Raw genomic sequence first — 53,040 nt, 5'->3', positions numbered from 1 at the left:
CTCAAATACTACTTGAGAACCCCTACTATAGGCCGACAGCACATAAGTGACTCCTTACCTTCCCAAGCACTAAAACTAAAACCGAAACTAAAACAGCTTCATTAAATTGTACCTGCAAAACACCAGTCTCAACGTAAACAGTGAAGAGGCGACTCTGGGATGCTGGCCTTCTAGGCAGTGTTGCAAAGAAAAAGCCGTATTTCAGACTGGTCAATAAAAAGAAAAGATTAAGATGGGTAAAAGAACGCAGACACTGGACAGAGGAACTCTGCCTAGAAGGCCAGCATCCCGGAGTCGCCTCTTCACTGTTGACATTGAGACTGGTGTTTTGTAGGTACAATTTAATGAAGCTGCCAGTTGAGGACTTGTGAGGCGTCTGTTTCTCAAACTAACCACTCTAATGTGCATGTCCTCTTGCTCAGTTGTGCACCGGGGCCTCCGACTCCTCTTTCTATTCTGGTTAGGGCCAGTTTGTACTTTTCTGTGAAGGGAGTAGTACACAGCGCTGTATGAGATCTTCAGTGCTAGGCAATTTTTCGCATGGAATAGCCTTTATTTCTCAGAACAAGAACAGACTAATGAGTTTCAGAGAAAAAGTTTGTTTCTGACCATTTTGAGCCTGTAATCAAACCCACAAATGCTCATGTTCCAGACACTCAACTAGTTTGAAGATGGCCAGTTGTATTGCTTCTTTAATCAGGACAACAGTTTTCAGCTGTGCTAACATAATTGTAAAAGGCTTTTCTATTGATCAATTAGCCTTTTAAAATGATAAAATTGGATTAGCTTACACAACATGCCATTGTAACACAGGAGTGATGGTTGCTGATAATGGGCCTCTGTATGCCTATGTAGATATTCCCCCCAAAAACAGCCGATTCCAGCTACAATAGTCATTTACAACATTCACAATGTCTACACTGTATTTCTGATCAATGTGATGCTATTTTAATGGACAAAAAATGTGCTTTGCTTTCAAAAACAAGGTAATTTCTAAGTACCCCAAACTTTTGAACGGTAGTGTAAATCTAAAAATGAATAGAAATAAAAATTAATAGAAACTCACAAAACTATAATAACCTTGCTCAGAACCCACCAATGTTTAAGTGAATGTGCACACAGACATAGACGGATGCACTTATACACAAACACTACACAAACACATAACTCAACCATCCAGTGCTGCGATGCCAAATGGGGAACAGGGGCATTCATCCACAGCAGGAAACAACAGGGGGTGGCTGTAGTGGAGTGAGGTCTCATGGTCAGGGTGTTGGGAGGCAAACACAGCAGCAGCTCAGATACATGTTAGCAGTGTTTTTCTTAGACAGTAGAGAAAGAAGAAAACACATTTCTAAGCATGGGAAATGTTTGGATGTGTTTCTTTTTATTTCACATGGTGGAGCAGAAATACTTCCCATTTTCCAGCAACAGCACAAACGAAGTGCAGAGAGCCAGGGTTGTCTCTTTCTCTAGCGCTTTATTTCTTTCTCCCTTTGTTTCTCTTTCATTGTCCCTTCTCTCTATCTCTCTCTCTTTATCTGTCTCTTGTTCAGGGGCATAATTGGCACGTGCACTTCACTGCTGAACAACCCTTTCTAGTCTCCTGTCAAATCATTGGGGAGTCGGAAGAATGTAGCTGCCAATTACTGAACAACAATGAACATGCCATCCCTTGATATCACCAATGACAATTGTGACAGTATGCACAAAGAGAAAAAACAGTGCTTTTCATAGCATATTCAATCAGAAATATACATAGCTGTCAGAATGCTCACTCTTAAAAGCCCTGTGCCAAAGTATTTTTCCTTTAACTTCCCTCCACATCAGGCAACGCCAGACAGAAGCAAAGTTTGTTTGTCACAAGGAGAGAATCAGCCGCAAGCAAATCAAATGGGGCCCTTTTCAATACTAGGAAGACCCGTACAAAAGGAAAGTGATGAGAGATGTCTGCCCACTTGGTACCAAGGACACACACCTTTCATACGGCTACTACAGTCAGAGCTAACTAATGCTGCTGGCATCGCTGATGTCATTCAAATCATACAGCCACTTCTTTCTCTCTCAATCGTTCTTTCTCTTTACCTCTGCTGTAGATGACTAATCGACATGGAGAACCTCCCGGCAATTGTGTGAGAGTGTGTGTGTGTCATGTGTGTGCACATGTCACCCCCTTTCTCTTTCTTTAAACATCTAACTAAAGTGAATCCCTGTTATTATTGCTTCCTAACCATTGACCTTTCATCTCTCTGCCGTCTCTTTGTCTGTCTCACGTGGCCGCTGTCTGCTGGAGCTGCACATGTCACATGCTGAGAAGCCTACATTCAGTATTGTAGCTCTGCTCTATCAGGCACACTGCTCCTCACAGCCTCACAGCAAACAGATTCTTCTACAGATGTCTGACTTCTGTACCCATGACCAGCTATGTTCATTCACATAAAGCACACACATTCACTTCACTTCCAGATTACATTATTGGGGAAAGTTAGAAGGCATCATTGGACCAAAATAGCACAATTAAAGTATTTACTCATCATGCACATATTATACAAGTAGGTCAGCTTAGAGTATTGCATATCTAGGATTCAGATGTGGGATCCATTACAAAAAAAGACGTCAAATTTGCAGTTGAAAATAACTGTTTTCACATGTTGATCTTAAATTTCAAATCATATGTTCACGTGTGTTCAATCTAGAGTTTACATGTTAACACCACCTATTCACTTGAGCGAACAGCATGTTTTTACATCACATGTGAATTGCAGTTCCCTTTCAGACAGACAACTTCGGTACAACACACTGTGGGGGAGTCCCACTCTCGCGACTTTGTTTGAAGATCTACAATCCCGCCTGACAAGGCCAATAAAATCCTTGCCTCGGTGGACACCCCGCCTGTCAAAGGTGATAAGCGTGAGGCTCAGATTTATTCCTTAAATTATTTTGTGGAGATGAGGTGAGAGATGGTCCTGCCACAGCACAGGGAAGGAGACAGCCCTAGCTCGGGGATGGGAGGTGGCGCAGGATCGATCGGGTTCTACCTTGCCAGCCCCCCCAAACACCCATGGTGACAACAGTACCCCCAAGTGGTCTGGTTCACCACCATCGACCTAAAGGATGCATACTTTCACGTGCTCTTGTACCCCAGTCGCAGAAAGTTCCATTATGAAGCGATAGTCTTTGGTCTCATGCGTAAATCACTTTTTCTGCCCAATTTTGATTGGGGCATACCGTACGTTTTCGCCAGTTCTTGTGCTTACTGGGGATAATGGCTTCTATGATAGTGGTCATTCCCCTGGGACTATTTTTACTGCGGGCATTCCAGGCTTTGATGCATCTCGCCACCTAAACCATTCGATTAAGCTACCCCTGATATGCCTTCAGGACTGGCCCAGCGGAGGGATACCCTGTTGCTGTCACAAGGGGTTCTCATGAGTCAGGTGTTCTCCCACAAGGTGGTCACAACAGACGCATCCCTACAAGGGTGGGGCGTGTTGTGCGAGGGTTAATCAATTCTCGGAGTATGGACAGTGTCACAGAGTGCCAGGAATATCAATTACCTGGAACTTCTGAAGGTCTACTTAGCACTCAGGTGCCTCCTCTCCCATTTCCGGGCCGACATGGGCTGGTTATAACCAACAACATGACGACGGTGGCATATATCCACAGACGGGGGGGGACTCAGTCCCTCCCACTCCTCACATTGGCTCGCTCCCTGTTGCTGTGGAGCAGTTCACATTTGCCTCAACTCGAGTGCGGATCTGCTATTCGGGGGTGGGGGTGGGGGGGTGGGGGGCTCGTCCTCAGGAGTGGGAGGTTGTCCATATATGGGAGAGGTTCGGCAGGGTCAACATAAATCTTTACTCATTGCTGGAAAACAGACAGTGTCGTCTTTTTTTCTTGATAAGGGATCGAATACCCCATGGTGAACGGACGTTCTGTCATACCAGTGGCCTCAGATCCTCCTTTACGCGTTTCCACCACTGGTTCCGATTCAGCCTACATTAGAGAGAGTGTGCCGGGAGGACTTATAATTCATTATTGTGGCTCCCCATTGGCCCAGGCAGGCTTAATTTGCGAAGATCTGTTGTCCCACGTGAAAGGACAGGTTTGGCACAAGATTCCAGAGATTTGGTTCCCTTGGGCCTGGCCCCTGAGAAGGCCAATCTGCTAGCTAGGGGTTTACCTCTGAATGTTATTTCTACCATGCAGTATGCAAGGGCGCCCTCCACGAAAGGTCTGTATTTGTATAAGTGGCAAGCGCTTGAGCTCTGGTGCCAAAATAAAGACCTGTTCCTTTTGAACACATCCTTGTGTTCCTAGATGAGCTTTTTGAGCAAAAAGTGAACATGGCTGCTATCTCAGCTGTCATGTGGACATTGATGGAGCCTTATCTGGGGCTCACCCCCTGGTGGTGCGGTTCCTGAAAGGTGTACATTGTCTCAGACCAGTATCTAAACCTATTGCGCCCACATGGGACTTGACGCTGGATTTGGAGGCATTGTGTGAGATCCCCTTTGAGCCTCTGGAGTCAGTGGACATGAAGATACTCTCTTACAAAATCTCTCTGCTCATGGCTTTGGCTAAATGGTTAAATGTGTTGGGGACCTCCACCCGTTGTCTGTACACCTTTCCGGTACTCAGTTTGCCCCAGACGACACTAAGGTGAGTCACCTTATGCATTGGGGTTGGCTTGGGGAGGGATTATATTTCCCCATAATATGCACCGAAACTGACTGACTGAAAAGGAATGTAACGTTATGACTATAACTACTGTTCGCTGATGGAAGGAAACGAGGTACAACACATGTTTGACCCGCACTGACAACTCCTGGGCTCCGTAAAGAGAGGTGTTAAATTGAAGGAATGAATCCGAGCCCCACGCTTATCACCTGTGGAATGCGGGGCTTGAAGCAAGGCGCAGATTTCATTGGCCTTGTCGAGCGTGATTGTAGATTCTCCAACCTAAGTCACCAGAGTGCGACTCCCCCATAATATGTCGTACCTCGTTTCCCTTCTTCAGGGAACAGTACTTAAAGTCATAACAGTACGTTTCACGTGAAATTTGCAGTGCATCAAGTCTGACACCAAAAGGCTCCTGAACAGTATCCAAAAGTATGTGGACACCGCTTCAAATTTGTGGATTTGGCTAGTTCAGCCACACCGATTACTGACAGATGTATAGAATCGAGCACATAGACATGCAATCTCCATAGACAATGGCCCATACTGAAGAGCTCAGTAACTTTCAATGTTGCACCGTCAAATGATTCCACCATTCTAGCATGTCAGTTAGTCAAATTTCTGCCCTGCAAGAACTGCTGTTATTGTGAAGTGGACGTCTAGGAGCAACAATGGCTCAGCCTCGAAGTGGTAGGCCACACAAACTCACAGAATGGGACCACAGAGTGCTGAAGTGGGTATTGTGTAAAAATCGTCTGTCCTCGGTTGCAACACCTACTACTGAGTTCCAAACTGCCTCTGGAAGCGAAATTAGAACAATAACTGTTTTTCTGGAGTTTCATGAAATGGGTTTCCAAGGCCGAGCAGACACACACAAACCTAAGATCACCATGCACAATACCAAGCTTCGGCCTGTGTGGTGTAAAGCTTGCTGCCATTGGACTCTGGAGCAGTGGAAACGTGTTCTCTGGAGTTATGAATCATGCTTCTACATCTGGCAGTCCAAAGGACGAATCTGGTTTTGGCGAATGCCAGGACAACGCTACCTGCCCCAATGCATAGTACCTCCTGGTGGAGGAGGAATAATGGTCTGGGGCTATTTTTCATGGTTCGAGTTAGTCCCCCTAGTTCCAGCGAAAGGAAATCTTAATGCTACAGCATATAATGACATTCTAGACGATTCTGTATTTCCAACTTTGTGGCAACAGTTTGGGGAAAGCCATTTCCTGTTTCAGCATAACAATTCCCCCATGCACAAAACGAGGTCCATACATAAATGGTTTGTCGAGATCGGTGTGGAAGAACCCCATTGAACACCGTTGGGATGAATTGAAATCCCGACTGAGAGCCAGGCCTGATCGCTGAACATCAATGCCCAACCTCATTAATTAATGCTCTTGTGGCTGAATGGAAAGCCTTCCCAGAAGAGCAAGTGTGCACATACTTTTGTAGTGTAGTTCTGCTATATGAAGGTTACTAAAGGGGCATTCCTTAGTTACTACATCCATTTTTGAACTCATACATGAATGATATTTTCAGTATGTGGGGAAGGGTATAAAACCATTTATAAAGTTTTGAAAGTTTCCAAGAGCATCATTGTGAAATATAAAAAAATACAGAACTACCCAGGCTCTGCCTAGAGTTGGCCATTGGACCAAACTGACCAACTGGGCAAGAAGGACCTTGATCAGGGAGGTGACCAAGAACCCAATGACCACTCTGACAGAACTACAGAGTTTATTGGTTGAGATGGGAGAACATGCCAGAATGCAGCAGTCTCTGAAGCACTTCACCAATCTGGGCTTTATGGCAGAGTGGCCAGACAGAACCCACTCCTGAGAAAAAGGAGCATGACAGTAAGCCTGGCGTTTGCAAAAAGGCACGTGAAAGAGTCTGAAGGCATAAGGCAAAATATTCTGTGGTCTGATGAGACTCTTTGTCCTGAATGCAAAACGCTATGTCTGGAGAAAACCATGCACAGCTACAGCACTAACTACAGCCAAAGCAACACTAGAATGGCTTCAGAACAATAATGTGGAGTGGCCCAGCGAAGGCCCAGACTTGACTCCCATAAAACATCTGTGTAAAGACTTGAAGATTGCAGTTAACCGCTGCTAGAGGTAGCAAAACTGTACTTCAATTCTATGATACTCCCCCACTTAACATACTGCTTGACTAGTTGGGCCCAAGCTTGCTGTACAACATTAAAACCTATTCAGTCTGTCTACAAACAGGCTCTCAAAGTGCTTGATAGGAAGCCCAATAGCCATCATCATTGTCACATCCTTAGAAAACATGAGCTCTTGAGTTGGGAAAATCTTGTGCAATACACCGACGCATGTCTTGTATTCAAGATCCTTAATGGCCTGGCTCCCCCTCCACTCAATATTTTTGTTAAACAGAAAACCCAGACATATGGCAGCAGATCCACAAGGTCTGCCATGAGAGGTGACTGTATAGTTCCCCTAAGGAAAAGCACCTTTAGTAAATCTGCATTCTCTGTGAGAGCTTCCCATGTCTGGAATACACTGCCATCAGACACACATAACTGCACCTCATATCACACTTTCACAAAATGCTTGAGGACCTGGCTAAAGGTCAATCAGATTTGTGAACATGGTCCCTAGCTGTGTGTTGCCGCTTTCCATGTTGTCTGTTGTCTGTAGCTTGTGAGGTGTGGAAACACTTTGTTGCTTTTATGAATTTTGTTTTGCTGCTTTTTGTTCTGTGTTGCTCTGTCTGTATGCTACGTCTTGCTTGTCCTATGTTGCTCTGTCTGTATGCTATGTCTTGCTTGTCCTATGTTGCTATGTCTTGCTTGTTCTATGGTGCTATTGTCTATATTGTAATTGTTTTTAATAACCTGCCCAGGGACTGCGGTTGAAAATGAGCCGGCTGGCTAAAACCGGCACTTTTACTGAAACGTTGATTAATGTGCACTGTCCCTGTAAAAATAAAATAAACTAAACTAAACTAAAAAGCTATCGATGTAAGTTAATAGAGCCTGAGAAACAAGGAAGAATGGCAGCTTCATTAAATAGTACCCGCAAAACCCCAGTCTCAACGTCAACAGTGAATCATTCTAGGTAGAGTTCCTTTGTCCAGTGTCTGTGTTCTTTTGCCCATCTTAATCTTTTAGTTTTATTGGCCAGTCTGAGATATGGCTTTTTCTTTGCATCTCTGCCTAGAAGGCCAGCATCCCGGAGTCGCCTCTTCACTGTTGATGTTGAGACTGGTGTTTTGCGGGTACTATTTAATGAAGCTGCCAAGTTGAGGACTTGTGAGTCGTCTCTTTCTCAAACTAGACACTCTAATGTACTTCTCTTTCTCAGTTGTGCACCGGGGCCTCCCACTCCTCTTTCTATTCTGGTTAGCGCCAGTTTGTGCTGTTCTGTGAAGGGAGTAGTACACAGCGTTGTATGAGATCTTCAGTTTCCTGGCAATTTCTCGCATGGAATAGCATTCATTTCTCGGAACAAGAATAGACTGACAAGTGTCATTAGAAAGTGCTTTCTTTCTGGCCAATTTGAGCCTGTAAAATGAACCCACAAATGCTGATGCTCCAGATACTCAACTAGTATAAAGAAGGACAGTTCTATTCCTTCTTTAATCAGCACAACAGTTTTCAGCTGTGCTAAAATAATTGCAAAATGGTTTTCTAATGATTAATTAGCCTTTTCAAAATGATAAACTTGGATTAGCTAACACAATGTGAAATTGTAACACAGGAGTGATGGTTGCTGATAATGGGCCTCTTGTACGCCTATGTAGATCTTTCAAAAATCAGCTGTTTCCAGCTACAATAGTCATTTACAACATTAACAATGTCTACACTGTATTTCTGATCTATTTATTTTATTGGACAAAAATGTGCTTTTCTTTCAAAAACAAGGACATTTCTATGTGACCCCAAACTTTTCAACGAAACATAATTTTACGATAACACTATTAAATAAAACGCCTCCCTCTTCTTGCATGTTTCCCTATCTTTGGTTATGTTACCCTTGCCTTTGTTTTCACTGCGGAAAACATAACGTGATTTGTTGACACACGTATGTTCACATGTGATTTGTCATGTGTTCTTTTTGTAAGATTTTGCATTCAGACATACAGACTGTAGGCTACAGACTAGATAGATCAAGACAGAAAGCTTAGGTCCACTCTAGGACATATGAGACCTCGCACAGTCTCATAACAGTGTCATTATAAGGTTATCACATGGTCTTCTGTACCTCAGCTGGCAGAGCATGGCACTTTCAATGCCAGGATAGAGGGTTTGGTTCCCAGGACCACCATATGTAAAAGAAAATGGATGTACGCATTACTGTAAGTCGCTTTGGATAAAAGCCTCAGCTAAATGCCATATACTATAACACGAAGCATTAGATTTATGACCACAGCATTATTCAAATAATACAGGATCAACTGGGTTCTCTCAAGCCAAATACATTTTTCATGGGCTGGCAAGTGCACTGTCCCTTTTTATAATTTCATGGGTCTCTTTTTGAACGTCACAAGCCTCTATCTTTCATAATGCATCATCTTTTTTTATATGCAGAATTCGTTAACTGTTACATCACAAAAATACGTGGGTCAATGTGATGTTTCTCTAAAACACACTTAGACCACAGTGTGTGGATTGTTCCTTTTCTTTTTGCCTGCAGTGACTAAACTAGAGTTCAGCCCTCTTATTCTCAGCCATCGTCACCTTTAGGGTACATTGACGCACTAACTGCAAAGACTACTGCAGTCATAACATAACACTTACACAACATTGAGGCCTAATACTTTCAGATATAGAAACATGAATGTATTTATTGCAGGGTTGGAAAGTAATGGATTACAAAAAACTGAAACTGTAATCCGTTACGTTACCAGCAAAAATATTGTAATCATATTACAGATACTTTTGAAAAACTATTTTATTTCGAGGATTAATTTTATATTCAGAAAAGATGTTTGCGGAAATAAATATTTGACACTTCTCTGTTTTCTCAATGACATTCAAATCAGCATTGAAAAAAGGCACACCTTTAAGTTTGTTCCACCTGAGCAAGTCTGACCACAAGTCAGCGACCACTATGATGACACACCAAATGTGTTTGATCAATCGCAGGAAAAGAGCAAGGATAGGCTTTTGTAGGCTACAGTACAATCTATGTCTTCCAATAGTGTGACTGCTGTCAGCACCCAAAGATTATCCAACCTGAATAAGCACTTGTATGACAGGAGTGGTGTAGTCTACGGTGATACGTATACCACTTATTATTGATATCTACATTTATTTATTTATTTTTATTTCACCTTTATTTAACCAGGTAGGCAAGTTGAGAACAAGTTCTCATTTACAATTGCGACCTGGCCAAGATAAAGCAAATCAGTTTGACAGATACAACGACACAGAGTTACACATGGAGTAAAACAAACATACAGTCAATAATACAGTATAAACAAGTCTATATACAATGTGAGCAAATGAGGTGAGAATGGAGGTAAAGGCAATAAAGGCCATGGTGGCAAAGTAAATACAATATAGCAAGTAAAACACTGGAATGGTAGTTTTGCAATGGAAGAATGTGCAAAGTATAAATAAAAATAATGGGGTGCAAAGGAGCAAAATAAATAAATTAATTAAATACAGTTGGGAAAGAGGTAGTTGTTTGGGCTAAATTATAGGTGGGCTATGTACAGGTGCAGTAATCTGTGAGCTGCTCTGACAGTTGTGCTTAAAGCTAGTGAGGGAGATAAGTGTTTCCAGTTTCAGAGATTTTTGTAGTTCGTTCCAGTTATTGGCAGCAGAGAACTGGAAGGAGAGGCGGACAAAGAAAGAATTGGTTTTGGGGGTGACTAGAGAGATATACCTGCTGGAGCGTGTGCTACAGGTGGGAGATGCTATGGTGACCAGCGAGCTGAGATAGGGGTCGACTTTACCTAGCAGGGTCTTGTAGATAGCGAATTGATGTGAATCTCACTGCTGCTCTCTCATTTAGCTATTTGTGCCTTATGGATTGTGGTTGTTGAGGATGGCTGTTCACATATATAAATGTGTATTTGAACCCAATAATGGTTGAATTCAAGAAGTTTAAGCTGCCTATCAATCATTGTTTTTCAAACCAGTGGACAGCCAGTGAAAAAATTCGCTCTTGCAACAGCTGCATAGTGCGGATCCCAGCCTATGGAATAAAAGTGCAGCTTTTATTACTCAATGTAATTCATGCTGATAAAATAAATAAATCCATAGGCCTAATGTATAAGGGCACAAGGCAAGACCCAGATGCAGACACGGGAGGCAGATGATTTGAGTCTTTGATATTTATTACTTCCAAAAGGGGTAGCCAAAAGAATGGTTGTGGACAGACAAAAGGTCCACCATACCAGTTCAGAGTCCAGGAGGTACAGTGTGGCAGGCAGGCTCGAGGTCAGGGCAGGCAGAATGGTCAGGCAGGTGGGTACAGAGTCCAGAAAACAGGCAATGGTCAAAACCAGGAGGACTAGTAAAAGAGAATAGGGAAAAGGCAGGAGCACGGGAAAACCACACTGGTTGACTTGAAACATACAAGACAAACTGGCACAGAGAGACAGGAAACACAGGCATATATACACCAGGAATAACAAGCGACACCTGGAGGGGGAGGAGACAATAACAAGGACAGGCGAAACTGATCAGGGTGTGACATAATGGACACATGCTCAAACTCGCACACTTTTGATAGACTTAAAGGGGCATATTGTAGTTGCTCCATACATTTTTGGACTTATACAATATATACATATATACATATATATCCATTGCTTCTTGAAGAATATAACTTAGAAATGCCTCATTAGCTTGGTTCAACTGTCACACTCAACTGTCACAGAACCCAAAATATAAACTTGTTTTTCTCCAATGTTTGTAAACATTGTAAATGTAAACAAACACTCTATAGCTTCATAACATGGTTAAAATAATAATTTTGATATCATTGATGGTCAGCCCATGCATCCGTAGCTCTGTCTATTAATCTGAGAGTGGCTACATTTCTCCAGGCCCATCCCTCAGACTTTTACCAAAACAGAGGCAGGGTGTCCATTTTGTTATTGGATTTGCCCTTTAAACAGCTGCATATTATCAAGATATAAAAGTGTCACCAACAAAAAGTTAAACAACAGGCCTATAGAAAATGCAGCATATGGCATTCATTTTTCACATGTAAATAGCACAGTTCAAAAGTGAGCCCAGCATTTATTTTTGAACTCGAAGCAATGAGCCCAATCAGTCCTCCATGACAACAAAATCATAAACAACAAAGTATGGTTGGCTAATAAGTCCTTCATTTTTGGGTTATGCTCAGGTAAAACAATTTGGTTAATATATACTTCTATATTTCAAAGTCCTATTCTTGAAGATCAAGGGGTATAAGATTTATTGGAATGACTGGAATAGACTGACTGTGGTTTTTAATGTAAATATATAATTTAATCGTATTATATGTAGTAGAAAGTGATGGGTTAGAAGAAACCTACTTAACCAACCCATAAAGTAAAATTGAACATCCATATATGGTCAGCTACAGAAATGTAAACGTTAACATTGATTTATCCTGCAATAGATGTCGTTCAATTGGTAACATACATTTTTGTCTTCTTCTAATGCCTCTTAATTAAGAGGAAAGTAATCTAAAAGTAACTAAACGTAATCACATTACTTTACTGAGTTTGTTTCCCTGACACCCAAAATGACTTGTTACATTTTGAATGCTTAGCAGGACAGGAAAATGGTCCAATTCATGTACTTATTAAGAGAACATCCTTGGTCATACCTACTGCATCTGATCTGGCGGACTCAATAAACACAAATGCTTGATTTGTAAATTATGTCTGAGTTGTTGGAGTGTGTTTCTAGCTATCTTTTTAACAAATTGTGCCTTCTGGTTTGCTTAATATAAGGATTTTTTAAAATGATTTATACTTGTACTTTTGATACTTAAGTATACTATCAATTACATTTACTTTTGATACTTAAATATATTTCAAATGAAATACTCTTAGACTTTTACTCAAGTGGTATTTTACTCTGTAACTTTTACATGAAGGTATCTTTACTCTTACTCAAATATGACAATTTGATACTGTTTCGACCCCTACTGGCGAGTCCTAAAATAGCCCAGGGGATGAAGGTGACTGAGACACTAACCAGTTTTCCTTCCAACCTTTTTGTGCGAGTAAAGTACATGTTGGATAAAAAATGTAATGACAGGCCTGATGGAAACAGAAACACTTTCGGTAAACTTTCCAAATGTCGATAAAACAAAATACACAAGATTAGATGGAATCTTTTTGTGTTGGTAAAGTTAATTATGCCAGAAATATCGGTGGAAATGCTTTTATTCGCAAAATGTGATGACAAGTTGTGTGGGCCTCCCACTACGACTCCTGGGAGGGAATGCATGCAGTTTGTTAGGCTACAGATTAAAAATATTGTGATGAACTTCACAGGGTGGTGAAAGTGCATGGTGATGAGCTTGATGCACCTTTCCAATACATTTCGAGGGTCTTACTCTGGTGACACAATCATCTTGGCTGCCGTTTGACAAATAAAAATAATCGTTCTCTTTTGTCCATAATAATCTCATAATGTAGGCAATACGTGGCTCTAGACAACAGCACAAGGGCTGCGCTGTCGGCTAGAGTGCACGTGTCAATACCAGAGTGGGCACAGTTGCTACATAACGCTCTATTTTGTGTGTGCAAACCATCAATAGAGTTTAAAATGCGATTGAAACCCATTTAATTTGTATTTTATATTCGGTACATGGGTATTTTTATGTACACTATGTCATCACGCGAAGCCTTTTATCTGCAACAAATCAATTTGATCAAAACACATCTCTGGTGGGAAAATGCACATATTGTTTTATGCAGATTTGAGGATATTCACATGAAAATCTGTCGCCAATTAGATGGAAACCTGGCTGATTTCTATCTTTGGAGCACTTTTGTTATCTATTTTGCAGGCACTGTACCACTACCTCTACTTCCAATCAGTTTAGTGTCAGCTGGATTGGCTCTCTAGGCTTTCAACCACACTACCAGGCTTTCACCTACACTACCAGGCTTTCAACCACACTACCAGGCTTTCACCTACACTACCAGACTTTCAACCACACTACCAGGCTTTCATCACTAGACCCTTAAGGTATGATACAGTGAACTGTTTTGATACTGATAGTAATAGGGGCAACATAATATAAAGTGTTACCGCCTTGTCAGATATCATTGACGCTATGTTGTGGAAATTCTTACACGGGAACACAAGTCAATCTTAATTGAATCATTGTTTATTGTAAGCGCGCTGGAGAGTTTCCGACCAACTCAATATTATGTTACCATTATACATTTGTGTTACATCACAAATTCCTCTTTTAGACTAGTGTTCTATTCATACAGGGGTTTAGATATTTACACTAGTTATATTTAACAGCATATTCGGAAATCGTTCTCTCTTCTTTCTTATCTCCATACTTAATAATGTTATACCATCAAACTACACTGATGAGACATGTTATTCTCATGTAATCTAAAGTCATGTTAACCACAGAGACATGTTATCCTCGCTACTAATAAGACATTACTAACGAGACATGTTATACTCTGAGACATGTTATAGTTGAAGTCGGAAGTTTACACACTTAGGTTGGAGTCATTAAAACTTGTTTCCAACCACTCCACAAATATCTTGTTGAAACTTCTTATGGCTGGGGCAGTATTGAGAAGCTTGGATGAGTACGGTGCCCAGAGGTTCCCAGAGTACACTGCCTGCTACTCAGTCCCAGTTGCTAATATATATATGCATATAATTAGTATATTTGGATAGAAAACACTCTGAAGTTTCTAAAACTGTTGATGTCTGTGAGTATAACAGAACTAATATGGCAGGCAAAAACCTGAGAAAAATATCCAACCAGGAAGTGGGAATATAAAGGTTGGTCAATGTAGTGGGATATTGGTCATGTTGAACTTCCTAAGGCTTCCACTAGATGTCAACCGTCTTTAGGAACTTGTTTGAGGCTTCTACTGTAAAGGAGGATCTCATAAGGGCTCTTTGAGTCAGTGGTCTGGCAGAGTGCCACAAACGCGTGACGCTCGTTCACGTGAGAGGTAGCTCCCGTTCCATTGCTTTTCTGAAGACAACGGAATTCTCCGGTTGGAACATTATTGAAGATTTATGTTAAAAACATCCTAAAGATTGATTATGTACATTGTTTGACATGTTTCTACGGACTGTAACGGAAGTTTTTGACATTTCGTCTGCTCCTAGTGAACGCGCTTCGTGACTTTGAATTTGTTTACAAAACGCGCTGACAAAAGTAGCTATTTGGACATTATCAAACAAAACAAACATTTATTGTGGAACTGGGATTCCTGGGAGTGCATTCTGATGAAGATAATCAAAGGTAAGTGAATATTTATAATGTTATTACTGACTTCTGTTGACTGCACAATATGGCGGATATCTTTTTGGCTTGTTGGTAATCTGTACTCAGATTATTGCATGGTTTGCTTTTTCCGTAAAGCTTTTTAAAAATCTGACACAGGAGTTGCATTAAGGAAAAGTTTATCTAAAGTTCTATGTAAAAACACTTGTATTAATTAATTAATACTAAGAATTTCAGGAAATACACATCTGTTGATCAACATTTATAATGAGTATTTCTTTAAATTGATGTGGTTCTCTGCAAAATCACTGGATGTTTTTGGAACTACTAAACATAACGCGCCAATGTATAGTGAGACTTTTTTATATAAATATGAACGCTATCGAACAAATCAAACATGTATTGTGTAACACGAAGTCCTATGAGTGTCATCTGATGAAGATCATCAAAGGTTAGTGATTAATTCTATCTCTATTTCTGATTTTTGTGACTCCACTCTCTGGCTGGAAAATGGCTGTGTTTTTCTGTGACTCTGACCTAACATAATCGTTTGTTGTGCTTTCGCTGTAAAGCCTATTTGAAATCGGACACTGTGGTGGGATGAAAAAAAGATTACCTTTAAAATGGTATAAGATACTTGTATGTTTGAGGAATTTTAATTATGAGATTTCGGTTGTCTGAATTTGGTGCCCTGCACTTTCACTGGCTGTTGTCATACCGATCCCGTTAATTGGATCTCAGCCCTAAGAAGTTTTAATAGACAAACTACAGTTTTGGCAAGTTTGTAAGGAAATCTACTTTGTGCATGACACAAGGCATTTTCCAACAATTGTTTACAGACAGATTATTTCACTTATAATTCACTGTATCACAATTCCAGTGGGTCAGACGTTTACATACACTAAGTTGATTGTGCATTTCAACAGCTTGGAAAATTCCAGAAAATTATGTCATGGCTTTAGAAGCTTCTTATAGGCTAATTGACATCATTTGAGACAATTGAGGTATACCTGTGGATGTATTTCAAGGCCTACCTTCAAACTCAGTGCCTCTTTGCTTGACATCGTGGGAAAAGCAAAATAAATCAGCCAAGACCTCAGAAAAAAATGTGTAAACCTCCACAAGTTTGGTTCATCCTAGGGAGCAATTTCCATCCCCCTGAAGATACCACGTTCAGCGGTACAAACAATAGTACACAAGTATAAACACCATGGGACCACGCAGCCATCATACCGCTCAGGAAGGAGACACATTCTGTCTCCTAGAGATGAACGTACTTTGGTCACAATCACAGAATAACAGCAAAGGACCTTGTGAAGATGCTGGAGGAAACAGGTACAAAAGTATCTATAACCACAGTAAAACGAGTCCTATATCTGTCACGCCTTGGTCTTAGTATTTTGTGTTTTCGTTATTTATTTGGTCAGGCCAGGGTGTGACATGGGTTTATTTTTGTTGTGTTTTCGTATTGGGGTTTTAGTAGGCATTGGGATTGTGGCTGAGTAGGGGTGTCTAGCATAGGCTTGGCTGGTTGTCTCTGATTGGGAACCATATTTAGGTAGCCTAGGTTTCTCTGTGTGTTTTGTGGGTGATTGTTCCTGTCTCTGTGTTTGTTGTCACAAGATAGGCTGTATAGGTTTTCGCGTTTCGTTTCTTGTTTTGTATATATAGTTATTTCATGTATCGTTCATTTTTCATTAAAGAACATGAGTAACCACCACGCCGCATTTTTGTCCGACTCTCTTTCAACAGACGAACGCCGTTACAATATCGACATAACCTGAAAAGCCGCTCAGCAAGGAAGAAGCCATTGCTCCAATACCGCCATAAAAACCCAGACTACGGTTTTCAACTGCACATGGGGACAAAGACTATACTTTTTGTAGAAATGTCCTCTGTTCTGATGAAACATAAATAGAACTGTTTGGCAATAATGACCATCGTTATGTTAGGAGGAAAAAGGGAGATGCTTGCAAGCCGAAGAACATCATCCCAACAGTGAAGCATGGAGGTGGCAACATCATGTTGTGGGGGTGCTTTGCTGCAGGATGGTCTGGTGCACTTCACAAAATAGATGATATTGTGAGGCAGGAATATTATGTGGATATATTGAAGCCACATCTCAAGACATCAGTCAGGAAGTTAAAGCTTGGTCGCAAATGAGTCTTTGTGGAAAAATGGCTTAAGGACAACAAAGTCAAGTTATTGGAGTGGCCATCACAAAGCCCTGATCTCAATCTCATAGAAAATGTGTGGAAAGAACAGAAAAAGCGCGTGTGAGCAAGGAGGCCTACAAACCTGACTCAGTTACACCAGCTCTGTCAGGAGGAATGGGCCAAATTCACCCAATTTATTGTGGGAAGCTTGTGGAAGGATACCAGAACAGTTTAACCCAAGTTAAACAATTTAAAGGCAATGCTACCAAATACTAATTGAGTGTATGTAAACTTCTGACCCACTGGGAATGTGATGAAAGAAATAAAATATTTTCTCTACTATTATTCTGACATTTCACATTCTTAAAATAAAGTTGTGATTCTAATTTACCTAAAACAGGGAATTATTACTAGGATTAAATGTCAGGAATTGTGAAAAACTGAGTTTAACCCATTTAATCCCAAATTTTTCCCAGACATGAAAATATCCAAATCAAGTCTCATTAGAAACCCTTTGAAGTAATCAATCATTCTTTAAAAAATAATAATGCAAAAGTAGGCGTAAAGGTGTGTTTTATGGTCGGTCACAATTGTGACCGGTGGGATAATGTTACGTATACTGAATTAACATATTTCCCCTATGCAGTTATCAAAGTTCTTCTATATCCCAACCCAGTTATTAACACATTTAAAACTCTGTCGCTAGCAGTCCCCAGCATTGCTACTAGAATGCCCGTCACATTCTCGTGTGACTATTTTACACATCAAAAACCCTTATACAACACGATATGAATACTGAGAGCAAAGACAAAAAGACAACAACCATCAACGTATTTCAACATTGTTACTTTAGTGCAACATGTATTGAAACATTAATATTGTAACTTTATTGTAACATTTGAACTTGTACTTTAGTGCAATATTCATTGTAACATTTTAGTGCAACATTCACTAACAACAGTATAGCAGTCCTGTGATTCATTCCCACTGAACATAAAGGTAACATTTAGGATAGAGGTAGCCTGTAGAGGCCTACACTGAACAAAATACAATTGTGCAGTGGAACTATATATATAAAGCGCCACTGCACAATGAGTGCTTATATATATTTATATCATAGAGGTAGGCTTCAGAACCAAGTGCAAGATTAGTTTGTGCATCACTATTTTGAACTGTGATCAGTCAGACCTACTGTCATACTGTCACGAATATTACCGAAGGTGACTCCCCTTCTTGTTCGGGTGGTGCTCGGTGACGACCGGTATACTAGCTATCACCGATCCGTTGTTCTGTGTTCCTTTGGTTTTGTCTGATTGGTAGCACCTGTTTCTTGTTTGGTTGTTAGGATAGGGTTATATATAGTTTGTTCAGCCCGCTTCTGTTTCGTGCGGGCTTGTTTGTCTGTTCTTTGTTTGAGTGTATTTTGTTTGTATTTTGGGTTTCACGCTGTCCATTTATATTTCTGTTCATTTGTTTTCCTACTTTTGTTCATGTTATTTATCCGGCACATTAAAACGTGTTTTTTTTCCCACATCTTTTGCTCTCTGCGCCTGACTCCACACCTCCTCACTCATCTGCCCTAACACATATTGTATGTTTTGAATCAATTGATCCTCTTTTCCAAAAACATTTCTGTTATTTTGATTGTCTTTTTCGTCAACTATACTTTTCTTCTTAGAGTCCGTTGTACTGCTTCTCCTCACCCTTTATAAACTTTTCTATTTTTATTTTATTGTCTTTTTCAGGCCTTTTTCATTCACTCTTATCTCCTTTTCTACTGTCCATGGTATATCTTGAAGCACTCAATGTGCAGTGGCGCTTTGCATTTCTCACATACATAGGTAGTAGGTTTGTCACAATGACGACTTCTCTGGAACCGGTGCATCGTGTTGATTGGCCAGTGAGAAGCTTTGTCATATCCTGCCTGATCTTCAACAGTAGCAGCAGGTAAAGATCTCCTTCCGTGGCTCAGTGGTTTTGTGCCAAACTTTTGCATATTTGGGCTGTATACTATGTGTTTTGGAATCACATCGGTGGCTTGTAGAGGCCCTTGGCTCTTCTGACTGGACCCTCTGGCGAGTAGAGGCCCTTGGTTCTTCATTATCAACAATGGGGGGGGGGGAGGTTGTGGATGGGGGGGTGAGGGGTAGGTCATCATCACTGACAACGTTGTTCCTGTCATGATCTGTTTGCATAGGTTCAGCATATGCATTTAACAGCCTGGCTGGCACATGGCCTGTCCATAGTCCATATCTGACCCATCGCTATCACATTCACTCAGGACAGCATCTTTCTCATTTTGAGGGATAACAGCAATGTTGCATGCCTTGTCTGGGCAGTCTCCTAGATCCAACATATCCAGAACTTGACTCAAAGTGAAACTAAAAGAAAGAACAGAGTAGAACGTTAGGTAAAACAAGAACTATGTATGTGTATATCTATGTCTATATCTAGATGCAGTGTGTTATCCTGCCGGTCACTATTGTTGCCGTCAACATGTTTACACATTCTATGACCACACTGAACAAGGTTGAGTAATTGCAAATGCATATATCAATACAATTTACAATAAACATGTGACACTGCACATATTTCATTGAGGCTCTATACTATTTCAATATTTGATGGAAATGCATTGATGTATCATTCAGTAAAATTCTTAGAGCCTTATTACTGAAAAGTTTTTTATGGTCACTATTGTGACTGATGGGATTAAATAGGTTAAATGTATTTGGCTAAGGTGTATGTAAACATCCGACTTCAACTGTACATATGAGATTTCTGAGACATGTTATCCTCTACCTGTAGATCCAACGGTGGTGTTGGACAGAAGCCTAGATAATGTTACAGATCGACAAACTCAGCTCACAGAACTGGTTGCGGCATTCATTCACCTCTTTCACTCATGAGCTAGTCCCCTGACAGCTCTCATTCACTCAGTAATTTATAGCTCAATTTCAATCCACTTATTATCCACATTTGAATCAGTTTATTATCCATATTTCACTGTTAATAGTAATCATTTCAATCCATTTATTATCCAAATTTCAATCTTTCTCATCCCATATCTCACAATCACACAACCTTCACATCCACATTCACTTAGTACTATTCCCAAACAAACACACTCTGTAATCTCTTCGTTACCCCATGTGCATCGTCAACGATTATCACTTGTCGTTACTTGCTAAGCATATAAATAACACCTCGTATTCAAAAATACCACGTGTTATTTTTTAGTGATTGCAGACCACATAGACATTTCTTCTAAATGCCTACAGACAGCTGTCAGCGGGGCTTTCCACGGTACCATTACGCCCTCGCTCTAGTCTTCTCATAAAACGAGTGACTATGGGTACCTTTTTATGAGTTACTAGCCTTGATTTCCTTTTTTCATAATTGTTTTTCTTTTCATACAGATTCATTTAAATTGACTTACGGAAATCAGTTGCCATCCCTCAATTGTTCGCAGATGATATGTCTCCTCCTGGGCAGCTCACAGTAAGGGTCTGTTCTGGGCGGGTCTTCTCGTCTTTTCTCTCGCAGACCCCACTGGAAAGCTCCGCAGGCAGAATCAATCATGCTAGAGAGGTTCCAACCAACTCAATGCATCATAGTACACACGTCAATCAGGAGCTCTGCTTGTTTAGTCCCAGCAGTTGTCTTATATACGGCTACACATAGATAAGTTATATTTGCATGATTTAGCGTAATTATTTAATCATTACCGTTTGGTATCATTCATGTGACCGACCAATACTGGTCCCTAACATTCGACAGACCAATACCTGACGAGGCTTCTTCTCTCTAAGCTGATACCTTGAAACTGAGATATCTTTCATTCTCATAACAAGGTCTGGGTGTACTGCCAAATTGCAGCTACTGATAGTGAGGTTTCGTTACAACAGTCACTTGCATGAACACTGAAATTGGTTTATAGAACAGCACATGAATAGAACACAGAAATTAGTTATAAGAAAAGCACAGACATGAAAGTTCCCATTACATTCCATCCTCTTATCACTTGTGCGATAATAATCATTACAATGTAATGTAAGCAAAATATTCTATACTCCTATTAAAGTAAGGGAAACCAGTTCTTTGTGAGCTGTTTTCCAGTTCTGTGTGACCTGATCCGTAACGTTATCTAGAGGTCTGTCCAATACTGCCGTTGGATCTACAGGTAGAGGATAACGTCTCAGGAATCTCATACGTAACATGTCTCAGAGGATAACATGTCTCGTTCTATTTCAGAATATGCTGTTAACTAGAACTAGTGTAATTGTCTAAACCCCTGTATGAATATAACACTAGTCTAAAAGAGGAATTTGTGATGTAACACAAATTCATAATGGGTTAGAGTTAACATTTTTGGAATTGGGGGCAGCATTTTCACTTTTAGATGAATAGTGTGTCCAGACTGAACTGCCTCCTACTCTGTCCCAGATACTAATATATGCATACTAGTATTAGTATTGGATAGAAAACACTCTGACGTTTCTAAAACTGTTTGAATGATGTCTGTGACAGAACTCATATGGCAGGCGAAAACCTGAGAAAAGTCCAACCATGAAGTGGGACATCTGAGGTTTGTAGTTTTTCAAAGCTTGGCCTGTACACATTGAGATATGGATGAGGTTGCACTTCCTAGGGCTTCCACTAGATGTCAAACGTCTTTAGAAACTGGTTTGAGGATTCTACTATAAAGGAGAGGCTCATAATAGCTCTATGAGTGAGTGGTCTGGCAGAGAGCCTCGGTCTCATGACATGCGCTCCCTACAGAGTTTGCTCTCGTTCCAATGCTTTTCTTCAGATAATGAAATTCTCCGGTTGGAACTTTTTTGATGGTTTATGTTAAAAACATCTTAAAGATTGATTGCATACATCATTTGACTTGTTTCTACGGACTGTAACAAAACTATTCAAGTTTTTTTCTTTGGCTGGAAAATGGCTGTGTGTGTTTTTGTGACTTGACTCTGACCTAACATGTTGTGCTTCAGCTGTAAAGATTTTTTTGAAATCGGACACGACGGGTAGATTAACAAGATGTTTATCTTTCATTTGCTGTATTGGACTTGTTAATGTGTGAAAGTAACATATTTCCCAAAAATATTTTAGAATTTCGCGAGCTGCCTTTTCAGAAGAATGTTGTCGAGGGATTCCGCAGTTAAAGTAACATAATTTTGATTGTAATGGGATATTATGACGATCTGATGAAGTAACAATAGAAAAAAAGAATAATATACAACATGCACACCCACACGTAGACTTACGTAAAGTGGCATAAAAGATAATGTTCAGAGTGGTCCCTTTATGGATAATATGAGGTATGATAAGGTTAAAGCATTGTACAGGACTTGACTTTCCTCTAACCAATAGAACTGATGAATGCTAAGAAGATTTCCTCCACCCTGGCATTTTGAAATGAACCCCACACCCTGTTAAATAGAACTAATAAATGCTGAACATAGTTTTTGTTGATAACCCAAATGACCAATTCTAAACCAATTCGTGAGTAGGCAAATTGGAGACTGTATCTGTTTCCCTGCTGCCTCAGGTGCCAGACTTATTATGGATGGAGAGTGACATCTACTAGGGACTGAGACAGTGCCAATAATGCCGCACAACAAAGGGGCGGGTTCCACACGCTAAATAGGGAAGCAAACCAAGAACACACAAACTAGGAACAGGTGTAACTAATGAGACAAAACTAACCGAAAGGAAAAAGGGATCAGTGGCAGTTAGTAGGCCGGTGACGATGACCGCCGAGCACCACCCGAACAGGCAGGAGAGCCATTCGGCGGGAGTCGTGACAGTTTGAGTGTGACCCGTGTGTATAAGTAGTAGATTAAGGAGGTCTTCCTATTGGGAAGAAGGGAATACGAGTTGAAGGAAAGATATTGTGGAGACTAGTGAAAGTAACAAAGTGAATGGTAATTGGCTTTCAGATAGCAATCTAATAATACAATATTTTAGTCATTTGATGACGATTGAGCATTGGGACTGATAATAAATTAGAGGCTGCTCACTCTTCAAGGCCTGGTCCACTGCTCTTGTGTTTAAGTAATCTGTTGTTTGTGATTTAAAGTGAGCTTCCTATGGAACACTACAGAGCTGCCAGTACACACTGACCTCAAACAGGCTGTGAGAGACACAGTGGGGAAATTTGTGACAGTTTGTACAGAATTGTATGTCAATGCAACAGGTTAAAAATATTAAGATTACAAGAGAGTTGTTTGCTTTAGAAGGTGCCCAATTCAGCTTTACGGGACACCATATCATCTGATGTGTCTGTCTGAAGTATAAATGTGTCTGAAGTATAATTCTGTATACACATGCGTTTATTAAGGCTTCCTGCCAACATGCAGTTAACTCAATGAATGATTAAGAATGTTTAGGACTGAATCAAATGTAGCATAGTGAAAACTAAATAGAAGTTTATTTTCTTTCTTCCAGGACTGATAGAATGTCCGCTACCAAGTTTAAAAAATATATATTTATCAATTATTATGCATCTCTCCCTTTGAAAGGCTTCCTGAGGCAGGTGCCTTGGGAGAGCAGTTAAAAGTACCTGGATCCAGCTGTTAAGGGTCCTCCCAAATTAAGCAAGGCCTGGCCATTTTGTTTGTGTTTACCCTACGATTGTTGCTACACACATGCCGGCACCCACACACAACCCACCTGTTAATGAATACTTGTTAGTGGTTAACATTCTGTTTAATTTAAAAGTTTGGGGTCTTTTTATTTGGTTTTAGTGGGTTTTTCACAGGTTTGAAAGGATGCTGTACATAAATTAATGTTTTTATTGTTAGAGTTGTGGTTGCACACACTTGATTAGAAGAAATTAATTGGAAAACCCAACATAAACCTGATACTCAAAATGTTTGAAATGTTCTTTAAATATCTTTAAATAATGTCTGAGGTAGAGGAAAAAAACACTCACTTAATAGGGCTGACTGACCTCTGACCTCTCTTCTGATTTCCTGGTGAGTTCTAATCACACTCACTAGAAAGACAGGAGACATTGTTTTTTTTAATGGGCTATTCAAACACAAACAATTAAGAAGTTTATAATTTATCAATAGTCCTCTGTGTGATTCGGACCACGAGAAGGACACAGAGAGAGAGCGCTTACGGGACACAATTATTTATAGAGATTTATTGCAATCTGTTTATTTTAGATTTAACAGGCAGTGTTGTTGGTTTTTTGGACGCATGAATCACGATGTGAGTCATGTGTCCACAGGGGGAATTACTGGTCCCCTGGGGCCCTTTGGTAAATAAGCAAACATTTTCTTCACGTTTGCCTGTAAAAGGAAAAAAGAGATGTTGGTTACGAATGACAGTTACTTCAGTTTTTGAAGTTTCCTCCAACTCTACTTTTATATGAAGAAGTGTTGTTATTGTTTAGAAGTCTGGATTTCCTGAATCAGGTAGTCATAATGATTTGTCATGCAGTGAATTAAAAAGACCCTAAACTACTATTGTTCTGGTCTACCCTCTGTCGAGGCTTTGGCAAAGGTGACCACAGATGGTATCTGGAAGATCATTTGGCCAAAAACAGTGTGAACCTCAACACCCCCTCTAACTGGATGAAATAATGGCAAAAATGGCATTCAATAGGGTCCTTCACCACTTCTACCATGAGACCTGAGTCCGAGACAGCAACCTGTACACAGCATCCAGTCAAAGTTATCAACTGCTTTTTCTCTCATGCTTTTTCTCTCAAGAGTGTGACATGGGTCCATGTGGAGTGAGCATGGAGAGTGATCCCATCCACATTTTTCTCATGCTGTTGGTGTACTGGTAGGCGAAATTGACAAAGACAGAATGGACTGTAAAGGACATTGGTGGCTCAGGTGAGAGACATTATCAAGGGCCATCCAATTTGAACATGTGCCATTAAAAAGGACGAACTGAAACAATATCTGAAGAAGAACACCAGGAAGGATGAGTGCCGGGGATGGAGGGTTGTGGTCAGCCATGCCCGTAATTTATTTAGGCTTATCCAAAATTGTTTATTTGGGGTATCAGATTGATTGTGGAGGTCTGCACACTGCAAAATGTACTATAATTTAGACAAGAATGTATTGAGATACAATCTGTCAATACTACAAATGGGTGCCATGATGAGAAAAGATAAGATGCTAGAAAAATATGTGAAATGTAAATGTACATTCTGCTAGTATCAATGTGTGCTAAGTTGAGGGTCTTAAATTAAAGTGATAGAAACAACGTGAAGCACTAAGGAATGTCATTCAACATTTGGGTTGGATAATTTATCAATAGTTATAATTATGATTTGGAAAGGCTTCTAGAGACAGAGCTGTGCCCTAAAAGGTGAGGAAAGCCACTAGATTGTAGCTTGGGCTAATCTTGCACCAAATCTAATTCTTAGATGGGTTGGTGTGAAACTGTTATAACGTGTTCTCCCTCTCGTCCCTGTGAAATGTTATTAACATGCTGTAAGGAGATCTGTGCCTCTCTGGCTGATAAGACTTCAGCAGCAATCATGTTTTCTGCTCCTCCAGAGGATGGTGAAACTAATGAGCTGCCAACTCTGGATGAGTCCCCATTTCCCCCTGTAGATAGGGACGATGAGTAATGATTGAAGGTTGTTTGCTTTTAACAAGTTGAGGGAAATGTAAACCCTTAACCTGTTTCTACTATGTGGAACTTCCTATCATGTGTACTTTCCTATTTATGCTATTTTATTCCTCTGACAGTTTTGATCCTTTATATTGGGCAGACAGACCAGTTCCCTACCTCTTCCCGCTGCCACCTGCCTCCTCTATTTTTGGGGTAATGCTGTAATCAATTGTTTGTACTCTTGAATTGAGCAGACCTTCCTGTACAATTCCATGAAATACATAACTCTACCATTCCAATTTACAATATAATTTAAGAACAAAATACCCTTTTCAAACATCTTTCCCATAAATATAGGTATTTTATCAACCAGCAAATTTGAGTACAGCCGTAACATTTGTTGTAATATTTGTTCTACCTTTTCAGGGGGATGAAATTGAAATTGTAGCCAGCTCTGCAATGGTTGGAGGTCCCACACCTGGATCTTTTGCACAGATTCTGTCAGACCTGGTGTTCAAAAAAGGTCCAGTTGCCAGGACCACAAACACAAATTCCATCTAGATACCGTTGCCCTAGAGCACACAAAAAACTGTACATAACTTGGCCTAAACATCGGCACCATAGGTACACTACCATTCAAAAGATTGGGGTCCTTGTTTTTTAAAGAAAAGCAAATTTGCTGTCCATTAAAATAACATCAAATTGATCAGAAATACAGTGTAGACATTGTGAATGTTGTAAATGACTAATGTAGCTGGAAACGGCAGATTTTGTTAATGGAATATGGACATAGGCGTACAGAGGCCCATTATCAGTAACCAGCACACCTGTGTTACAATGGCACATTGTGTTAGCTAATCCAAGTTTATCATTTTAAAAGGCTAATAGATCAATAGAAAACCCTGTTGTAATTATGTTTGCACAGCTGACAACTGTTGTCCTGATTAAAAGAAGCAATAAACTGTCCTTCATTAGACTAGTTGAGTATCTGGAGCATCAGCATTTGTGGTTTCGAATACAGGCACAAAATGGCCAAAAACAAAGCACTTTCTAATGAAACTCATCAGTTTATTCTTCTTCTGAGAAATGTAGGCTATTCCATGCGAGAAATTGCCAAGAAACTGAAGATCTCGTACAACGCTGTGTACTACTCCCTTCACAGAACAGCGCAAACTGGCCCTAACCAGAATAGAAGAGGAGTGAGAGGCCCCGGTGCACAACTAAGCAAGAGGACAAGTACATTAGAGAGTTTGAGAAACAGACGCCTCACAAGTCCTCTACTGACAGCTTTACTAACTAGTACCTGCAAAACACCAGTCTCAACGTCAACAGTGAAGAGGCGACTCTAGTCTAGTTGTGTTTCCATCAGGAGTGTGACACAAAGGACTTGTAGCGAGTAGAATCAACCTCTGCATCATGAAAGACATTTGCTTTGTGAGGTGTTCAATTTCAAAGTTAGCCATTGTTATGTCAATGCAAACTGAAGGGGTCCCAGGGTCTGGGCTTTGCCCCAAGTCAGGGCACGTCAAACGTAACCATGGCCCAGCGAGACATGGGTGCCGTTCTGCGTAGATGGAAAAATTAAGGTATTTTGGGTTAAACACCAGGGTAAATTGTCAATGGAAAATCGCCATGTAGCTACTTTAGTTGAATTCTGTGTGACAGATCTTGTTCTTTACCTCCCGTCACGACTCTCCTCCCTCTGGTATTAATATGATCACAGGCCGTGACTGATATACACTGCTTCCTCTTTCTTCCCAATTAGGTGCCCAGTGACATTTCAGACTCTGCTCCCTGGCATTAAATGGTAGCACTGATGGGAACAATATATCTTGGGGTGAAGCGAGGCATGGGTGTAATATCTCTGGTGGTTGGATCGATGCTAGTCAGTGGCATTCTGTGGCTTCCTTTGGGAGTAATGTCACATATTTATGCGGAGAGGCAAAGGAAGACCCTGTACGCGTCAGAGTGATGTACTGGGGCTGGGCAAGTGGTGGGTGGGTGGAAAAGACCAGCCTGAATTAATGCCCCCCCACACACATATCAAACCTTCCACAACACAGGGATGGACTAATATGGGTTATTTACTTACTATATACAGTGGGGCAAAAAAATATTTAGTCAGCCACCAATTGTGCAAGATCTTCCACTTAAAAAGATGAGAGAGGCCTGTCAGTTTCATCATAGGTACACTTCAATTATGACAGACAAAATGAGAAGAAAAAATCCTGAAAATCACATTGTAGGATTTTAAATGAATTTATTGGCAAATTATGGTGGAAAATAAGTATTTGGTCACCTACAAACAAGCAAGATTTCTGGCTCTCACAGACCTGTAACTCATTCTTTAAGAGGCTCCTCTGTCCTCCACTCGTTACCTGTATTAATGGCCCCTGTTTGAACTTGTTATCAGTATAAAAGACACCTGTCCACAACCTCAAACAGTCACACTCCAAACTCCACTATGGCCAAGACCAAAGAGCTGTCAAAGGACACCAGAAACAAAATTGTAGACCTGCACCAGGCTGTGAAGACTGAATCTGCAATAGGTAAGCAGCTTGGTTTGAAGAAATCAACTGTGGGAGCAATTATTAGGAAATGGAAGACATACAAGACCACTGATAATCTCACTCTATCTGGGACTCCACGCAAGATCTCACCCCGTGGGGTCAAAATGATCACAAGAACGGTGAGCAAAAATCCCAGAACCACACGGGGGGACCTAGTGAATGACCTGCAGAGAGCTGGGACCAAAGTAACAAAGCCTACCATCAGCAAGGGCATTGAAGATGAATCGTGGCTGGGTCTTTCAGCATGACAATAATAATATATGCCATTTAGCAGACGCTTTTATCCAAAGCGACTTACAGTCATGTGTGCATACATTCTACGTATGGGTGGTCCCGGGAATCGAACCCACTACCCTGGCGTTACAAGCGCCATGCTCTACCAACTGAGCTACAGAAGGACCAAACACACCGCCCAGGCAACGAAGGAGTGGCTTCGTAAGAAGCATTTCAAGGTCCTGGAGTGGCCTAGCCAGTCTCCAGATCTCAAACCCATAGAAAATCTTTGGAGGGAGTTGAAAGTCCGTGTTGCCCAGCAACAGCCCCAAAACATCACTGCTCTAGAGGAGATCTGCATGGAGGAATGGGCCAAAATACCAGCAACAGTGTGTGAAAACCTTGTGAAGACTTACAGAAAACGTTTGCCCTCTGTAATTGCCAACAAAGGGTATATAACAAAGTATTGAGATAAACTTTTGTTATTGACCAAATACTTATTTTCCACCATAATTTGCAAAATAATTCATTAAAAATCATACAATGTGATTTTCTGGATTTTTTTTCTCATTTTGTCTGTCATAGTTGAAGTGTACCTATGATGAACATTACAGGCCTCTCTAATTTTTTTACGTGGGAGAACTTGCACAATTCGTGGCTGACTAAATACTTATTTGCCCCACTGTAGCTATTGATTATATACTGACAGTGTCTCTGTGTGTGTGTACAGATGTAGGATCTTAATCTAATCACCCTGTTGCAGGATAACTTTCCTGCAATGCAGTTTAAAAAAGCTTCTGAAATTAATACATTAGTTTCCATTACGAAAAATGTATAAACCACTATAAAAATGTGCATTAATCATAATCCAGATAATAACTAACATTTCTTGTTGCTGCAGGATTATTTTTCTGCTGTAGCAAACTGCCTCAAGTTAAGATCCTACATCTGTGTGTGTGTGTGTGTGTGTGTGTGTGTGTGTGTGTGTGTGTGTGTGTGTGTGTGTGTGTGTGTGTGTGTGTGTGTGTGTGTGTGTGTGTGTGTGTGTGTGTGTGTGTGTGTGGGGGGGGGGTCTCGTGTTTTCAGAGAAGAAACAGATAATAAATCATTGTTTTGTTCTGTTTCATGTAATGTTGTACATAAACACCTATATGACATTCTTTGTTTGTGACAGTTGAGACATGGGAACACACTAAACTATACTATGTCCTGACTTATTTTGTTACTGTTATCGGGTATTTTATTAAATAAGTGACAGAGCAAAAGCTAAAGAAAGAGAGAGTAGAGAAGGAAATCAGACACTCAGATACATCATCTTTGTGACATGCACATTTAAGGTTGTCATTTCCTGTCCAGAGGAAGCAGTATGGTGATGATAGAGAGAATAGGATGTGTACATAGTCTGTTTGCACAGTACCCCACCCCGCCCTCTAGTCTCTGTGAACACCTGTTGCAGACAAATGGGAACATAAAGGTAGACTTAGCAATGCGTCAACATAATACAACATAATACATCAACTGCCAACAACAAGTACAAATATCATATTATAATATATTATCTGCAAAATAGACATTCAAATTTAACCGGACACTAGAAACCATCTCCCAAATATGGACAAACCAATCACCCACCAATCATCTTATCCTATCATAAACAACTTGAATTATTTTGATTGATTGATCAGAACGGGTAAACAAGACTCTTCATCTAAAATATTAGCACCGGGATATCCTCGGATGTTATTTATAATGAACAGAGAATCGGAGAATGGACAGAGAACGGACTGACAACCAGAGAATGTACAGAGAATTGAGAAAATGGACAGAGAATTCAAAACAATCTTTTTTTGTTTTAAGTGAAAATATCATTGGTCTGAAACTCAAAAATAAAAGTTAAATAAAGGTAAACAATAATATCAAATGGCAACAGAAATAATGTAGTTGTTAGTATTTATTTAATATTGACATATGATCTTACAGAGGGAAGCTAAAAAAAATGAAACTCATTAAGCCAATATTGAGTAAACTGGGAAAATGTTCTTGATCTCTCAAGACACACGATCAAGCTCCTGGAGAATACACAAACAATAAACATGTAACCATTAACTATTTACATGAAAATGTACATTGCAGTTTACTGAAGAAAAGCCTAGAATGACATTACCTGTAAACAAAAGTGAATTATCACTAAACATAACATTTACAACCAAATGTACATTCATCAGATATACTCAACTTTGTAAATAAAATTAATGGATGGCCACAATTGATTTTGACAAGCTACGGGTTTATACAGGCTTTTTTGTTCAAGCCCAGTTCTATCACACCTGATTCTACTATTCATGGCCTTGATGAACAGCTGAGGTCTTGATGAACAGCTGAGTAGTAGAATCAGGTGTGGTAGCACTGAGCTTGAACATAAAAGCCTGCACAATGCTATGGATCGTCAAGAGCAATTTTGATAACTCCTGATATAAACACTACAACAAATGACAAACTGCTGAGAAACAAGTTCAAAACACTTAAGAAAAATAGTCATATTATCAAATATGAATATAGACAGGTGCTCTAAAAACTTCAGCTACAAATGTCCTAAGTAATGATGTACTGTACACACCTGTCCATCTCCAGTAAAAGAGCACACATGTCCTCATTTGTAAATGGCCGTATAAATAAGAAAACATGTGAGAGTACTCACAGACTTGGATTAGAACATACATTTTAAATGTGTATAGTGTGCGATGTACCGTGTGTACTGCATGCTTTTGAATTTTGTCATTTCCACATGGGCCAGCTTGCAGGACCATGCCCACAATCTGCCATAAGTGTCCCTGGGCGGTGCTGTATGGTGTGCATCTCATGGATGAGGGCAACGACCTCTTTCTTCCTTGATAATCTGAGAGCTGGTCTCTCCTCCGTTCCAGCAAGACGCACGCAGTAGTACACACCACCACTCTCACTTGACTGCAACTCCACAAGAGCCACCTAATAAATGCAATTAAGCATTCTGTGTCAAAACTATACACTAAAGAGAATGGTCAAAATGTATTCTCTGAGAGGCAAACCCAGTACCTTCAGTTTCAAAGGGGGTGACTGTAACCGTTAGACTACAAACCTTATTATAAACATGTCAACTTGATTATAAACATGTTATCTCTATTTAACTGGACAGTGACAGGATACCTTTTTTGCACAGTGTTTTGGTTGTTCCTTCTCTCATTTTATTTTTATTTACCTAGACAAGATCAGTTAAGAAGAAATGTACAATTTTACAATTTACAATATTTACAATGACAACGTACCCCCCAAACCCTAACGGCACTGGGGCAATTCTGCACCACCCTATGGGACTCACATCACGGCCGTTTGTGATACAGCCTGGAATTAAAACAAGGTCTGTAGTGATGCCTCTAGCACTGAGCTGCAGTGACTTAGACTGCTGCGCCACTCGAGAGCCAAATGAACATTTATTTGTCTTACTTGGTTAAAAATAAATTGTCTAAAAACAGTTGATGTGTTGAAAACCGTCTCATTTATACAGTTAGGTAATTTATAGTGTTAGCTCTATCCAATCTCTTAGGGATACCTTACGGCTAGAATCCCGTTACCGGGTTCGATTTCCAAAATATTTAATTCGTAATATTAAACATTCATGAAGATACAAGTGTCGTACATCATTTAAAAGCTTAACTTCTTGTTAATCCAGCCGCTTTGTCCGATTTCCAAAAGGCTTTACAGCGAAAGCATACCATGCTTTAAAAGCATTAAAAACATTTTCCAACCAAGCAGATGCATCACGGAAGTCAGAAATAGCGCTAAAATAAATTGCTTACCTTTGAAGATCTTCATCTATTTGCATTCCCAAAGTTTCCAGTTACACAAAGAACGGTTTTGTTCGATAAAGTTCTTCTTTATATCCCCAAAATGTCCATTTATTTGGCGCATTTGATTCAGAAATACACCCGTTCCAACTCGCCCAACATGCCTACAAATGATCCAATCAGTTGCCTGTAAACTGGGTCCAAACTTTTCAAACAACGTTTCTAATACAACCTCAGGTACCCTAATATGTGGGTGGGGTTATATCCTTCCTGTTTGGCCCTGTCCGGGGGTGTCCTCGGATGGGGCCACAGTGTCTCCTGACCCCTCCTGTCTCAGCCTCCAGTATTTATGCTGCAGTAGTTTATGTGTCGGGGGGCTAGGGTCAGTTTGTTATATCTGGAGTACTTCTCCTGTCCTATTCGGTGTCCTGTGTGAATCTAAGTGTGTGTTCTCTAATTCTCTCCTTCTCTCTTTCTTTCTCTCTCTCGGAGGACCTGAGCCCTAGGACCATGCCCCAGGACTACCTGACATGATGACTCCTTGCTGTCCCCAGTCCACCTGGCCATGCTGCGTGCTCCAGTTTCCACTGGCCTGGGCACTAGGACCATGTCCCAGGACTACCTGACATGATGACTCCTTGCTGTCCCCAGTCCACCTGGCCATGCTGCTGCTCCAGTTTCAACTGTTCTGCCTTACTATTATTCAACCATGCTGGTCATTTATGAACATTTGAACACCTTGGTCATGTTCTGTTATAATCTCTACCCGGCACAGCCAGAAGAGGACTGGCCACCCCACATAGCCTGGTTCCTCTCTAGGTTTCTTCCTAGGTTTTGGCCTTTCTAGGGAGTTTTTCCTAGCCACCGTGCTTTTACACCTGCATTGTTTGCTGTTTGGGGTTTTAGGCTGGGTTTCTGTACAGCACTTTGAGATATCTGCTGATGTACGAAGGGCTATATAAATAAATTTGATTTGAAATTTGATTAATATGTAAATAATCAATCAAATTTAAGACGCAATAAACTCTTTTCAATACCGGAGAAAAACAACGAGGAGCGCGCTCTCATTCACGCACACCAAAACACTAGAGTCCTCCCGAGTGACACTTAGAAAGAATACGGAAACTTCTTCATTTAATAGAAATTGTGAATGTTGTAAATGACTATTGTAACTGGAAACGGCTGATCTTTAAATTAATATCTACATAGGCGTATAGAGGCCCATTATCAGCAACCATCACTCCTGTATTCCAATGGCACGTTGTGTTAGCTAATCCAAGTTTAACATTTTAAAAGGCTAATTGATTTTAGAAAACCCTTTGCAATTATGTTAGCACAGCTGAAAACTGTTGTTCGGCTGATTAAAGAAGCAATAAAACTGGCCTTCTTTAGACTAGTTGAGTATCTGGAGAATCAGCATTTGTGGGTTCGATTACAGGTTCAAATGGCCAGAAACAAAACACTTTCTTTTGAAACTCATCAGTCTGTTCTTGTTCTGAGAAATGAAGGCTATTCCATGCGAGAAATTGCCAAGAACTGAAGTTCTCGTACAACGTTGTGTACTACCCCCTTCACAGAACAGAGCAAACTTGCTCTAACCAGAATACCAAGAGGAGTGGGAGGCCCCGGTGCACATCTGAGCAAGAGGACAAGTACATTAGAGTGTCTAGTTTGAGAAACAGATGCCTTATAAGTCCTCAACTGGCAGGTTAAACAGTACCCGAAAAACACCAGTCTCAACATCAACAGTGAAGAGGCGACTCCGAGATGCTGGCCTTCTAGCCAGAGTTGCAAAGAAACAGCCATATCTCAGACTGGACAATAACTTAAAAGATTACGATGTTCAAAAGAACACAGACACTGGACAGAGGAACTCTGCCTGGAAGGCCAGCATTCCAGACTCTTCTCCACTATTGACGTTGTTTTAGGGTACTGTTTAATGAAGCTGCCAGTTGAGGACTTGTGAGGCATTTGTTTCTCAAACTAGACACTCTAATGTACTTGTCCTCTTGCTCAGTTGTGCACCAGGGCCTCCCACTCCTCTTTCTATTCTGGTTAGAGCCAGTTTGCACTGTTCATTGAAGGGAGTAGTAGTACACAGCATTGTACGAGATCTTCAGTTTCTTGGCAAATTCTCACAATTTCTTCATTTCTCAGAACTAGAATAGACTGATGAGTTTCAGAAGAAAGGTCTTTGTTTCTAGCCATTTTGAGCCTGTAATCGAACCCACAAATGCTTTTGCTCCAGATATTCAAACTTGGATTAGCTAATACACTGTACCATTGGAACACAGGAATGTTGGTTGCTGATATTGGGCCTCTGTATTCCTATGTAGATATCCCATTAAAAAAAATCAGCCGCTTATAGCTACCATCGTCATTTACAACATTAACAATGTGTACAATTGTAACGGCTTTCTTGCGTCGAAAGAGAGTCGGACCAAAATGCAGCGTGGTTAGTTCGATACATCTTTAATAAAGAAAACACGAACAAACAAAAACAACAAACGGACAGTGAAAACCTATACAGCCTATCTGGTGACCACTAACACCACTAACACAGAGACAGGAACACCCACAAAACACTCAAAGAATATGGCTGCCTAAATATTGTTCCCAATCAGAGACAACGATAAACACCTGCCTCTGATTGAGAACCACTCCAGACAGCCATAGACTTTGCTAGATACCCCAACGAAGCCACACACCAAATACCTAACAAAACCCCAAGACAAAACACACCACAATAAACCCAAGTCACACCCCGGCCTGACCAAATAAATAAAGACAAACACAATATACTTCGACCAGGGTGTGACAACACTCTATTTCTGATTAATATGATATTATTTTAATGGACAAAAAAATATGCTTTTCTTTCAAGACCAAGGATATTTCTTAGTGACCCCAAACTTTTGAATGGTAGTGTATTTCTATGGATGTCACGCCTTGGTCTTAGTATTTTGTGTTTTCTTTAATTATTTGTTCAGGCCAGGGTGTGACATGGGTTTATTGTATTTCGTATTGGGGTTTTGTAGTTATTGGGATTGCGGCTGAGTAGGGGTGTTGCATAGGTTTGGCTGCCTGAGGCGGTTCTCAATCAGAGTCAGGTGATTCTCGTTGTCTCTGATTGGGAACCGTATTTTAGGTAGCCGGGGTTCACTGTGTATTTCGTGGGTGATTGTTCCTGTCTCTGTGTAGTGTTCACCAGATAGGCTGTAATAGGTTTCACGTTCCGTTTGTTGTTTTTGTATTTATTAGTTATTTCATGTATCGTTCCATTTTTCTTCATTAAAGACATGAGTAACCACCACGCTGCATTTCGGTCGACTCTCTTTCTACAAACGAAGAACACCGTTACAATGTATAGATTCATAAGCTCAGCGTGACCACAAGAGACAGGTTGGAATGTCTGACAGAAATACGGGGACAATTCTACCTTTTTTTCAAAATTAGTGGTGTTTGAAATTGTTGATATAATGCTGAACATGATTATTTAGTTGCAGAAGTAGGGACAAAGGGCCAAAATGCGTAACTGTCCTAGAACATCTTGAACATGTGGTCACCTTAATCAACATGATTGTAGACAAATTTTATGACAAATATGGTTTGGCACATACATGTCTACATACATGTAGACATATTCAAAATACTATTTTCCAGTGATGTTAGAAAAAGTTAGCCTGGTCCCAGATCTGATTTTACTTGTGCCTACCCCATTGTAATTTAACTTGACATAAAATGACAATTCCATAAGGAGTTGGCAAGAAAGCAGAAATCATGTAATTAAGAATTAGAACACTAGAATGAACATGAATCTTCTTATGATGGTATTAAGGTCAGTCATTTTGGTCAGGGGAGTTGGTCAACCACTGCCAGAGCTGTGACTAGATATTCTGTAAAAAAAAAAAATTAAGAATTTATCTGCACTGTATCTTTGTTAGCTAGCTAGCCATACAGTTTCAGAGGAATGATTACATTTTTTAATTAACTGCCAATATGCAACATTCAATTCAAACAATGCAGTCCATCTAAAGCCAAACACTGGCTGAAATCAGTTGATGATAGGACTTAAACAAGTTGTAAATGCAACAAATTCTGATATTGTATCATATAATTGCACTCGCAGCATTCCAATAAATACATGTAAAAACTGTATTTAGAATTATATGATAATATTTTATGTTTAACATAATTATATTCCTCAATTTCTGATAAATCACATGCCTTACTTTAATTTTCCTGTATATGTAAACTCACGACTTGGCTTCTACTGACATTAATTGTAATTAGACTGTTTTGGATTTTTCCCTGAACAATATGGCTGACATTTTCACTTCAATCTGGAACATTAATGGTTTATGACATAGTTCCTCTAGTAATTGAATAGAATCTCTATGGCAGAAACAGACTTGCACTCAGGCTAGTAAAGAGTCAGCTGGAAATTTGAAACAACATTGGCCATGTTCATAAGGTTACAGTGCTGTCTTGTGGCTAAATACAGATATTGCACTTCTTTGACATAAATAATTGTAATGCAGGTCGTTGTGTATCCTTTACATCGGTTTGTTCTCCATTTAGGCTAGGTGTGGTGACAGCGCTGTATGATCTTTCCCTTAGTTTGAGTGTCATGCCAGAGGTGAGACTTGTGGCAGGTCAGTTCTTCTCTCTGATTTGTCCTCAGCTGGGATGAGCTCCGTCAATCGGCTCTGGAGAAGAGTATACACTACTCTGATAAGGAACATCACGACCATGGCAGCAAAGTAACATGGTCCAAGAACTGCTGGAGGAAGAAGATGAGAGGAACACTCTTATTAGGCTACATTACAAAATTATTATAACACAGTAACTACCAGTGTAAGTAACAACATGTTGTTATTACTATGTTATTACTATGTTATAAGCTAAAAAGTAGTTACACAATACCTACCACTTTTTCTGAAGTTTCGGTATGTTCTTGCAAACTGTAACTCAGTAATTACTTGTAAGATTATTTCATTTCAGTAAGGTGAGTACTTGTGTGTGTGGTAGTCAGTGTAATTCTCTTTGCTGAGGCCTCCTGGGTGGCGCAGTGGTTAAGGGCGCTTTACTGCAGCGCCAGCTGTGCCACCAGAGACTCTGGGTTCACGCCCAGGCTCTGTTGTAACCGTCCGCGACCGGGAGGTCTGCACAATTGGCCTAGTCTTCTGGGTTAGGGAGGGCTTGGCCGGTAGGGAAATCCTTTTCTCATCGCGCACCAGCGAATCCTGTGGCGGGCCGGGCGCAGTGCGCGCTAACCAAGGTTGCCAGGTGCACGGTGTTTCCTCCGACACATTGGTGTGGCTGGCTTCCGGGTTAAGAAGCAGTGCGGCTTGGTTGGGTTGTGTATCGGAGGATGCATTACTTTCAACCTTCGTCTCTCCCGAGCCCGTACGGGAGCTGTAGCGATGAGACAAGATAGTCTCTAAAAAATTGGATACCATGAAATTGGGGAGAAAAAAAGGGGAAAAAATAAATATATATATTTTTTCTCTCTCTGCTGTACCTGATGGTGAGTTGCAGGCTCTTGGTGTTGACTACAATGGCTGTGAGAAGACTCTGCCCACAAAGCTGTTTACACCAAACACCAGGGCATAGCGCTCCCTGCTCAAGCCTTGGGCTATCTGGAACCTGACAGAGACACACAAAGGGAATCATTAGACATAGAGTCACCTCAATCCGCATTCTACTTTGTACAGTAAAATAATGATTGATTGATTGACTGCTCAGTCCCTAAACTTGACATTTCCTATGGTTGAAATATCTCTTACATGCAGATGGTGATGAGCTCGAGGTAGATGGTTTTGAAGAGTCCGTAGCAGCCGTAGCAGATCCAGATGCTGTTGGTCAGGTCCATCAGGTAAAGAACTCCAGCAGTCAGAGCAGTAAACACACCCAGGACCAGCTCTCCCCACACTGACCAGTCCAGAGACACATGGCCCACATCTATGGAGGCTGCCGCCCCTGGAACACAGGTAGATGCAATCTCACTAATCTGGTAGAACCGAGGTGAATGCGGAAAAAACGTCCTTAACCAAATACACCACTGATCATGTTTCTTTTGGGCTATAGGGTAGTCCATACATAAACTGTAAGTCAGAATTGTAACAATGAAAGAGACAAGACCAAGTAAGGAAAGGACCCTGTATAATCTCCATATCACTGTGATGCTAACGCAATATAGGCTACTATAGCTATCTTGGGCTTGTTTTAATCCACTTAACGCCTATATTCATTGGCCCATCCCGCCTTGGCAGATCAATAATAGCTGGTTTATAAGCACTGCTGACCTGACCGCTCTCTGTATTAGAGATGTATTTAATCAATTTCTGGGCCTGAGGAGAGTATAGTTTCACCTGATGGAATTCATCTCATTCTGAAGAAGGAGAGGAGGGGAGGAAGAGAGGAAACGGAGAGGAGGATAAAGAGGGGGAGGAGAAGGAGAAGGAGAGGCCTTCCATCTGAAGAGGGTTATGAGATAGACCTGCTAATAGCTTAGCGTTGTCTTTAATCCCTCCATGAGAGTCAGACAATTACATACATTGAAATGAAATAAGCGGGGACACATTCATACTTGATTCCAACCTCTCTTTTAAAAAGCATGTGAAAAAGGTAATTCAAATAACTAAATTCAATCTAGCTAATTTCCGATTTATACGAAATTGTTTGACTACAGAGGTAGCAAAACTGTACTTCAAATCTATGATACTCCCCCACTTAACATACTGCTTGACTAGTTGGGCCCAAGCTTGCTGTACAACATTAAAACCTATTCAGTCTGTCTACAAACAGGCTCTCAAAGTGTTTGATAGGAAGCCCAATAGCCATCATCATTGTCACATCCTTAGAAAACATGAGCTCTTGAGTTGGGAAAATCTTGTGCAATACACCGACGCATGTCTTGTATTCAAGATCCTTAAAGATCCTTAAGATCCTTAATGGCCTGGCTCCCCCTCCACTCAATATTTTTGATTTTTTTAAAACAGAAAACCCAGACATATGGCAGCAGATCCACAAGGTCTGCCATGAGAGGTGACTGTATAGTTCCCCTAAGGAAAAGCACCTTTAGTAAATCTGCATTCTCTGTGAGAGCTTCCCATGTCTGGAATACACTGCCATCAGACACACATAACTGCACCACATATCACACTTTCACAGAATGCTTGAAGACATGGCTAAAGGTCAATCAGATTTGTGAACATGGTCCCTAGCTGTGTGTTGCCGCTTTCCATGTTGTCTATAGCTTGTGAGGTGTGGAAACACTTTGTTGCTTTTATGAATTTTGCTCTGTCTGTATGCTATGTCTTGCTTGTCCTATGTTGCTATGTTGCTATGTCTATGGTGCTATTGTCTATATTGTAATTGTTTTTAATAACCTGCCCAGGGACTGCGGTTGAAAATTAGCCGGCTGGCTAAAACCGGCACTTTTACTGAAACGTTGATTAATGTGCACTGTCCCTGTAAAAATAAAATAAACTAAACTAAAACTAAATTCCTGGTAATTTGTATTACAGAGCGAGCCTTTGATCCTGGCAGGAGGTTTTAGAGACAAGATGGATGGAGAGAACAGAACCCTTTGACCTTTCTATGAACTGTGTGTTGTTTGGAGTGGATGAGTTTATTCTGATAACACTGTTTTTTTTATGGAATATAACTCCAACGTTTGTAGAACTCATGTGAAAAGGATAAGGGTTTTTGATAGCTGGAATATATTACATATTCATGCAAAACAGTCTTGGTTCATGCTTTTCACCAATCTGTTTCCAATAACATTCCTATTGCCAAGTTCATTGCCATATAGCTGTAATTGATGGAGAAGTTTGGAACTCTCTTTCTTATTGGAGTATCAACTAATTTACTGCATGGTGATGTCACCATGAAGGCCAAATCTCCATCCCACCAAAATTTCAGGCAGTCTTTTCAAACAGCTTTTAGACTAAAAGGGCATTATCACCATTTTCACAATTTAACAGTATTATTCAAAACCCATAGTATGGAAATATAAAACAAAACACAGGAAAATCTAATTTTTGACTCAAACATCGGCAAATGTGAATTTACTTAGTCAAACACATAGAAACTGTGATAAAAATGTCAACCGGAAGAATGTATAAAGTGGAGACATGAAGCAGGATGTAATTTAAACACAGTAATTGCCTGCGGTTTCCAGGGATATAAGGGAACGTTTCAGCTAAAGAGCCAAAGGAAAGCCGGTCTGTGACGAGTTCCATCTGGTCTGAGCCATCTGGAGACAATAGACAGAACAGGTTTTTAGCCAGTGTAATTAATGTTGTGCATTGGGTAAAATCTGCCTAAAAGGCCAGCATCCCGGAGTCGACTCTTCACTGTTGACGTTGAGACTGGTGTTTTGCGGGTACTATTTACTGAAGCTGCCAGTTGAGGACTTATAAGGCATTTGTTTCTCAAACTAGACACTCTAATGTGCTCATCCTCTTGATCAGTTGTGCACCGAGGCCTCCCACTCCACTATCCCATCTGGTTAGAACCAGTTTGCGCTGTTCAGTGAAGGGAGTAGTTCACAGCGTTGTACGAGATCTTCAGTTTCTTGTCAATTTCTCGTATGGGATTGCCTTCATTTGTCAGAACAAGAATAGACTAATGAGTTTGAGAGGAACGTTCTTTGTTTCTGGCCATTTTGAGCCTGTAATCGAACCCTCAAATGCTGATGCTCCAGATACCCAACTAGTCTGAAGTCGGACAGTGTTATTGCTGTGCTGACATAATTGCAAAATGGTTTTCTAATGATCAGTTAGTCTTTTAAAATGATAAACTTGGATTAGCTAACACAACCTGCCATTGGAACACAGGAGTGATGGTTGCTGATAATGGAATATGTAGATATTCCATAAAAAATCTGCCATTTCAAGCTACAATAGTCGTTTACAACATTAACACAGTCTATACTGTATTTCTGATTTGTTTTATGTTATTTTAATAGACAAAACATTGGCTTTTCTTTCAAAAACAAGGACATTTCTAAGTGACCCCAACATTTTGAACGGTAGAGTATGTGTTGTTCTGGATCTCCTTAAAAGCTTGTATAAAGTGTAATAGTTGATGATACACAGTCCTCTTGAAGTTCAATGTTGAATAACATTTGTTAGGAGAGTGAAAGTGGAGATAATATGTGGTTTAACTCCAGTGCTTTACCAAGAGTCATGTGACGAGTGTGTTATAGTGAATCGTTATGTTACCTGAGAGTGTGGCGACAGCCTCCACCCCTCCATTGTATTCTGTGAAGTTGTATTGGGGCTGTTTGGATGCCCAGAGGAGCTGCACATAGCCTGTGATCTGGTGGTAGCCGCAATTCCCCATGGCTGACCACACACAGAAGAACAGCACGGCCACAGAGGAGTAACACTCTTTACAATCCACCGCTAACCTCTTCAGAGCTCTCATTTCCCCCATCCCGGTCCTCCTCCCCTTCCTCAGCCACCACACAACCCAGGATACACATGAACTGGACACAACCTCTTCGAATGGGCTGTTATCATTCTGAGTCCCCCCCAGGACCAGGCTTCTCTGGGGCATGGGCAGGAGGAGGGCAGCCAACAGAGCCACACAGAGGGATCCCAGGGTAATGACATTGAGCCAGTAGATGGAAACCCATCCCAGGGACACCAAGAGTTGACCCAAAATGGCTCCCGCTGTGTAGCCCAGTAGCACAGCCCCTCTGGCATAGCTAGTCACTCTCTGGTAATACTGGGGGTGGACAACACTGTAGATATAGGAATAGTAAGCCACGTCTGCTGCAGTGCCCATACTGTAAATGAAGAGGGCGCACTGAGTCAACACCACACCAGAGCTGAAGATGAACAGCAGAAATGCCCAAATGTAGTTGAGTGCCTGGAGGACGATGACAGGCTTGTACCTCAGGATATCTGTCACCAAGAAGACTGGGATGAGTAGGAAGAGGTTGGAATACGCACATACTGGGAACACTTGCCTTGTAACCTGTGGAAATATCAGGAAAATGGCAGGATATGTCATACAACAATAAATGAACATAAAAGCATTTGCCATTATTATAAAATATAATTTGTGATATGAATTCTCTAGCTAAATCAATAAATGAATAAATGGTTGATGTGCCATACCTGTTTGGTGGTGAGGTTCTTGTATAGCCCGGTGAGGTAGTCTGTGAGGAAATACTCAGAGGGCCTCATCATTGAGCAGAAGCCATAGATACAGAGCAGCACTATGGGGCCCACCCAGCCTCTGCTGTGAGGCCCACACTCCCTGCTCCAGTCCCAGCAGAACCCCGTCGTCTCTTTGTTGTTCCACAGGGACGTCTCTCCACGGCTGGGCTGAGCTCAGTCTAATTCAGCCTGTTTAATCTGCAGTGATATGGGGGTGGAGATAAACCCAAGGTGAGATTGACTGTAAAGTCACCTGGCTGTTCCCATTGTTGTTGTTCCCCCTGAGGTTTGAAGAGGGAGAGCTACCCAGACAGGGAACATTAAGATGAAAAATACAGGGGTGAAGTCCAAGAGTTGGTGTTGTCATAAATATATCACCCTCCACCTCCTTCATACTTCATAGCTCAGAATTGAATATGGAAATATAGCTGCAAGCAGCATTGGCAGGATTCTGGCCCTATTGCCCCCAGCAGGAGAAATTGGATTCAGTGCCCTTTGATGAGATACTTTTCTACTCCTTAACATGTCAAACAGGGGTACTAAGGGAGGTACAGTAATAAAGAAACCAGCTAATCAAACGTTATGCTTAGAATGACGACTCTCCTTTGTGTGTGCATGTCTGTCTTTCAGTCTGTCTGTCCAGTCTGGTCTCATAGACTAGACGTAACAAAGTAAACGTACATCCGGGACAATCAAATTAGTATGATACAGCAGCGGCCCGCCCATCATACTAAATGGATGGAGACAGAATTACTTTTACTGCAGTGGTTGCTCAACTAAAAGTTTTGTAATTATGCTGCGGGATTTAGAGGTAATTTTTGGTTTTGTACTGTACCCTGCGTCACTACTTCATTGACCCAGACCAGCAAAAGGGGAAGTTAGAGCACTGATTATGCTTTTGAGTCCCAAGGCACTACTGTGTCTCTAAGTGACAATGAATGGTTGACTTTAACCAGATAGAAACTGATAATTGTGCCTGACTTCAAAATTTTATTTCAATGAACTGAATAATGACGATGAAGAAGGTGATTGAATTTAGAACAATAGTGTAAGAATTGCTATTTCTCTATCCTGCATGCACACACCTGGAAAAATGCGCTTATTCTTTTGTTTCTACACATCAGTATCACTTACTAAAACTGTTGTTACACTATTGTTTTTATTCTATGAGAAACTTAGACTACAATTAGGGTGTGGAAATGTTCAGATTATTCTCCTCTTACTGTAGTACTGTAGCCTACTCCCAACATTGTCCAGTGTCTGTGTGGCACAGCGGTCTAAGACACTGCATCACAGCGCCAATTGCTTTGCTACAGATGCCAGTTCAATATCCATGACTGGGAGGCCTATGAAGTGATGGTAGGCTTTTGGTTTCTCTCCCTCTACAAATAGAAATAAATCATTCTAACTAACAAACTGGCATTATTTACAAATTAGTAACAATGTCTCACCCCATGTTCAGTAATGGCCTTTTCCTCGCTCACTTTAGATTATCTGAAAACTAAATAATCTCCAAAATATAGTTATTTTTTAAACAAGCCATAGAAAGTTGGTTGCAATTTTCATGGATCCGTCCGGAACTTTCATTACACACACCTGTCCTCTGTTACCACTGATTAGTACTTGTATAAGTGCACTCTTTGGTTTCCATTAGGCTGTCCGTTATTGTTACATTGTCTGTTGGTGCGTGTGAGTACCTGTGCTCTGTGTTTTGGGCTTCGTGCCCTTGTGGATTGCGCAGAGGATTACGGGTCTCATCCCATGTGTTAATCATTGTGTGCTTGTGTTATTTATTCGAGGTACTCCTCGCTCTTTTGTTCAACCCTGTGTTTGGTGTTTCAACCCTGTGTTTTTGTTTTGTGTTTGTTTGGTCTTCGTCCCCGTGCCTTTACACAGCACGCCGTAATATGGGCTCAATAAAAAAAAACTATTACACACTCCTGCGCCTGTCTCCTGAATCTCTTCATACTAATGTGACAGCAATATCAGTTTAGTCCATCAGAAAAGACATAACAAATAATGCAACAAATATTGTGGTTAAACTCAAACATACTAATTGATTAAAACCTCACTAGGGTAGGGGGCACTATTTTCACCTGCAGATGAAAAGCGTGCCCAAAGTAAACTGCCTGTTAATCAGGCCCAGAAGCTGGGATATGCATATAACTGGTAGATTTGGATAGAAAACACTCTAACGTTTCCAAAACTGTTAACACAATGTCTGTGAGTATAACAGAACTGATATAGCAGGCGAAAACCTGTGAAAAATCCATCCAGGAAGTGGGATTTTTTAAATATTTGTAGTTTTCCATTGACTGCCTATACAGATTCCATTGATTTAGGACTCAAATTGCAGTTCCTATGGTTTCCACTAGATGTCAACAGACTTTAGAAATAGTTTCAGGCTTGTTTTCTGAAAAATTAGGGAGTAAGACCACTCTGAATGAGTGTACACTGCAGTGTCCCAGAGGTTTTTCATGCGCACGACCGAGAGTGCACCTTTCTTGTTCTCCTTTTCTATTGCTTTTTCTACTGCTTTTTGTCCGGTTGAAATATTATTGATTATTATGACTAAAAACAACCTGAGGATTGATTATAAACATAGTTTGACACGTTTCTACGAACTTTACTGATACTTTTCGGATTTTACGTCTGCCTGTTGTGACTGACTTTGAGCCTGCGGATTACTGAACAAAACGCGCAAACAAAAGGTTTTTGGATAGAAAGATGGACTTAATCGAACAAAATGAACATTTATTGAGTAAATGGGAGTCTTGTGAGTGCAACCACATGAAGATCATCAAAGGTAAGTGAAACATTTTATTGCTATTTCTGACTTGGGTAACTCCTCTACTTGGCTGGTTACTGTTTGTAATGATTTCCCAATTTGTAAGTCGCTCTGGATAAGAGCGTCTGCTAAATGACTTAAATGTAAAATGTAAATTTGTCTGCTGGGCGCTGTTCTCAGATAATCGCATGGTATGCTTTCGCCGTAAAGCCTTTTTGAACTCTGACACTGATGTATAACACTTGTATGTTTTCTGAATTTTTATAATGAGTATTTCTGTTTTTGAATTTGGCACTCTGCAACTTCACCGGATGTTGGCCAGGTGGGACGCTACCATCCCACACTCCCTAGAGAGGTTAAAAAAAAAACTTCATCAATTGGAACCTTTAACATTTGGAATGGGGAAAAAGCGTAGCAGGCTGTGAATTCTGTAAACCATGTTTCTAGGATGGGCTATTAACAGGACAATATATATTAATCATGGCTTCTGAGTGGTGCAGTGGTCTAAGGCAATGCATCTCAGTGCAAGAGGCATCACTGACATATTTTTATTAGGATTTTTTTCTATTATGCTAGTTAGATTTCCGTGGTGCATCGACTCTTGGGTTTTCGAAAGGGTTAGGTTAGAATTAGTGGAAGGGTTAGCTTACATGCTAAGTAGTTGCAAAGCAGTTAAAAGTACTAAGTATTTGCTAATTAGCTAAAATGCTGAACTTGTCCGCAATGAAATTCAAACATGCAGCCTTTGGGTTGCTAGACGTTTGTGTTATACGGTCACCCATCCACCCCGACCAACAACCCTCCTTTAGTTTTTGCCTTTTAAGTTTAGGTTGGTCTCTCTGTCAGTTTGTGTGTGTGTGTGTGTCCTATTTATTTCATTCACAGCCAGTTTTATGAAAGAGCACAATAGCCAAAAAGAGGAGGTGAGAATCAGACCCCCACAGTGGGAGTAGGACACAGACCATAGGGGGCAGATAGAGGTAAACAGTATGGTCTGGTTGATCTGATTCACATACTGTATGATACATGACAGAGATAGCATAGAACTGTTCAGCCCTTCCTACCTGCCCCCCTGCTATCTCTATTCCTCTTTACATAGGGCTCTGCTGCCAGAGCATATGAGGCTGACTGAAACAAGCGACGGGTGAAATAGTTGTGTTTGTGAAGTCCAGATAAGTATGTGTGGGTTTGTGTGTGTGTGTATGTGTAAAGGAATGTTTGAACAGTAGATGCCTGGCTTCACTGCATAACAGCACATTGACTGAGGCTCACTGATAAGTCGTGTAAACTAAAAGCTCTGGTGAAGGCCTGAGGCCGATACGTACAGCTTATCAAAGAGCACTGATACTAGCAAGAGCAGTGTGTGGGTTTCTTATTTTTTCTCATGTTATTCAACTGTTACCATGCACCTGCAAAAAAGATAGCTCAGATTTAATTTTGAAAGACATGTAAACCAAAATATGTTTTCTTTACTTTTACAACCCTTGCTTTTTAATTTATAATGCTACAGTTGGACTACTCCTAAAAGCTACAGTTTGTGTCTGTTATCATTATAAATATCAGCAGTGGTTGGAAGATAATCATAATAGTATGATATCTTGTATAACCTCAAAATGGTAAACAAGCTATCATTAATTAAGAGCTTGTGCTCTATTCAATCCGTATCGCAGAAGTTCAGTGTTACAGCGTGATTGAAATTTAAAGGCAATGATCATTTCTATCGCACAATCTGTAAAACTTTAGAAAGATTGAATAGAGCCCCATGTTTACTAGCTGCCAATTCCATTCTTATTCTGATCCCTTTCCTAATTCTGGTCAACCAGGGCCAGCTAAACATCATCAGCTGTGAAGCATCAGTTCAGGCCATCAGTAACACAGCCCATACAGGTGTTATCGGGTGCTTAGCATTGGGAAGATTGAGACTTCAGTGTAGAAAAAACACAACCATCCATCTTGACGAGAGCTTTATTGATCCCCTGACAGAGAACGCTGGATTTCAGAGGCTTAGCGAGACTGGCCAGCAGTCTCTCTCTCTCTCTATCCTTCTCTCTCCCTCTCACTCTTTGTCAGTCTCTCTCTCTCTCTTTCTTTAATGTCGTGAGAGAAGAAATCCACAAGGTGGCGGTAGCAGCTAATAGTAGCACATCAGAAGGTGTAGAACCATCTCCACGGCTATGCATCGGTCTGTGATGTGAGATGGACTTGACAGATTTGTTATGGCTTTGAGAATCTAAGCCCCCAGCTTGTAAAAGCTGATAAAAAAAGAAGAGAATAAAAAGATAGGAGAGAGCGACAGACAGCATCCGGTCCACAACCAGCTGTCCACACTCTGAAGCCATCTGCCTCAGCTAATTAATTGTACAATGACCATTGCAATTAAGCCTTCTTTTCTTAGATGTAACAAGTTTTACCACACACTTTTATTTACTCTGGCCTATGTTTTTGATTCATATATTTATCAGTTTATCCCATTTGTTTGATATTATTACATTTTCGTCGATTCAGTTTCTCATTAGCTTGAGATTGACTGAGTGATATTTCATTTCAGGGTGGAAAAACTAAAATGAATCAAGCTCTTTAGACGATCAGAGGCATGTTGTATCGACTGGTCTGCATAGCTTTATGTGACAATAACAACCATGATAGCTCTTTTGACATTTTGTTTGATGTTTTTGTTCCTTACTTCAGTGCAGTTTGTGGCAAAGATGCCATGCGATTGTTTGAGGACGGCGCCTCATATCAAATTATTTTTCCACCGGCACAGGTTTCATAAATTCACAAATAGAACAGTTTAGCCATAATGAACATCGTTATGTTTGGAGGAAAAAGGGGGAGACTTGCAAGCCGAAGAAAACCATCCCAAACATGAAGCACGGGGGTGGCAGCATCATGTTGTGGGGGTGATTTGCTGCAGGAAGGACTGGTGAACTTCACAAAATAGATGGCATCATGAAGCAGGACAATTATGTGGATATATTGAAGCAACATCTCGAGACCTCAGTCAGGAAGTTAAAGCTTGGTCGCAAATGGTCTTCCAAATGGACAATGACCCCAAGAATACTTCCAAAGTTGTGGCAAAATGGCTTAAGGACAACAAAGTCAAGGTATTACATTTACATTTACATTTAAGTCATTTAGCAGACGCTCTTATTAGAGTGGCCATCACAAAGCCCAACCTCAATCCTAAGGAAAATTTGTGGGCAGAACAGGAAAAACAGCGTGTGCGAGCACAGTGGCCTACAAACCGGACTCAGTTACACCAGCTCTGTCAGGAGGAATGGGACCAAATTCACCCAACATATTGTGGGAAGCTTGTGGAAGGCTACACGAAATGTTTGACCCAAGTGAAACAGTTTAAAGGAAATTCTACCAAATACTAATTGAGTGTATGTAAACATCTGACCCAATGGGAATGTGATGAAAGAAATAAAAGCTGAAATAAATAATTCCCTCTAGTATTATTCTGACATTTCAAATTCTTAAGATAAAGTGATGATCCTAACTAGACCTAAGACCGGGATTTTTTACTAGGATTAAATGTCAGGAATTGTGAAAAACTGAATTTAAATGTATTTGGCTAAGGTGTATGTAAACTTCCGACTTCAACTGTAAACACACTGCCGTGCGTGAAGTGTGAAGTGGAAAGGGGTTGTTTATGATTACAGTGTTGTTGTTTTTTGCTTCGGTACTGTTTTCACAAGTATGTGGTGAATTATTTAAACTCTTATTACAAAACACCAAACTGGTAACACTTGTAACACCAGTCTTACATTCAAAACCTTTAATTGTGCATTCATTTTGTTTGTAGGCATCTTTCACCACACAACCATTGATGCAAAATGTACGTAAGGAATAAAAATTTGCTTAACAAGTAACATAATAGTTTGTATCGACTAACTCTGCGGGCAATAGTAGTGTTTAACATTATTTTTATATGACTACCTCATTTCTGTACCCCACACATAAAACCTTCTTTAAGGTCCCTCTGTCGAGCAGTGAATTTTAAACATATTCCACCACAATGACCAGGGAGGATTACCAATGCCTTGCAAAAAAGGACACCTATTGGCAGATGGGTAAAAATAAAAAATAAGAAATTAAATATCCTTTAGCGCATGGTGAAGTTATTAATTACACTTTGGATGTTGTATCAATAAACCCAGGCGGATCGACCTCACTCACTGCGGTGGCGATCTGTCTGCTACTTCTGGCTACTGACTGGCACGCTGGAGCCTCACATGATCATCACTCCAAACCTCCTCTGCGCTCCGGAACCATTCCTCAGTCTGGCTCAGAGTCCAAGGAGCCAGGTCCGGCTGACAACCCAGAACACACTGGAAGGGCGTAAACCCGGTGGAGGAGTGACCTAATGAATTCTGGACGCTTTTTTTCGCCCTGGGATGGAATCTGGCCCACTCCCCCTGCCGCTCCTCGCAGTAACTCCTCAGGAACCTCCCCAGCCTCCTCCTGCTTCATCCTCTGAGGCTGGTACCCTCTGTGGCCGGCCCCCAATTCTCAGCGACCTGGAGAGAGGTAGGGAGACCAGAGAGAGGAATAAACCGGCACGATTTAATGTAGAAAATCTGTCCCCAACCACCTGAATGGTGGTGAAACTGTCAGAGGGGAGATGAGACCAGGGACACTGAGGCACAGGAAGGGGAAGGAGTTTTCCTGCTGGAGCGTGGCAGGGAGATTTAGTTAGGGCACACACAGAACAAGAGTTGACGTAGTGAGTAACGTCCTGCGGCATGGTTGGCCACCAATCATTTTCTGAGAGTGATTGTATAGTACAGGTGATCCCAGGATGTCCAGCAATGACAGCTGTGGGTTCCCAGGTTAACAGTTGCTCCCTTATCTCAGTGGGAATGTAGATGCACTCAGGAGAACAGGTAGTGGGAGCAGGTTCCCTCTCCAGAGCTTGACGAATGTCCACATCTTCTTCCCAGACCACAGGGGCAACACCATGAGAGGGAACAGGGAAATGGGTCCTCTGGCATTCGGGTGACCAGTCTGTGATTCTCATCCTCGACTATGAAATGGTGGGGTTATGGCGTTGGAGCTATGGGAGGCAGAGGATGATCTTGTGAGCTGGAGCAGTGGTGATGAAGAAGGGGCTGCTTTCCTGATGAATGGACTCCACGGCGAGGTTGAGTGTCAAACATTTAGCAAACATTTCTATGTTTAATTATTTTTATGTTCCTACTTTACAGATAAACATTTTCATTATGTTGTTCTCAAAATATGTACACTCCAGTTTACATGTACAATCTGTAGGTTTCCCAAATATTAAGTGACGGAAACCTGCTCCAGAGTGCTCAGGTCCTCAGACTGGGGGCGAAGGTTCACTCTACAACAGGACAACCATCCTAAGCACAAAGCCAAGACAACGCAGGAGTGGCTTTGAGACACATCTCGGAATGTACTTGAGTGGCCCAGACAGAGCCCGGACTTGAACCCGATCGAACATCTCTGGAGAGACCTGAAAATAGCTGTGCAGCAACGCTCCCCATCCAACCTGACAGAGCTTCAGAGGATCTGCAGAGAAGAATGGGAGAAACTCCCCAAATACAGGTGTGCTAAGCTTGTAGCGTCATACCCAAGAAGACTTGATGCTGTAATTGCTGCCAAATGTGCTTCAACAAAGTACTGAGTAAAGGGTCTGAATACTGATATTTCAGTTTTCTATTTTTTTAATACTAGCAAACATTTCTAAAAACCTGGTTTTGCTTTGTCTTTATGGGGTATTTTGGATAGATTGATGAAGGGAAAAAACAATTGAATTAATTTTAGAATATGGCTGTAACGTAACAAAATGTGGAAAAAGCAAAGGGGTCTGAATACTTTTCTAAGGCACTGTATTTCTAGATGAAATGCTGATTAATATTGGTGGAAAAGTGACCATGATTTTGTGTGTCCTACTTTGTCAATTGAAAATGTGCTTAGAGTTTTGAAACAACTGCCTATTTGATGATACATTTTGAGTTTTTTTACTAAGAGTGTACAACATACTTGTAAAAATTGTACCAAAGCTATTACAAAAATGGTAATGACCCACTAACTGCTCTGAGGAAATCACTGAGATCCAGTCTTTCTCTCAACCAGTCATTCAGCTGAAGCAGGAAGTCAACAAAACACAACTAGAACATTTTGTCTCCTCACCCAGACAGAGAGGTGTTAAAACACTTGTCTTGACAGTCTGAAGACCCAGGGAACATCTTGTGTGGGACAGAGCGTCTTACATCAGATAGCACAGAGAGAGAGACAGAGTAATGACAGTGGTTGAGTTAATTCATTCCTGTGCAATTGCATTTCTATCACCTGCTAGAAAAAGGGCAGAGGTGACCAAGAGCGGGAAGGAATAGTAGCACAGAAATCCAAATGTCATCAAACATTGACATTTTTAAGCCATTATATAGTTACCCTGTACCACAACAATGCACTAATATTTGACACTCAACATAATGCTAGCCTGAGGCAGGTATGCTAATGCTGCACACACAGCAGACTGGACCGTTGTTAACATTGTTCGCAGTCTCTTGGCATTTAGATTCTTATTCATAGCTAAATGAATCGGAAAACGGATTTGATATGGCGATGTTCATACCAACTAGGACATATCTATTAGATCTATCAGAAGTCATGCGTAAAAATCATTAGAGCTTGTTAGGGTGGCACGGAATGCCTCTGCTCCAATCAGATGGCATAGAACGTCTCTGTTCCAATCCATCAAGGTCACTGACGTGCTGTTATGATGTCATAGCTGAAGGGCTCTTTGGAGTAATGGGTGTTGTTGGGCGGTTGCCACGGCACCCTGTGCGATGGCTAATGTCCTGCTGCAGCCCGTCTTCCATAAGAGATGAGTTATCAGAATGAGCAATGAGGAGTGATAGAGGAGTGGAGTGGAAAGGTGTCAGCAGCACACACTTCACATGCTATAGGTAGGAGAGTCATTCTGCTCTGATATACTCTGCTCCACTCCGGTTCAATATCCTGGTCTGTGTGAGACCATTGAGCACGGTTGTTAGATTCTCTTTCATTCTCTCTCTTTAAACCAGTGACAGTTGGTTCAGGTTCTTTCAACCACATTCATCTCTCTACTCTGCATGTCTGCCTCTCTCTCTGTCTTTCCTCAGCTTTCTTTGGCAAACATTGCAACATTGTATTGACTGGTTCCAGCCTGCTAGTAAACTTGTAACATGATCAACTGGGACGTCATAGTTTCCAGTGCCCATCTTTCAGCCCCTTCTCTTTTGTCAGCAAGACGCCTCAGTTAATTCAGGTACAAGAGTGTGGACCTAATGACAATCGTCGAAGGTCATTACACTTTTTGGTGTTTTGTAACAATATCTCTTTCTTTTCAGCAAATGGGAGGTGCTGTATGGATGCTGGAATTATTTTGGAGGAGATGAACATGTGCAGGTAGCCTACTTTATGAACTGATTTGTTTGACAAAATATATGATATGCTGTGTTCACACATGTGCGTGCACAAATATGAAGTCCCGTGACCCCCGGATGTCACAGTATAATTCACACCCTGACGGTGTGGCATCAATTACATTTTTCAATTCACAACTTTTACGTACAGTACAAAGTAGTTTGGATGTGTGGGAGACTTTTATTGTAAT

The 53,040-nt window shown here is 40.8% G+C and overlaps 1 pseudogene; it reads right to left on the bottom strand.

The window, feature by feature from the left end:
- Positions 1-23,350: 23,350 nt before the first annotated feature.
- Positions 23,351-44,081, bottom strand: LOC123997215 (annotated as a pseudogene).
- Positions 44,082-53,040: the final 8,959 nt, after the last annotated feature.

This window comes from Oncorhynchus gorbuscha, linkage group LG15 (assembly GCF_021184085.1).
Source record: "Oncorhynchus gorbuscha isolate QuinsamMale2020 ecotype Even-year linkage group LG15, OgorEven_v1.0, whole genome shotgun sequence".
NCBI classification, from domain to species: Eukaryota; Metazoa; Chordata; class Actinopteri; order Salmoniformes; family Salmonidae; genus Oncorhynchus; species Oncorhynchus gorbuscha.
Note: the sequence above shows the minus strand (reverse complement) of the source record. Positions and strands in the feature narration are given on the sequence as shown.